At 42.7% G+C, this 63,380-nt stretch overlaps 1 protein-coding gene and 1 long non-coding RNA gene across 2 annotated transcripts; one reads left to right on the top strand and one right to left on the bottom strand.

Moving 5' to 3' along the window:
* Positions 1–38,097: 38,097 nt before the first annotated feature.
* Positions 38,098–58,038, bottom strand: tmem161b (transmembrane protein 161B). The gene is made up of 12 exons (XM_084551595.1): positions 57,802–58,038; positions 53,973–54,076; positions 52,406–52,486; positions 51,035–51,132; positions 50,737–50,893; positions 49,237–49,388; positions 49,063–49,123; positions 48,790–48,930; positions 41,086–41,199; positions 39,980–40,154; positions 38,551–38,647; positions 38,098–38,454 (listed from the first exon to the last, which is right to left on the bottom strand). Exons 1-12 carry the CDS (start codon positions 57,802–57,804, stop codon positions 38,171–38,173), a joined length of 1,467 nt encoding a protein of 488 aa, XP_084407721.1. The 5' UTR covers positions 57,805–58,038; the 3' UTR covers positions 38,098–38,170.
* Positions 58,039–58,291: 253 nt separating this feature from the next.
* LOC311492491 lies at positions 58,292–61,280 on the top strand. The gene is made up of 3 exons (XR_014699212.1): positions 58,292–58,443; positions 60,845–60,889; positions 60,975–61,280. It is a non-coding gene; the product is annotated as an uncharacterized lncRNA (long non-coding RNA).
* Positions 61,281–63,380: the final 2,100 nt, after the last annotated feature.

Below are 63,380 nucleotides of genomic sequence, written 5' to 3'. Positions count from 1 at the left end.
TTAGATGGAAGAGGGCAACATAAATTGAATCACACACATGAGCCTATGTTTAGACAGAGCCACTCAACCCCCACCAGTGTTTCCGTATAGGCTACCGTAATTTGCATAAACATGAGTAATTTATGAATAATAAATGCCCTTGCATTCAGCGGGAGCTGTTAATTTGCATATCACCACAGCTACAGTTTTATTTCCTTAGTGCGGTGTTGTCATGAAGAGCCTTCATGCCTGCGCAAACCGAGAATCAAAGAGAAACAGGTATGTGCGGAGGACTGCTGTATAATAATCTCTTTCTCTACAGGCTGTAAAGATTTGAACTTTTATGTCTGAGCTGTGTCTGTGATAGGCTTGGGAAACGCTATACGTTCGAGTGTGCGCGGGGCTCCAGGATCCGCGGCTCGGTCTTGCCCTGTAAATTGCATAAACATGAAGTGCCGATGCATTATTGATGAGACCATCGCGACGTTTACTGTATGTGTGCACGTGCGCGCGCGCCCACCGACCGCACGTACAATGCTCGCGTGCGTGAGTGCGCGCGCACGTCTGTGACAGTCTCCAACACCTTCCTCTGTGCTTTTTCGCATAATCCCGCAGTGTATGATGACTTATTTTTGCCTTTCTGTCTCGTGTTAGACTATCTAGGAACATATGCTTGTGTTTTTTATTTCTTTGTGCGGAATTTTATATTTATATTTCTGGTTGTAATGAGACTGTCACTGCAGCCTGCTGCTTTATTTGCACAGGAATGCTTGTATGCTTTATGTGAAACTCTGTAGTGTGTGTGTGTGTGTGTGTGTGAGGGGTGGTTTTGAAGAGAGACAAAATTTTTAGGTCGGGCGTGTGTGTGTCCCTGTGAGTAAATGTTCTTCCTATATAATCTGACAGGCGGTATTTTATGGGAAATCAGACTCGGGTGATTTTGTGGCATAGCCAGATCAACTGAATGATCTTTGAGCCTCCCTGATCAAGTTACTCTCATCCTCCCGGAGTCTAGTCTGCAGTCCTGTCTGTCACATTTCGGCTGCATATGAAAACCTTGCCAGGCATGCTGAAATGATTGCGATTCATGGACACAAAGTCAGCTAAAATGCAGCCGCTGATGCCGTGTGAAGCATCACCTTGGCTGTACACAGCTTTGTAAACTATTCATGATGATGATAATGCTGAGGAGGGAGAGGAGGAGGAGGAGGAGGAGGAGGAGAAGGAGAAGCTGCAGGAGGATTATCCCCACCCTATGGCCCACCTTCCCGCCGTCTCATATGTGAAGTTACTTTCTTGTGTGAAAGGAACTAATTTGGCAATAACCTTGACAACGATGCAAATGATTTCTTTGACCAATGAGTTCACTTAATCTCCTCTTGCCGCCCTGCTCTGGCGTCCCTCGTGTTTGCTGCAGCGTTCAATCCATTTCGGCTTCACACGCCAACAATTAAATCCTCGTTCAAACTGCCCCGCATGTGCATATTAATTTTCTCCCCCCCCCCCCCCCCTCCATCCTGCACAAGTGACACAACCCCACCTCCCCAGCCGTTGGCACTGCGGTTGCCGCGGCAACCAGGGGTCTGCTGATGTCAGAGTCTCCTCCAAGGACACTCGAGCAAGGCGCTGGGTCAGGTGGTGCGCGCTGCTGCTGGGCATCAACTCGCACCCGTGAACAAAATGGCCGCCACCGCCCTCATGGTTGTTTATTTATTTATTTTTTCGTCACACGGGCCTCTGAACCTGCCTGATACCTTTCATTTGTTTTGTTTTTTTGATGATATGTGTGATGTGGATGATGTGGGATATTCTCCTCGTGATTGGTGTGACTGAAACGCATCACGGAGCTGAGCTGTCTGAGCCCCTCAGAGATCAGCCGCCCGTCTGAATTCAGAATTTAGGAATCTGTCTGGCTATTTAAGTGCATTCACATCAGCGTGTGCCTTTGTGTTTGAATGTGTCCGTACACTGGTTTTCCTCAGGTTGGCATTAAGCAGCTCAGGGTGTTTTTTCCTCCACCCTCCCCCTCCCCTACAGACACTCAGCGCTCCCCCACCGTCTCCTTCTCTCTCTGTCTCTAATTGAGCTTTGTGTCTACCTCCATCTCCATTCAAATCCAGCCTCATTTGCATACTGCCGCTGCGTGCTGGACAGCTCCCCAGCTGTACAGTACAGAACTAAATGAGGAACACAGACCCACTTTACGTGACGTGAATACTAAGCAGCCAGGATAGTCATTTTCCCGTTTCCTGGAAATGCAGCTACCTGAGAGATGAGGGGTAAATAGGAAGGAGTACGGCTGCATCAAATCAGTGCATTCAGAGCAAGACAGGCATTACCAGGCTGAAAGAGATGCTGATGTACAGGCAGGGTTTATTATTGCTAATAAAACGAGACACTGCAGAAGGTGTCACATGCTCTAATTTGACATAAAAGCTGCCAGATATATTGTCACGTACAAAGGAATTTCTTTTTTAAAAGTCTATATCTGTGGTGCTCCAATTTTAAAATTTCCTTTTTGGGAAAATTCTGCTTCAGGCTTATGTATTCTGCAGGAAAATGCAGGATTTAAGCAGCTTTTCTGGCACCAGTCACATGATAATTGCTCCAGTTTCAGGTTTAATTTGCTGCCCCTCTGCGTTTCTCTCCCCTCCGTCCCGCGGAGGCCCGATCCTGACTCGCCTGCATTTCAGAAACTTGCTAAGCATCGAGGAATTTTTGGGGACATTTTACTTGAGTGCTCAGAGACGCATAATTATGTCGTATTTTTGATGCACTCCAGCCACACTTAACAGAACGTGTTAAGCACACCCTTAATGGGAACCTTAAAACCCCAAGGCCAGTTTTCATTTCTAGCACACTGGTGGAGATTTGTGACATTTCAACTCGTTTTAGTATTCAATCAAAGCCGTAGCTCTAGGGAGAGCAAAACTGGCATGCTCTTTACTGCAAATCCAACTGTCCTTGGTTCGCTGTACGCATTCAACATCTTCCTCCACGGTCGGGCCTTTGAGGATTTGATCAAATTTGATGACCCATTTTAACTTTACCTTGAAGACAAATGCAAACGGTGCAAAAATGTGTTGTTGTTTTTTTTTCTCCCCCCTTCCAGCGAGTTAAGATGTAAATGTTTTATTTGGCAAACAAAGTCGCTTGTGCATTTGTAAATGGTTTTAAATTACCGGGGAGTGAAAAACACATCGTGCTTCATCATTCTGAGCCGCGTGGAGACAGGGTGATGTTGAGGTGCAGTCATACTGGTACGGAGCCCAAAAAGAAAGTCCTCCAAACGATCCTGTATGCCGATGTATCAGTGTCCTCGCCTTTTCCGGACAGCCAGACCGTTTGAGTGAAATGCTGTGCAGGTTGAGCCATATTTGACCCGTCCTCTGGCACCGTCCTCTTTGTCTTACCAGAAAGCTGTTGTGTGTGCGTGTGTTGGAGCATGAATGTACTGGTTTGCATGTGGTTGTGCCACATTTATTTTTATTTATTACTTTTAAAGAATAATTTAAATATCTAAATAATTTTCAAGGGTCAAGTTCCATTTTAAATCAAAATTGTGAAAGTGAACCCTTGTGTATGTAATGACCACAACATTTAACTGTTACATTTAAAGTAAATCTGTCCTTCTCCAAATATTAAGTAGTTTCTTTTTATACATCCCTCAAAATCTGCACTTTCTCCCTGTTAGCTGCATTTTTAACATGAGTTTGCCTCCACTGAATCATTGTGTGTGTGTGTGTGTGTGTGTGTGTGTGTGTGTGTAAATATGATCCCTGCATCAGCGCCATGTTGCTTGCAGTAAGGGGGGGTTATGCATCTTAATCTAATTAAGAAATAGACGCCTGAATATAGATGAAGAATTATGAGCTTCAAATTGGGGGAGGGGGAAACAGCGTTTGATCAGGTTGCCCAGCAACCCAAACCATTTATTTCAGACAAAAAAAAAAAAATCCCTCTAAGAATTAATAATCAGGCTGTTGGCATTGAAATGCAAAGGAGGTTGGCAGGCTGCACCTGAAGGACACCAAAAATTAGGCAGGGTAAATTCTCTCCTTACAGGTGAATTGGTGACCTTCTAGCGCCTGTCAAAACAAAGCCCGCAGACGCTGCAGATCAGCCCAAGCAGGCCCTCGGATGCAGCTTGTAAAAAATTAAAGTCAATAAAACTGAGGCATCGCGTGCAGAATGTGTATTTTACTCGTCTGGAATTTGGTTAATTGAGCATGCTCAAGTGAGTCCAAACGCGCTCATTATAAATTAAACGCAGTGTTCACCTTCCGATTTGTACCTGCAGGTTCACGGTTTGCATGCTTCATTTATTCCTGAAAATGAAACCAGATATAATTAAAGAAAATGACAGACACAAAGAAAAAGAAGCCCTTTAGTTTAAAAATAGCATCAATTCTAGTACAACGATGACACAGAAATACACTTTTAAATGAATGAGCTCATTATTCTTTTCCCCAACCATAATCACAGCGTCATCATGAAAACATATTCAACAAATATTAACCAGAATATTGTCTGACACCCCTGGCTTCTCTAATTGACAATGCAAAAGCTGGGTGTTGAAAGTGCCCCAGCAATAATCACCGGCACCCTCCCCTCTTTTGTTTTCCTAATTGCCGCCATCCCCTTTGTTAGAGAGCATTCTTATAAGTGCATCAATCCCTGCTGGAGAGCACTAAAGGCTTCCTGCGGACTTCCTGTGGACTCCAACAAAAAGCCCTGTCAGGTAGATCAGCCATTAGTCACCGGTCTGCATTGTCTCTGACAAATCTGACGTTTAAAGTACACGCATAATTCCCGAGCACTCTCTGTGCTGCACAAATTGCACGCGCTCTATCCTGGAAATGTCATAAACGCCGGGGTTGAACTTTTACAGAAAACATGTTGATGTGAAAGGCTGATTTGGATGATTTGTTCAGATAAATCAGATTCTGACCAATGAACACCGGTGGTAAATATATGAATAAAACATCATTTTAAATGGTAATTATTATGATTTGGACCTGTTTTATGTACCTCAATGTAGTTTAAATTTTTATTTACACAATTTCTGCATTACTAAATAACATTTTCTTGTTATCCTGAAATGAACATAATGAGCAGTGCAAATAAATCTTTGTGCCTGTTCCTTCCTTTGACCTCCAGATACGCTCGTATCCTTGCGTCGCACTCGTGAATCACAATTAATGCGTCGATTTTTGTCGTTTAACCGTTTTTCTTGAAAGCTTAATTCAGGTGAAACACCTCGAACACACACTCTCTCTCTCTCTCTCTGTCTCTGTCTCACACACACACACACACTTTCTTGTCTTTCTCGTGGATGATGTGAGTTACCCTTTCTTTTCACTAGATGGTGTAAGAGCATCATTTAACAGGCTTTGAATCCGAGCAAGCGTCTCCCCACACTGCACCTCTGCAAATGACAATTTCTTCATAAAACTCCACTTAAATTCTGCCTCCCCCCTCCTCCTCCCTCCCTCCCCTTTCTTGAACTCCAAGGCCTGAACTTACATCACCTTTGCGATTTATGCTGAAGAAGGTGTTTTATTTTTTTTCCCCCCCCTTTCGAATTTCTTCACACACTCCGTTGTAAGCAATATTTTCCAAAGTGCCTAAACGCAAAGGAAAATCTGAATACCAACAGAACCTTATATATACAAATATCTGTTCTGCTTTGTTTTTTCCCAATGTACTTCACAAACTGGGGTGGATTAGTTGTGTGGATGATTTGTCGAGCTCCTGCTGCAGCCTGAGCAGCCCTACTCTCTCTTTGTGTGTGTGTGTGTGTTTGCAGTGTTTGTTTTTAACAAAATAACTTTCGGGAAAAACACATCTTCCCGCTGTACAATATTTCCGTATCTATTTTAGATTTCATTTCATTCCTTTTCTCATATATTCCGACTCTCAAAATTGCGTTTCAGTGCAATTCATAAAGTTTTTCCTCCCTGTCCTCCTTCTTTCCCAGCGTCCCCCCCACCCCCTCCCCTCCTCTCACGCTTCATACATTCATTTCGGAGTAGCATATCATTAGCTCATGGTTGTGTTATGGCCCGCTGTTGTTCGCCCCGGCCCAGCTCCTCGGTGCGTCTGAATTGGCATGGGAAAGAGAGCTTAACCAGCAGAACTGTGGGACTCTGTGGAGATGACAAGTAGCTCCTTGATTAACCCATAGGCTGGTTGAGCAGGCCCACACTTTGCCTGTGTTCTTTATTCATTTCCCTTGTCCCTTTCTTTCAGAAAGAGACCCAATAAGGCCCAGCAGGTGAATGTAAAGAAACGCGAGAGGACTCCCCTCCGATCAGCCTTTCAGACCCGCACAATGGGCCTGCCCACCTCTTGTACGGCCGCATTAAAACCCTGATTAAAGCTCTTCCTGTTAGCGATTGATTGAGGATGCAAAGCTAAAACCAACAGAAAGCGGCACTGCTGAGGCCTGATAATGACCGGGCCCCACCTACAAAGCACAGGCTTCAAATGATTAGTGGGGTTTTGTTTTCTTAGTAGGTGTGCGGGTGTGTGTTTGTCAGCGAGGGAGGGAGTGTGTGTTGAAGTAAAAAAAAAAAAAAAAAAAAAAAGAGAGGGGTGAGGGAGGAGAGGTTGTCTGAGCACACCAAGAGGTCTTCAGACAGATAGTTCTTAATTAATCAACGGGTTCTCTGAAAAAAAAAAGGAAAACGTTCTTTCTTTCTTTCTTTTATTAATTATAAGAGCATGTTTGTGTGTCATGCTCAGTAGCTTGATTGCAATATGGCTTAAATGTATTAAATACAGATAGATGCTTATATTTATATATATTTATATTATTTTTAATACTTACTTACTTTAATACTTATACTGACTTGCTTTAATACTGGTACATTTCATAAAATGTCAGTTTAATTCAAATATTGGTTGAATTATTTATCTCAGGTTACTTGAATATATATATATACCATGTAATATGTAAATAGAAACATTAGAAACAATAGAAACATTTATTATATTGTATATATATTCTAGTAACAGTGGTGAAAAAAAAAAGCAAGATATTGCAAATATGTGTTAGAGTTAAAATCCATTATAAGCTGAACTGGTGAAAAACGGGCGGTAAAAGAATATTATAATATCCCAGCATATGCCTAAAGGGGTCTGCTAAAAACTTTCACACGCTCATCATAATCACGTTTTCAGCTGTAGATTTTTAAACACTCACTCTTGTCATTGTTATGTAAACAGCCTCCTTTTTTTTTTTTGCATGTTAATCCTTTTATGAGAGAACATTAGCGAGACGCATGACGACATGGGAAATGATTCGCAGAGAAGACGCCGAGGAGACTTAAACAATACGCATGTACGGGTGTGTGTGTGTGTGTGTGTGTGTGTGCATCTACAGAAAGACAGAGAGAGAGAGAGAGAGAGAGAGAGAGAGGGAGAGGTTCTTCAAGAATCCATAAATATTACATTTCTTTGTTTGACGGATGTTTGACACATTTTCATGTTTCCTCAACAAATTCCACTGTCACATTTTCCCTTTCGTCAGTCATCTTCCAAACAGCAGATCCTGACAATTATCCCAGAGAAACTCCTGATCAAAACGCCCTTATTCTCTCTGCTGCTCTGCTCCATCACACACTGATTCTGCATCACTCCTCCTCTTCCTCCGGCGCGCGGCCCTCGTTCGATTCCACGCCGCGCCGCTCATCAGTTCAAATGCAAGAAAGGGAAAAATTACATCTACAAAGTGTTCGTGTCGTCTGCATTTCGCTGATTTTAAGATGCCCATGTGTTGATGCGTGCGAGTTATTACGGTGATTGTGAGAGGGGCTTCTCTGTCTGCGCTGTAATGAAGCAGCTAATTTGCAGTTTCAGCAGAGAAGGTCATTGTTCATTTCATTATGGGTTTCCCCTAATGATGGACATGTGGTAACATTGGCTTAAAAAGGTCTCTTCAGAATCATTTTTGGCTTTATTTTAGCTTTGGGATTTGCTCTCTCAAGAACAGTCGCTGAGGCTTAAATCTAGTGTGTGAAACAAAAACAACAGGACTAAAATATCACCTACATATTTATAGTTATTGAAAAAAAAATCACACTTTTGAAACCCCAAGAAAAATCTTTTTTACTCAGACATTCCTGGAGTGTTTGAATAGCGGGAGAGAGAAGACGAAGAAAAAAAAAAAAGAGAGACAGACAGGTAGAGGAAGGCACCGAGGAGGCCCTCAGGCTACGGTGAGGGTCCTCACATCCCACACATTTATCAGAGTAGGGTTAGTGTACTACACGGTGACTTACACTTACACTGTGCGCTCATGCAAACACACACACATTTAGACCCAGACCTCCGCCCACACCCACAGTAAAGCCTTCCAGCCTTTTTAACTTCTCTCCGCACCTCTTCCTCCTACTCTGCCGTTATTAGCCTCGCGCAATCAGACATACCTGACTCCACCTCCTGGCATGTATATGAGTCAGAGCGACCTGCAGCTCTGTTATTTTCAAGAGCATAATTGCTCCGTGTGTATAGTGCGGCCAATAAATTTGTCCCTGCAGAATCAGAGAAGTGGTGCAGGAAAAAGACCTCGGCGAGGCATTAGTAAAATTTATAAGACAGTCCGGTCAATAGATTCTTTTGGAACCATGCAATAACAATTAGTTCCAATATGCTGGAAAGGCACACTGTGCAGGAGGTGTTTGTACAGTTATAGGAGCTTTTATTCTTGCAAGTTAAAGCCTTCGCAGCTCAGCCTAAGACCTACGATTTTTTATTTCTTGTGGTCAGGGAGTCTTATTTAGTCTTACACTAGGCAACTGTGGCCTCAGGCTCAAGGGAAGGAAATTCAACTTCTAACTCGGAGCCTGTATCTCTCTTTCATTTGCACCTTGTACATCTCTTTGCTCCCAGGGACCTTTTCGCTTATAGAAATGGACATTTACCATACCTGGCAGGCAGCGAGTGGGGATAAGGGCAGGGGTCTGTTGGTAAAGTTTTTTTTTTTTTTTTTTTTTTTTTTGGTCGAACTCTTAACAACGTCCACACCAAGCCCCCAGACTAAAAAGCTATGAGATGCTGTTTCTGTGTTCCACCGCTGTTCTGCATTCACCCTGGTGATTTATTATAGATAGGACACAGTGTTACTCTGACTAGAAGTCTGCTTTTTATGTGAATTTCCAGTCGGCTGCAAGAAATACAAAGTGATGGGTAAAATATGGATGGCTCCGGTAAAAGTAGTCCGTACTGTCCAAACGAGATAAATTAAATCTAAAATAAATGTACAGTATGTTTGTTTAAATATTTAAATTCTGATTTGTTTGTTTTTGTGGATAAATCCGTGAATTAGTGTGGAATTACGACGGTGGCGCGTGTCTCCGTGCCCTGCAGTAGTCACAAAGACTGGCAAGCCTCGACACAACCCCTTCCCTCGGCTCCGACCCCCGCCGTTGTCCTTGCCCCCACCAACCCACCCTTAACAAACCGTAGTCCTCCACAGCACAAACAGCGGCGCGTTGTCACACACTCGACCCTCGGTGACAGCGCTGGGTCACGGAGGCCGATGACGTGCCGTGTGTACCATCAAACACACATGTCATTGTGAAGGACTGCCAGATTGTCAGTAACTCTTCTCATCCAACCCTAAAATCTCACAGTCCAACACACACACACACACACACACACACACACACACAGAGAGAGAACTCGCAAAGGCTGGCTCAGTATCTTGGTCTCTCTGACCCTGGCGGATGTGGATCAGTGCAGAGGCACTGACAACTCAGTCTCTGGCATGCCAGCACGTCTAGTGTCGACGAAGTGATGCTTTGAATTAAAAGTGTGTTAGATGCTAAAGAGGAGCTAACCCGATTTGACTGGCTAACGTGATTTGAGTGAGCTCAGACAGAGATGGAGGGCTACAGTGTGAGGAGAGAAATGGATCCCTGCCAGCCCGATCTGCTTATTCAGTCGATAATGGAAGCAAATGCGGCTAAATGAACCCCAAGGTTCAGCGTGGAGCTAATCTGAAATGCTAACAGTTGGCCTTGCATTGATGCTATTCTAGGTTTTATCGCTATGGTTATCTAATAGCCCCTGCTAAATGCTCTTGAGCATTACAAGCATTTAATGCGGTGATCACTGATAAGCTCATTCTAAAGCGTTCTCTGATTTTTATTGTCACTCAGTAGAAAATGATATGTAATCCGAACGCAATTAGGCGTAAGTGTTGCCTGTTTAATGATTCATATTTTTGTTCCCACCGAACATCTGTGTTCGTCCCTTTTGCCATATTTGTTTAGCGTTGGATATATTCACTCTAGGAATGGTTTTCTCTCAGCCGTGCTGCGGCTAATTTTGTTGTGAGAAAAGCTTTTGATGAGCGAGGCCGGGCTTCTGGGGTGTTCTCGGAGGTGGGAGAGTCAGTAATGGCGAGATATAAAGTGCAGGAGCGTTGATTGGGCCGAGGAGGGTGCATCTAGAGATCTGGGATTTGAATATTAGGATGCCCATTTAGATCGATGTGTCTGAATTACCAGCAGTGTGTGTGCTTTTCCTTCAAACACTCTGGCTGCAGCCTCATTCTTCACGTAGGAAAAGGGTGTCTTTTGCTTTGTATGTAAAGAAGGATTAGTGAATATCATCTCAAACGGAAACATAGACACGGCGTGTCTGAGTAGCAGTCATTTGCCCCAGAATGACAAGACACGGAGGGTATTCAGGTTAAGGTATCCAAGAGATCCATCCATAGGGAAAACAGGATTTCCCCTCTCATTAAAGATCAGCTCTCTTTCTCAACTGTCTCTCTCTTAACAAGAACTCCTTCTTGAAAGCAAACAAACAGATGAGCTCTCACTTGGAGAGAACAATAAAATGAAAAAGAGGTTTTCCATGGCAGAAGATTTTACATATTGTCAACTCTTCATCTCCAAACTCACCGCTGTCACACTTGTCAGAGTACATTGTGGACATGTCCGTGAGGTCAAAGGTAGTCCCAGGAGGGAAGCGAACCAAAGCCTTCTTCTGCTCTTCTCAGAAATGCCTCTGTGATCTCCAAGCACGAGGCCTCACTCCTGAAGACCTACCCCTGTTGGCCCTCTAATCCTGTCTAAATGAACCAAGAAGATGGCATCTCCGCTCCGTCCCTGACCTTTGGGTCGTCCAACACCTCCCAGTATGTGAGGGGATTAGTAAAGCAGGCCTGTAGCATCCCTGCTGTCTCAGTGTGTAGCTGACCCTGCAGCCCTGTGGCCAGGTGGAGCTCTGTGAAGGGTGGATACCCGGGACTGAATGGGCTTGTCTCGTCCTCTCTAAATGAGGTGTCTTGAGGGGCGCCAGGTAAGACAGGTCACAAGGGGTCAGCAGACCCCCGTGGTCTGGCACAAAAAGAGGCAGAGGATCACCTGCCGCTTTCCAGATCAAATGAGGGCTTAAATGGGGGGCTCTTCTCTTGTCAAATCTCTCTCCATGAATACTCAGGAAGTCCAGAGACTACTGTATAGCCTCCCCCAGCCTTGGCCTCCTGTAGAATCGAGACCCTGTTGACTGCTAACACCCCTGTACTTCAACCCAGGTCCCCTCACAGTAGCCATCAAGCTCTTAATTCCTACTCTCAGCCCATCACTAAGTACTTTGTGCATAATGGACCTATAATCAACCCCTGGCCAATGGAGCCTTTTCTCTCAGCATGTCTGCACTCATGTTGAGCTTGCATGTCGAGTTGCAATGAGATGCTAATTAGACTTCATATCTACAGGGCTAATCTGTGTGTTCACATTCAGGTGCTTTTAATCCACTCCATAGCCGGGCAGCTTGCTAATTTGCAGGTAGCATTACCATAGTGGTCAAGGGAAAAAGGGTAAAATTATCTTATGAAATATTTTGATGTAGACATGTTTGAAAGGCGCCGTTCGGATATAACGCGAGGCAGCAATTTCCAAGCCTATGTGCAGTGCATTCTGTGGCTCTAAGGGTAATGGCTAGATCCCGTTCTCTCTACCAAATAACCTCATCAAACTGCACTGTATGACAGGGTAAGTGAGAGGTGTGGCGATCTAGGTGCCTAACACAATGCCCCTTGTCAGTCAGCCTCATTCCTGGGGGTGAAGAGGGGAGAGGGAGGGTGCAACGGAGGCAGCCACAGGCCCTTGGGTCTCTGCGATTGGCCTTAATCCGCCAGCTAATAAGTTCAGAGAGGAGCCATATGCTGCGGTGCAATGTGTGGGGAGGGGAGTGTTGCCTCATGTTACTTACACCAGGCCGGCGCTTTCTTAGGTACCGCCCTCCCACGGTCTGTTCCTTTGTACTGGGGGATCAGCCCTCTCCACGCTGTGAATGGTCCGAATTGATTAAACCCCACCGTATAATTGTCAGCAAATCCTAGCGAATCATTTCCCATCCATTTGAAAAGTACAATGTGCATTTCTCTTTTTCTCCTCGCCTCCTTTCTTCCTCACCATCCCCACCCCTCAGTGTCGTTCCCCTCCAGTTTTTCTTCTTTTTTTTTTTTTTTGTAAGGTCTCAGGTTTGTCCCCGCATGCCACTCTCGGTCCCCTGCACGGGACAGAAAGCAGAGGCAGGAGGAGGAAGAGGATAAGAGGAGGCAGGGGTAAGGAGGCACAGGGTATGCTTGGCTGGACATTTGGCCCCGGATGAAAGTGAAGTGGGCGAAGGGGAGACGTGTTTTAATCTGTGGCCCAGGCGAGGTGCTTATCTGAGCTGGTACCTGCCTGGGCGCTGCCAAGGCTGAGTCTGAGCGGCTCAATGCCAGGCATTCATGATCTGAAGGCGGCAGGAGAAATGGAGCCAGCATCATTGTACTAAATCTTATTATTTTCTTTAGCCGTGTTTGTCCAGAGTGTCCTCCCTTATAAATCAGTGCCATAAAATGACATTAATTTACTATCAAGTGACGGCGGAGCAAAGAAGAAATCGGGTGGATGACAAAGTCCACAGGTCCAGGCTGGGGAGGGTAAATGGGTAAACAATACGTTTGACAAGGAATATGTTGTTCCCCTCCCATTTCCAATTGCAAGTCCATTGCTAGCTTACTGAAACCACAACCACAGTTATTCCCTAGCTGTGATCGAGTAGGTATCATGATTACTATCATGATTACACACAGTATCTTCTCTTTTCCAAAAACTGACCAAGGATTTGTCACGTCATAAAATAGATTTGTAAAGATTTTAGAAAGAAAAGAGAAATGATCCAACTGAGGCGTCGGATCAAAAAACATTTTGCTAACTTTCCACTAGTCTGTTTTGCCATTGGATCTGTCTCTGTAACCGGTCCGTCACGCCCCTCTCCGAGTGCCCGAACTTCATCTGATTGTCACTGGGGCATACAGTAACAAAACCCCCCACCACACCAGAATTGTGTCCCATGTCACATTTGGACATGGCTGATTTTGTTGAGCTTGTTGTGATTTCTGGAATTCTGTGTTTTTGATCCTACCTTGATTCATCTCTATTTAGCCCATTTTTTGCCGTTGCTTTCACTGGCTGTTTGACGTGTCTCGCTCAGCTCATCTTGGCAGATTTGCAGGGGGTGTCTGCCATTTGTTTTGCTTCCATTTTCCCTCCTTTTTTTGTGTGTTAGTGTTGGGAGTGAAGAATTTCAGGCCTTTCCTTGAGTCCCCGAGGCAGATTTTGTTACACTTTAAGTGTCCTTTCTTAACATTTTGGTCCATATTTTCCATATATTTGGTCACTTTTTCTGTTCCTCTCAACATTAAATAAATGCCACATCAATCACTTAATTTGGGATAGTGAACACTTACGAATATGGTCGTAATACGACTTGTTGTTGTTGTTGTTGTTGATATTGCGTAGTGTCTATGACCTCCAATAAGGTTTAATAATAATATACAATTGTTCAGAGGACTTGTTGTTATGCTTTTTCAGTTTAAAATGTTCTCATGTGAACATGTCCTTCAGCGCAAAGCCAAAACCATGCGCATCATTGCTTTTGTTTTCGAGAATTACTCTCACACACTCATCAGAGACCAATCAACCGATCTGACACTTCCTCTAATCCATCCACATGTTTAACAGACTTTCATTGATCTGAGAGGTCCCTAGGCAGTGGTTGAAGACTCGCTGACCTCAGCCATTTAACCCTTGACCTCAGCTAAAGGCTGAAAGCATGTCCCAATCTGGGGATTCTGTTGATTTCAGCTGACCTATGCCTCGCAGGGGGGGTTCCTCAGTGTCTTCCTGGACACGCATTTTGCAGGGGCTGAGGAGATTTTGAAGCTTCCAGTGACATTTGTTTTACTCAAATCATCTAACCCAAATGGATCTCAGTGCATGTCACTTTGTTTTGTATAAAGATCACTTGATCGCTTAGGGATCCTCTTTACATAGGGGATTATATTCATTCATTCAGGCCGTGTCACGGAACTGGCATCCTGACATTGATCTTCAACTTTGATGCTTGGCTTTCATTACTAGCTGAAGGGCGTTGTTTGTGAGAGTGATCTTCATGTAAAGTGCTCATAAACGATCACAGGCCATGCAAGCAGATTTATGATCATGGGGGTTACAAGGAGACGCGGGACACTGCAGCCTCTCATCTGCGCTCATAAATTGTGTAGGTTTGGGGTTTGTATACGGTCATCATGGTGGTGGATGATGATGATGGCGGTGATGAGGAGGAGGCGGGAAATAGGTATGGAAGGGCAGCAAGAAGTTGTAGTTATGAATGGGTGATAGAACCCCAACCGCGACGGCGCTAATTCAAATGAAAACCACCATGCCGACGCACCTATGGATACAAAACTCATATTAACATGCTAATCCTGAATGTGACTCGTGGTCAGGAAATGCTGCACCCCTGGACCCTTATTTCCATGCAGAATAGTTAACCTTGAGATCAGCAGTGGAAAATGCAATCCTCAAAGACTGTCCCTTAAAGACCCCATCCAGAGTTAATTATTGTTTCCCGCTCTCGGTTCTGCGTTGTTAATGACTTGCAATGCATATTTTCGCCCTCTTCTCAAACTGAATTCTTTCCATCGTGGTGCTTTATGTTGGCAGTGGCAATTCACAAAATACAATGCAGTCTTTTTCTTTCTTTGCTTTAAATTACAGTGTATGTGCCTATACTGTAACATCACAGTTTGGTCACCGGTCCTATTGTGAGTGACAATGCACATGCGCAACTAGTGTGATGCCATTGTTGCACGGAGAGCTTTAACACATTCAAGCGAATGCACGGCTACAACCTCCTGACCGGTTGCATGTTTGCAAAGTATTTTTGGCTTAATTTGGCATAATTCTGTTTGAAAGGTTAGCAGCTCATCCCGTCCGGGGTCATTAATCCTTCACTCGTCCAGACCTTAATGATGTCCACTAACTAGCACGGGGAGTCCATCAGCAAGAGTCTCTTGGGAATGAGGTCATGGTGTTTGGTTTGCGAACTCTGACCTCTAGTGACCACAGCAGTCTGACCCGCGCATGTGCTCTTATACCAATGAGGTCATCAAAGGGCCCCATGTCAAGGGCCTTGAGCAAATAGATTAGGACCATTGTTTGTAAATAGGATGACCAGCTGTCTCGCTGCCCATCTCTACAATTACGTGACCCGTAAAAAAGAAAACACGGCAACGACCTGTTTACTGGGCCCTCAAGTACTACTAAGACCCATTTAGCGGAGTCGCTTGTGTCATTTCTTTCATTTTTCTTTCATTTTTCGTTTCATCAAAATGTAATATTTTTATACAAACCAATAAAAATGTAGATAGATAGATAGATAGATAGATAGATACTTTATTGTGGGAAATTCGGTATCCATTAGCATCATTACATAGAAACAAGAGGAATTACAGTCGTCAAAAAATAAAACTGAGTTACAATATATAAAAGTATGTATAAAATATACAAGTATATATAAACAATATACAAAGTGTATGTAAAATGCACAAAAGTATATAGTACGGCGTGAGATATCATACGTAGCATAACCGACAGCTTGCAACTCATTGCCAGGGAACCTGGGGTTAAGTCAAACATTGCTCAGTACCAATCATTCCCTTGTTAACCCCCTCTCCACAACAAATTGCCCCACTTCCATTACACAGTAGCCACCGTGCCTGCGTCCACCCAGCGCTTTAACCCCCCCCCGCCAAACCCCTTGGAGACCGCTGCGTGGCTGACCATATCCTCGTTTGACCTGCTTCTCCCATATGGAGGGAGGCAGTGGACTGTTTGAGAGGACACTGGCAGAAGGTCAGAGGCTAAATGACCAGGACTGTTTACAAGGCGACGGGGAGTTCCAGCAGCAGACCCTTGTCGTTTCTTTGTCCTCAGCTTGTTAATGACTCCATTAAACACTAGTGCTTACTGTATAGTTTAGATTTATGGAAGTGTTGCTGGTAAAGAATTCTTATTTAAAGAATAATGAAGAATAGTTTAACAAAATTATGAAGTATTTTAGTGTGTCAGCATATAGAGAAATGCAAGGAAAAAGCGACATAGTGTAAATGTTGATAAAATCCACTAGTGAATAAATGACCATTTTGGCATCAAACCCAAGTCTTCCAACACAGCCCTATACATTTTCTCACATGGGTTATGAATCTGATTAACACAGGGTTTGCTTTTCTTCAGACACCCCGTGTTTACATAAAGAGGCCCAGTGGGACCAGCCCTTAAGGTCAGGGGGTCGGACCTCGGTTGTCAGAGAGCCTTGTGACATTTCTTTCCCACGTTTCCCGGCAGCCATTGTCCGCGGCGAGGAGCCCCCTTTAACGTTTGGCCCTGGGAGGTAGTGTGGCGTGAGAGGGAGGCCTAGGGGCATTGGACCCTCAGCGGGTCCCTGGGAAACGGGCGTAACCAGGCGGGGCTGAGGCGAGCAGGGACAGCATGGGGTCATTTTCCGGCTTGCTGCCCCTCTAAAGGGCTTTGGAGCAGAGTATTGGCCCCTAGAGGAGTGCTGGTGGAAGATGGTACAAAGGGCTTTGTTTGGGTGTGTGTGTGTGTGTGTGTGAGAGAGAGAGAGAGAATGTGTGACTGACTGCACACCTCAGCTGGTTTGCATGAGTATCCAAATGATTATCTTACGTGTTAGCAATAAAATTCAGGACCGTGGTTTTATGAATAACTAATTAAGTTAACTGGCAAGAAAGCTGAATAGTGTCACGGTGCTGTTAGCTTAACAGCAACAAGTGTTGTAAAAAAACCTTCCAAGACGTTTGATTGCAAAATATGAGGAATACGGTGTAATCAGTAATGTTTAAAACTAGCTTCGCTGAGCCATCGGGATTGTCTTATAATTTTAGATATAATGTATTATGCAAATTAATTTCAGAAATTACAGGATTAAAATATTTGCCTTCTGGGCCAGAATTCCTGTTATAAATGTACCTTTTGAGATGAAGTATGCTTTGTAGTTTGGTCCAAGAACTATAGTTGAACTGATTGCAGTTTATTTGGCACATTTTGTAAATATGCCGCGTGTTTCTTTAAGTCACAGTATGGCTTTACAGTATTCCTTCTTCCTTTTACCTTTTTTTTTTTTGCTGGTTGCACATCTACATTTTGCATCTTGTTGCCTTATCATCTGATGCTGACGCTCTGAGCTATTGAATAATAACTAGAAGTCAGCGAAATGAATAAATAAAACATATCATCCTACCATTATCACCTTTTTTCTCTGCCTACATGCCAGGAAAAAAAAAAAGAAAAGAAAAAGGAAAAGGAACCCACATTCCTACTCCTAATAAGGTCATCCTTTTTTAATGCTAGCCTGCTCGTACCGTCAGGGGCCTCTGACAGGTTTTCAGGAGTCTAGTTTTGCGGTGGGATCGACATGTACAATAATGTGCGACTAGGGCTTTGTTGATCTGAGAGGGGTGCGAGCTTGCTAGCTTTGAGAGACGACGGCGCAGACGGGGAGAGAGAGAGAGAGAGAGAGGGAGAGACTCCCTCCACCCCGACACGCGCCTACACAACACAAACACACGCACACGTATACTCTTCCCGTGGAGAGCAAAGCTGCAAAAAAAAAAAAAAGAAGAAGAAGAAGAAGCTGATCTTGAGGGAGATACGGTCTCTGGTGTATAGTGCACAGAGGGGATGTGTGCCAGTTTGCTCCTCTTGGTACAGGCTGCATGTGTGGTGATGAATGGCAGCCATTTTGTTTTTATGCATGAAGTATTCTCTGTGCCCGCTTCACATCTTTGCATTCTTTTTGTGAGATCATATAACACATGTAAATAAAATCTGTAAGCCTTTTTTTTGTTCTTTTAGGTTTTTTTTAAATGTTATTTTATGTTTCCCATTAATCGTCATCATTAACTTCACTTCATTTGTGGGTTTTTTTTTCCTCTCCGTCATTGCTGAACACAGATTCCGCTCGATGTTGACAGGGGCGGAAAAACGAATAGGCAGAGATTGGAATTTTTTTACCCGTGGAGAAAAACTGAAAAGCACAGTTTGTTTGTCTCCAATAGACCGTGCAAGCTCCTGAGTGCTACATATAAAAATTTCAATAAAATGCCCATTCATCCCATTGTAAGTTTACCTGGGCTGAACGTATAACCAGTGGCGTATCAGCCACGGGAACGAGCCTGATAGAATCTCTCCACTCTTCCGAATCGCAGACAAAACATTGCAATCTAGTGGCTGATTGCAGCTATTTTCTTGCCTCTCTCTTTAGCAGAATTGTTTCCTGGCCCCTTTCGAATTGAGTTTATCAGGTGTTGAACAATGGAACGGGGATGGTTTATCGGGTGTTAAACAACGGAATAGAATATTGCGGGGAAAGGTCGCAACTTTTTTTGCACAACACAAAAACCAAACTTTGTTTCAATTTCATCGCGGGGGAAGAGGGCACGGAACCTCTGGATCTGAAAAACACACGTCCTGGTTGCTTTGGATGCGCTGCAGCGTTCGCACGCATCCCTCGTCAAGCAGCCCTGATGCGTGGGAGGGTGCCATTTTATTTTTCAAATGTATTTATTCATGGATCTGACATTTTAAACAACCCCTGCATGCCTGCCGAGCTACAAGCCAAGCTAATTTTCCATCATATTCCATACGTTTAAAGCTCTGTCAAATTCCATAGGCTGTTAGATCTGAAGACCGCTGTCTTCCTCGCTTCCCCTCTTGCGCTGCCGAAGCCTGAACCTGAACTTGGGAGTAGAGGCAGAGATTTATATGCATGCCCCTCCTTTGATGACAGGGTAAATATTCACACAGAGAGCCAAGGTGCCCCCTTCATTACCCATGTGCTGTGTGTTTGCCCACCAGTTAAATTCTTAGGGGTATTGTTTGGTGAGATGAATGGGGCCAAAGTGCTGAAGGACGTATCGGAGTTCAGCAAACAAAACCTCCCCTGATTGGCTCAGCAACAGCTCGGTCCAGTGGGCAAAGTTAGCAGCGAGGAGGCGAGGAGGAGGAGGGGGGGGGAAACGAGCCGTTGTAAGGTTTTGCCTGTCAATTAAGGCCGCTGTGAATGGCTGGGAGGTGGAGAGCGCCCGGCTGTGCCTGCCGTCTCCCTGGTCCCGTTGGATCTGTGGAGATAGCCGAGGTGCCGTTCACCTCCATATAGGAAAAACCCTGTCAATATTCATCTATTTAATAACCCTGTATGTGCTCACGGTGCCTTTTGAAGACTGTGGGGTCTGCATTTCCCTTTGATGTACTTTCATTGTCAGACTCTCTATCTGAAATCTTCGAAGATGGAATTGGTGACATTTTCTCTTTTTTCATTCATTCAATCCAGCCTCAAAGGTTTCCAGCAGTATTTCTCTAGTCCAAGATGCTTTGTTGTATGGGGGGAGGGCATTCAAGTTGGCTGTAGTTCCCCACAAGGATTTCTATCACCGGGTAATAGAAGACCAGGAGATTTAGGCAAGGATATTACTGACTGAAAATACACACACACACACACACGTATATATTTAGATTTATTTATTTATTTTTTACATTTCTGCATAAAAATGTCTCAAAACATCAGCGGATTGTCCTGAAAGTAGATAAAGAGAACCCAATCACACAAATGAAACAGGAATATCATGCTTTTGTATTTGTTTATGCAGGAAAATCAATCATTTGTACATATTTGGCGCAAAAGTAAGTGAAAAAGTGTTTTCAGTACGTGACGTACTGATGGACCAATTAATGGGCCAATGAATTCTGAATTATAAAAGCAAATTCTAAAAGAAAATGTCAGGGCATGTGGCTGGGAGCTGAAACTTAAGGGAAACTGGATCATGCGGCAAGACAACGGCCCGAGCACACGAGTCGTTCTACAAGGGGTGGTTAAAGAAGGACAAAATTAATGTTTTGGAACGGCCAAGTCAAAGTCCTGACGTAAATCCAATAGAAATGTCGTGGAAGGACCCGAAGCAAATTGTTCTTGTGAGGAAACCCACCAACACCTCAGAACTGAAACGGTTCAGTACAGTACTAAGAAATAGGCTTCAGTTCCTCCCAGCCGCTCTGGATGACAGATCAGCAGTTACCGGAAACGTTGGTTACACCAGATACTGAAAACAAGGGTTCACTTTCTTCTGTACAAATGATTCATTTTCTTAGATAAACAAATACAATAGCATGGTATTTTTGTTTTATGTATGTTGGGTTCTCACTGTCTACTTGTGTGAAAATCTGCTGATGTTTTGAGTCATTTTAATGCAGAAATGAAGAAAAAATCTTGAATGGTGCAAATACTTCTAAGCAGCAGTGTTTAATGTAGGTCCCTCTTGTGTAGCATACAGTAAGAGCATAAAGGTAACAATGTTGCAACGGATGTGTAACCGTGAAACTGAAAAAAAAAAAAAAGGCATTTGGCTTGTTTTATTTGGTGAAAATATCCTAAATATTATATGATTATTACGTGGGTAAGGTAGTGTCAGGGCATGACGAAAAGCAATAAAATATACCTGCAGCGTGTTTTAATTAGAAACCCACAGGTGAGTTGTGAAATTTCAAAAAACTGCTGATTCAAAGATTTTCAACGTGTTTCATCATTATATCACTAACGCTAAGAAGAAGTAAGCGCAGTCTGGGTTCTGTGTCAAGCCAGTGTTTTCCTCCAGGTTTCTCTTTATTTCTATTAAAAGGTTTTTTTTTTTCTCCCCTCTGCATTTTATTGAAGAGGACACGGCTGTTGCTTGTTGTTTTGTTTTTTTCTTGTACTGTTTAGCTGCAGCCCATACATTCAAAGGTTAGCTATTTTCTTTTTCTTTTTTCGCGTTGATGTAAATTTCACATCCGTTAAATTTAATCTTTTATCAATAACACTTTCGTCGATCCAAAGGTCCCACGCGTGTATGGGGTCAAGAGGCTAATTTCAAGGAAATTTCCACTGTAGGTTAAATTTATGGCACAGCTGACGTGTCACAGACGCAGAACTTGTAAATTACTCTCTGTGTCGTGGAGTCACTCCTGCACACTGTGCACGCAGGCACAGCCACGGAAGGAAGTATCTGCCATGATGTCCTTTATTTCACAACAGTTACTCTCGGAATGCGTTCAGGAATGACGCCTTGCGTCGAGATTTTCCTCGCGGCCGCTGCAGCAAATTAAACATTGGGTTGTATGAATGCTGAACAGCTGCGTTTTCCTGGCAGTATATTTGAAAGCTGTGTTACAATTTGCTGGCAAGCCTGGCTTTTTCAGTGAGGAAAATCACAGAGCTCACCTGGTAAAGTCTCTTCAAATCCAAAGCAATTCAAACTAATCTCGCTCTGTGTGGCTTTGAGGCCACTTAAACCAGACAATATACTTTATTCCAAGCGTTTGTTGCATGTTTTCAATATAATGCCACACTAGAGCAGGCAATTCTATAGACTATAGATAAAAAAAAAAAAATCTGCCAGCGAACTGAGGAATGACATAAACAAGAACACAGCAGCAGTCAATTATATAAATTCCCTTTTGAAGTCAATTTGATTTCACTTTAACCTCAAAGCAAAGTTGCCTGTGCAATGATAGCTCTAAATATACATGTTTTGTATGTACAAGCATGCAAAGGCGGCTGTGATATAGAGTCTGCCTATTACTAGTGCAAGCAGAGTCCCAGTGAAATGAATATCATGGACTTTTCATCACTATAAAGTATCTTTCAAGGTCTGTCTGGAGGAGGACATAACTGTAGAGCCCACGCTCCTGTGCATGCGGCTGTAATGTCTAACAACTTCCACCATTTCTCATATTCAGCTAATTTGAGTCTTCCCATCTCTCTGTGGTGCCGTGCGCTCTATACATCTTCACCCACCATCCCCTCGTATTTTCGCTCTGTGCACTCTCACTCTGGAGGACCTATACACTCTCAGATAAGAGGAAATGAAGTCTCGTCGGCACAATTTGAAGCGCTGCTTTGAAGCTGAATGTGAAATAGCGGCTCCGCTCCTCTCTGCTCCTCTCCGGCTGGTAAAATAAGGGCCCTCTCGTTAAAAGCACTTTACCTGTGCTCCCTCCATGGATCATTGCTCTCATTAAACAGATTTGGGGTTACATTCAAATCACAATTACTCCGAGCACTAACTGTTAATGGGCACATGGGTTGAAAGATTAAGAGAAATGTTTCTGACATTTCTCTTTATATCCCTCTTTGAGTTGGGGATGAGAACACATCAAAAGGTGGAAGGTGAGGCATAAACTAACCTAAACCAGAATGAGGATTCATTTCAAAGACGAGCTGGATTGAACTGTACCTGAAATCCCTGCCAAAAAGAAAAAGAAAAAGATAGAGTTTAATCTTCATCTCTGCTGGGGACCGTTTCTTAAACAATGAGTATGTGTTTAAAATATAGGAATCAGACTGAACTAGTGACTGGAACACATTCTTGCCCTTATATGACCTTTCAGTACTTACTGAGAGTTTTTCTTGAATATGTAGCACACATTGCTATGTGTGTGTGTGTGTGTGCGTGTTTGTCTGGGGAGCGTTGTATATGTACCAGACTGTTGAGAACACCCCCTGGGTCCTCCTGCACAATGCCAAGAAGAGTGCAGGCAAGATACTTTCATCTGCTCACCACAAAGATCCTGCTGGAGTGTGTGTCTGTGTGAGTGGTAAAATAGGGATATGTGTCACCTTGGGCACTGCAACACAGATAGGAAACATTTTTATATATATATATATATATATTCCTGATGCAGCTTCTTCTGTAGTCCTAATTTGACACATGATGATATAGATTTCCCAATTTTTAAGAAACAGTTTGAACATCAAGTATTCTGTAGATAAAAATAAAACTCTTTAACTCTGTTGCATCGCTTCTGAGAGTATCTTTTATTTAGTGACCTGCTGACTGCCTCAGGAAAAGAGACTTGCATCAAGTTTTATATTAATGACCCAAAACAAAAATAATAATAATAAAACAGACCTCAAAGTGGATGCTTCCTCCTGAGTGTATTTAACACAAATAGAATAGTGCAATTGGTGTGCACAGGTGAACATTGACGCTGCATGTGTTTGTGTGTGCGGTTTTACTGTACTGCACGTGTGAGGGCCTCTCCCGGTGACTGCCTAGGGCAAGAGCACAGGATGTAATCCCTTGTATGCCTCCAGTCTCTTAGCTGCCTGCGTAGATGTGGAGGAACGTTTTAGCCCCTGCAGTGTGCCGTAGGGCAGAAGTGCTCACCCTCCTGCACCGCTAACAGACAGCGGCGGGGCTGGTGCGGCGCCAACACAGCCTCTTCCCCGGCTCTCGCCATTTGTGCGTGACTCCTCCCGCACTCTGTATCTGTGTGGCACAGTTCAATTTGCAGGAGTGAGAGATGGCATGAGGAGGGAGAAATTGACTTTTGACAGCCATTATATTAACGTATGCATAACACTTTCACAAATTTTGTATCTGTGTCTGGAGGTGAAGAGGACCCTCTCGCCTGGAAATCAAATCATCTGCTTAATGTATAGGCTTATCTTGATTGGCAGATGGCCGTGCAAAAGCGGAGAAATATAGTAAGTAAAACATACTTATAGAGAAGCCAGATGTCATGCAGGCATTCTTAGAGCTCAATTCGGGCCCCATGACAAGCAATCAAATTTCATTTGACAAGGAAATATTCTGATGTGAATGGCTTTGTTCAGTGGGTGCACAGAAATCAGATCACTTAAAATAGCATCAAGGGAAATTATCCAACCTTCAGCTGTGTTCTTAAAATAGCTGAAGCAGATTTTCTCATAAAAAACAAACCCGTAGTTTTGCAGTAATAGCATTCTTCTGCCGAGAACTGGCACTACTCCAACTTTTGCAAGCAGCAAATAGTAACTCAAGCCCTAGATACTGGAATATGAGCACAATAGTCGGTGACACTCTTATTATTCCTGGATCATTTCTAGTTTTTGAAACTGAAACTCATCTTTCCATCACCAGACTTGACTGCATGATATAAATACCTTTACCCTGGTCAATAGTTCATAACCATCTAAGGTGAAGCTAATCGGCGGAATTACAAAGACGTATGAATCGCATCCAGTGTACACCGTCACATGTGCTTGTACCGTTTCCCCTGAAACCTGTCATAGACTATTTCCTTTGTGTCCTCGTCCCTTCTGCTGGTTTATTATTATCATGGCCTGACCTCCTGTGGTGTTTATCGAGGGTTCTGATGAGGTTCTTGAGGAAGGCTGGGGAGTGACAGGTGGTCTCCGTGATAACTATCCGTCCGCCGCCTTCTATCTCACCATGGTGCAACCCTCAATCACTGATCTCATCACCGATGTCCACACAGGACACAGCAGAAAGGCAGATCAATAGATGTCATAATCGATAGGTCAGAACGGGGATCCACCGAAAGGTCGGCGCCGATCGATCGCCACGTTACTGCACTGCGACCTCTGCGCCGCCGTGTGTCGTTCGGCGTTGGTCATTAACTATGAAACCCCGCAGGATGCCGGCCCCCCCGTTTTAATAACATCAACTAATCCTAATTATTAGTTCCGCTCCGGCTGAAGGGGCAGACCATGACATTTTCTTCATCTGTGTGTGTGATGTGTTACGTTACGATATCTGCCCGGCCCTCACACCTCTGACCCGTCTCTCCGTGACTGTTCCTCGTTAGGAGAAAGCCAGCTCGCCCCCTGCTGCATGCAGCCGCTGCCATGCAGCCATCATTAGCGAGTGACAGTGGTGCATGTGGTTGCCACGCCGCGAGGGTCTTTGTCCGGCATTTTTTAACTCCGGGATGCTATCCTGGAGCTTTACGGGGTCCGGATCGCAAATCTTACACCACTCAGCTGAGTGCAATCCTGGTCCACCGTAGAGCTTAGCAAGACATCCACCTGAGCTCTCAGCTCTGCAGGGGAAGAGGACAGGGCCAAATCTGATTTTCACCTTTGTCTCGACCAGTGTGAAGCTATGATGGAGTTTTGACTGGCTTGACAAATGCGGTGTCACGGGGGTGGTGAAATGAATGTTGGGAGTAAGCTTAGGTAAAGAAATGTATCTCAAGGAATGCAGTCATTGTGTGTATTTTAAGACACGAGTAAGTAGTCATCCTCCCAACCCAAGAAAATGAAATAAAATAAATAAAGTAATGAAATAAAGTAATCTTGAACACAACACACCAAACAAAATGCCTTTAATTAACTGAATCAGTGTCGAAATTGAATTAAAGGACTCTACAGTATGAAGTGAACAAATTGAAAATGAGGTACTGACATGCAACTACACAGCTGCTTTTGACCCTCTACACCCGTTTTGTCCAGCACTTCTCCCCTGAAATAGCATTAGCATAAATCTCCAGCCCATAGAGGTAATGATGGCGTGAAATTATGGCTGCCTCAGCAGACCTTATTCCCCTCTCTGCTCTCCCTCCCTCTGGGTCCAAGGCCTCAGCCTTCGACTGAGACTGTCTCCCATGCCTTCCTTCTCTCCATCCTCCCGCTCTCCTTCTTTTGCCTTCCAGTTCCACTCAAAGGGAATGTGTAACTGAATTTGAAATTGAGTGCCCCTCTTTCAAGGACCACGGCTAATGAGACGTTTTGCCTTGAAATCCAGGCTGGATGGGGGAGACCCTGATGGGCAAGGCCTGGAGATGATAGCCACCCTGTACGTCAGGTGTAAGGCTGTCCGGGTCTCTCACCGCTGAGAAGGGGAAAGGTGGTTTCTAAGAGCGAGAAATAAGTATAAGCCTTTCGCAGAATGAGCTCTCTTCTCTGGGTCACCCGGGGCTGCCATTGTGAATCCGAGAGCCAACCTGAAATAGCGCGCCTGTGTGATCTGCATCTATGTGCAAAGAGAAGGCCGACACCAGCCGGGCCTCCCCCTTTTGCATGCATATATTAGGAGCTATGCTGGAGAAAAAAAAGCCCATGAGGTCTGTGGAGAGATAGGAGGTGAAGTGACAATTAGAATCAGACGGAAGAAAGTATGCTGTAGTGGGTCTGAGTGAGTTTAGGAAGGATGGAGGATGGAGAGATGGAGGACAGAGTCAAAGAGATGGAGATGGGGTCGGGTCCATAGAAACAGGTATACTTGACAGTTTGCTGTCCAGGGATCATCCAAGAGGCTCTGCATGGGTGCAGTGATGAAAGGAATTGGGAGCTTTGCGTCCTAGGGGTTCTCCCTTTAATCAGGGGCCCTGAGGAGAGAACCTTGCAGCCTGTGGGCCCCTGGCCGCCGGTAGCCACTGTCATGCTAATGAAAGAGGCTCAGGGTGTGAATGGAGAGGCTAGCTTGTTACCAGCGTGCTAATTAATGCATGTGTCAGGAGTGTGTGTGTGTGTGCGACTGAGGGTTTTATGCATTTTAATGAGGTGTCTGTGTACGTGTGAGAGTGTGTATGCGTGTCAGGATGACAGAGATTTGAAGCGTGCGGCGAGACAGACGTGCAGCCAGGTTTAGAACTGGGGCCTCGGGAGCGCAGCAGAGAGATGGAGGAGAATTTGTCAGAAATGACCAGAAGTCCTGATTCTGGCCAGTATCAGTGTACGGCTCAGTAACGAGATGCCTTTCAGCCTCAAATTACAGTTAAAAACACACAGCGCCTGCAGACTCTGCACTGGTTATAAACCATAGGAAGTCTGTGATTCTATACATTGTGTCATCAAGACGTGTGATTAATCAGTTTTATTATTAACGGTATTTATTTATGCGTAAAATATCCCTCGGCTGAAACCTGCACTGTCTCGTCGTGCCGTCTCATTTACTTTCTCACGACTGGCCACATCACACTTACTGCTGTTTAACAGCGCTCTTGTGTCTGGCAGGGCCCAGACTACATGACAAAAAATGATCCTCGAATACATGTTAATGGTCTCACTCCAGACGAACCTCTCGGCGTACCCCACGTTCCCACGGACAAATAGATGGGGGGGACGGCCACAGGCACAGCATATGGCCCTATAGGCCGCAGCATTGTCCGAGCTGTTTGGGTAAGATTAAAAGAAAAAACTGCATTGTTGCACGTGTCACTTAGACAAGACATAGGGGCGTGTGTCAAGGCAGAGGGAGAGCCATCAAACTCTGTGACCTTTTAATTTGCCGGTGGCCTCTCCCACAGAAGCCTGCGTCGCCCGTACACGCACTATTCTGGGATTTGGGAGTATATCAATCTCACTGGTATTGACGAGGGACATGTTTGTGTGAGATTCAATTTGACTGATATAGCCCAGGAGGAAAGTACGAGAGCAGAGGTTTGTTTGAAAAGTCTTTATCGACACACATGTGACATAGCATTTCCACAACGTGAGGTTAAATAGTCCGAGGTTGCGGCCTGTGAGAGAACTATGCCTGAAAAATTGAAACCGTGATCTTTGATGGATTATTTGTAGAATGTCAGCATGGATGTCTCGGAGGATGTGACCCAATACGGAGATGATGCGCTAACGAAAGACGCTGCTCCTCTCCATCAATCAGCCCATGTACAATTTTAAACAGGCTCTTTTGGGTGTGTTCTGTGCAGTCAAAGGTCTTCTTTTCAAGTCGAACGCTTTAAATTTGATGAAACAGTGGAGTAAAAGCAGATGCATATAAATTTTAAAATAAAATTCCTTTCATTTATTTTATTTTTTTTCCAAGGCAGGTGCACCTGTGTGCTGAGTAACGGACCGTGCTGTAGGTGACTGTCTTACTTCACGAAGGGCGAGATACACTAGAGGTCCTTATATTTTGTTCCACTAGTACCGCCTCCCGTGCACCACCCTACCCCCAACCTTGTCCACCCTGTAAAGTGCCATTATAAAAATGTCAAGGGGTCCCTCTCTCTCGTCCTGCCTGTCAAAATCATGCGCCATTATGCAAATCACTGTGTGAACACACATTCTCCAAGATTTACATAAGCTATAAGGGCTGTAGGCAATGGAGAACTCGGATGATTACAGAATTAATCTCAGAGATACACGCTGCATGTGTACATTTATGAAAGTATGGGAAAATGTCACATTTGCTCTTAACAAAAACATCAAAAAAATCATTTTTAGAAACTTATTTGCTTTTGTTTTCTTTCATCCTTTGTACAAACTGTGATTAACTCGGAGCATTTTATAAAAAATATAGTTAAAAAAAAAATACCTGACTGTGTCTTTTGAAGTCGCACATGCTCACACTTATGTATTATATATTCTTCAAGTCAAGAGGATTTTCAGTCACTGATACATTTTATTGAAAAGATCATGCAAAATGTACAGCACAGTACCCCCTCCAATTGGGTTTAAAGCGATTTTCTCAGTGACTATTAGATAGAAGTGCGCATGTGATTTTATCCCTTTTTGCGCTTCTGCCCGAAATGGAAATTGAGAGTGAGAGAAAAGAGGGACATAAGAGGTAGAAATATGTCATTTTTGGTGAAAGGCATGTATGTACCTGAGATGGAGGTCAACCCTATGATGTGCCCATTTGGAGGTTGGATCATTAAAGCCATTTACCATGACTTTCACTGCATCGCTTCTTAAGTAATGACAGAGGTCTTCCCATCGAGAGTAAGGGGGAAAGAGCGGCGCGGATCCTCCCGCCGCACCTGCGCCGCGCGCCGCGTCACATTACGGGAAAAAAATCAAGAAAGGACAGATAACTTCACTGCTGTGTGACACATCAGGGTATCCATTAGCAGCAGAAAGAGCACGGGAGAGAAAGAGACACAGGGAAGGAGAGAGAGATCAGGCCTTCTGTTTTGACAGCCCTGAACTAGAATATTGCTCCATTGTTTGTTTCTCAGAGACGAGGAGTCATGGATGTGGTTTGAGTGACAGTGAGTGTGATGTACGCTGACACGTAGAGCTGCTTCACATTTCCTCTAATTGCTCCGCATTGCCCGAGCTTGGCACACATGTAGAGCATGGTAAGAGGCGCCTCTTTTTAGGTCGAAACAGGGGGTTGCTGTGATTTGGCATACAAAGAGAAAAGAAGGCACAGGGGGTAGAAGAAGAGCAGGAGGAGGAGGAGAAGGGCTTGAAGAGGAGGCATTCTATTATTCCTGATAGACTACTCTGAAGGACAGAGAGGCGATGGCCTTGTTTGTACAACTCTGTGGCATAATAATGTCCTGCATTAAATCTCTGCCCAGTTAAAGCGTAGATGTAGTGCCGGGCACGCTATGACGTCAGGTACATTCAGCCCGACCAGGTGTCAACGGAGCAAGCTAGTTTAGCGCAAATGCAGAAACAAAGAAGGGGATGTGAGGGGCACAATGCGGTGGCAGACATGGCGTCATGTTTGATTCACGGCGTGCTGAAAAGCATTGAGATTGGAGGAAATCCTTGCATGGGAGGGGGGGAAAAAAGCCTCTATCCTTGCTGATGCTATTTTAATTAAATAGTTGCTAGGTTACACATTGCAGAACGACAGAGGTGGGTGGTGTGGCACAGGCGCCTGGGCAAGGGGAGTAGTGTATGTGTGAGTGTGTTGATGTGCATGCATATTCGCGCAAGCGTGTGTGTGTGTGTGTGTGAGAGACGGGACATGTCCCTGAACAATGAAAGCACATCCCTTTTTTTTTTTTTTTTTTTTTCCACACCCAATCTATAATAAGGATTTCAAATGTGAGACATATTGACATGAAATACAGTGAGAGCGATTTTACGCTCTCTAAAACTCTCTCTAGCTCCCTCCCTCGCTCTCTCCCCATATTCGTCTGTCTTTTTCATTTTTCTCTCACAGATCAGAGGACGGGGGGGAAGCCCCCTTTCATCTCCGTGACAGTGCTTTTCACCTCCACTGGTGACTGGTGCTCCTATTGCACACTGGGATGCCAGACAGTGCAGAATGCCACGGGCCTGTGTGCCCTGGCAACCGCTCCTGTTTTAGATGCCACCCCTCCCCGACGCGCTTCTCGAATACACACAGCCTCCTCTGGCTCGCCAATCCGAGCCTTCGTCCAGAACTCTGACCACACAGAAACCCAGACAGGGCACTGATGGATGGGGCTGGAGAGAGAAGAGAGTCCCTTGATGTTGGAAATAAATCTGACAGGCCCTACTGGATAAGGCCAAGCATAATCTTTCTCATTGACTTCACGCTGAAGGGTGTGTGTGTGTGCGTGCGTGCGTGCGTGCGAGGGTTTGTCCTTTCTTTCTACACCATTTTCTTTATTTTCCACACCCTCCCCTCATCCCCACCTCAGCCCTCCTTTTCTTCCCCACTTCCCTCCTCCGTGGCAGCAGAGATAATGCCATAATTTACAGCTATGCATTGTAGAAGATGAATGATAGTTGCTTTTTCTTGCTTAATATGCATTCACCACCACCAGATAATAGTCTTTTTGTAGGAATAATAAAAGAAATACCTTCAAAAGAAATTGGGCATTTTTATGTTATATTCTCCTCCTAATGTGCTAAAAGTGATATATAATTTTCAATCTTTCATTAGAAGGAAAATTGATAATGATGAAAGTGCAGTGCGTTTTTCTATAGCTGTTCCTTTTTCATATTCTTCAGTGAAATATTGCAGGGTGAAAGTTTGCTTTCGCCCCCCATAGGTATTCTCCTGAGTGTATATGGAGCTGGCTTAAGAACGGAGACACACACACACACACACACACACACACAAACAGACACACAAATAATTTTGCAAACATCTTTTGCAAAAACATCCACTCTTGATGCATATACAGCATAAATATGTATTCCATGTCTCAGTCACAAACAGCTATTCTCTCTTGTAAGTTCACACGCCCGTTGTCTCCCCTGCAGGCTGTGCAGTAAAGGAGGCTGGAGCTTGGGTCTGCGCCATGAGAGGCTGGGAGACCAGAGTCTGGGGGCCAGTTTCCCCTGGGGACCACTCTAAAGGACTCCGGTGACCTTCAGACTTCCTCCTCCGGCAGGTCGCAGCGAGAGGTCAGGGGTCGCTTGAAGCAACAGGGTGTGAACGTGTTACCGCCTCACAGACAAATAGGATCAAATGACTTTACTCTCCGAACACGGAGATGGTTTTAAATTTCCTGATTCTAAATTTTTTGGAAATGACCTTGTTCATGCTTATTTAGTGCTTGAATGCACCGTCAATATATGATATCCAAGAGGATATACTGTACAGGAGATGATTTAGTTGGGAGAGACACAGCTTCCAAGTAACAAAGTTGAATATATATTGTTTGATAGATGCCTCTCAGTTTTTTCTCCTCATCACCAAAGTCAGATCTCGGAGACTGGGGATCGCTCTATAACAAAAGTGGAATAACAAACCCACGATATGTATACCTCGCACGGCATCAACATTCAACGCACGCACGCGAATGTTATCTGAGCCGATCTGTATTTATGCCGCCAGCTAATTGACAGGCTGCAAAATAAATGTCTCCCTTTGTCCAGAACAATGTTCAGAATTTGCCGCCTTCATTCCAATCAGTTTCTCAGTTCCTGAAAACAGCGGCGACTTACATTGTCTTAATTAGGAACATAGGCTCGCTTTACAGCAATGTGTGGGAGGACCTGGAGGTTGAAGTGCTCGGCGAATGCAATGTGCATCATCATCCTAATAAAATATAACCCCTGAAAATTAACTCTGCTCGACCTGAGGCACGCAGAACGACGGGGTGCAATGATGCAGGTTTCGGTGTGTGTGAGCGCGTGTGCGTGCTGATATGTGCGTGCTTCTATAGAAGGGCTTTTGCAAGTGTGAAGCCACAAAGGAAGCAATTATGGAAACAAAATGTTTGTTATTGTATTAATTCCGTTATTGGTGAGGAAAGGAGAAAATCCCACAGAGGGAAAAAGAAAACAAATGTGCTGTAGCCTGCAGCTCCTTTGTCCTAGTTTGAGCACCACATTGGCCCAAAGTGCATCAAAGTGTCAGCAACTCAAACATGAAAAATGGATGAAGACAACGGTGCAATTCTCACATTCTTTCTAATAAACTGTCAATCAAGCGGCGGCGTGAATGACACTAATATCATATGAGGCAGCATCCCATATCAAAGATCTCATCGATGATCATTCCCCCTTGGCTCAATCTGAGGCCTGTCCTCCCCTCGCATTATCACCATCATCATTTGGACATGAAAGGAGGGAAACAAGTGCCGCGCCATTGCCAAGGAGAAAACCTTGATCTCGGGGCATTTGCATTCGCCACCTTGTCCCACTGGGTGTATGAACGAGTCGCCGAGGCGCTCTGCCATTGGACGGCGATGCAAAAAAACACTCTGCTAATGCTCAAAACAAGCAGGCTCTCCCCCCTCCCCCTCCGCACACTGTCACACTCAGCTGGTGGCACTAGAGGGCAGTCCACTCTGTTGCTTTTTTATTGGTAGGGAGGCATCTACAGTAGAATCCTCATCAAAGGAAATGGGACACAGCAAGATTTTATTTTATTTTTTTCATATATAATTAATGCATTTATCATGTAAAGAAAATCTGTTAGGATTCCGTGAGCCTAGTGTTCAGCGTTTTCACCACACGGCATTTCGCTTTTGCTAATTAATTTGAAATGCACGATTAATCTTCAGCTAAGCATATATAAATATATATATTTTAATATTTGGCAAATTGTGACTTGCATAAACAAGATACGAATTCCACGTGTCGTGGTGGGAGGGTACTTCTCTCTAGAGAGTGTGAGACAAAATTTAAATGCATTTGTGTGATATAATATGAGCAAATCGATCGATATGTTATCAGATAGCACCCCTTTAAAAAAACCCAAAAAAACCTAATCTAAACGGGTTAATAACAGGCTGAGCAGGGTTTCCTGACACGCTACAACAACACATTACATTGCAGTTAATTCTCGACAACATTAAAAAGGCCAATACGCTTTGGAAATAATACGACTAAATATAGACTACGCTGATTAATAAAACTGGTAGAACGCCGCAGTTATTTCACATTAAGATTCAAAGAGAAGCAATTAATATAAACCCCTAGTACGTGGACACACACACACACACTTGCACGCTCTCACACTCTTTTGAAGGAGCCGTACTCTGGCAGTGTGTCTGTGGTATAGTGTCTGCTAATTAAAGGCCTACAACAATGAGGCACGGAAACCCCAGAGGAACAATGTTCATCTGAGATGAATTAATGTAAGAGCAGTGGTGATTACCACGAGGGCAGTCAGCCATTTCACATTTCTCGCGCGAGGCAGCGGACCTGAAATTTTAACCGTGGCCAGATTTAACTGTAGTTTACATGGTGCGAGGATTACTGCCTCACTTTTCCTGCTTTTTAACTGGTTAAAGTCAGAGAACGACGTTTGCTCGGGGTGGGACGACGACCGGTGTGTGTGTGCGTGACTGGGAAAAACCACAATGCTGCGACCTCTTGAATGTTTCCTGCGCTTTGAGCATCTTTGTTGTCTTCCATGTCAGAATTTATGGACACTGGATGACTCCCTTGACCCTCGATGATTTTCTGACAACGTTCAAGCAAAAGCCTTCTTTACTGTTCATTATTAAACATGCCGTAACTTTCTGACTGTTGAATCTCGACGCAGGTTTGCGAGCAGCTTGAATAAACTGTGAACTGATCCCGTATTTACTGCCTTAGAATAAATTGTGCTTTTATCTCATGTGTCAATAAAATTGTTGTTTCAATCACGACTGGAGTCATTAAGGGTCTCTTTTAAAAAGAAAAGTGGAATTTAAAACCCATTTTGCTTATACGCTAACTAAATTACCTAACTATTATCTCCTGTTTTTTTTGGGGGGGGGGGGTTTGTGAAATGTCAAAAAATAAAAAAAATCACTCGCATGTGGCATACAACGACGCCTAAATGTTTTCCGCTGCCGTTTCAGGTGTTGTCATGGTAATGAAAAGGTGATAATTGCATGTGTCGCTTTTAAAATGGCCGCTACGCGCCGACCTCAGTCAACCAATCTGTAAATTGGCGCTCGGATCAGCGGGAATCCTTCGCTGTTGTTTTCTTGCAATTTGGAAATATCATCGCAAAGAAAGCAAAATAAAAAAGTGTTAAAGAAAAACAGGTCAGAGGAGGAGCCGGAGCGAAGCAAAGCCCTCTCTCTCTTAACAAGGTCAGGTCAATCAAGTAAGTATGGCCGCTTCTTCTTCTTCTCACAATCAAGTTGAGGATGGGATCACCCTTCTGTGTTGGACAGAAAGCTCACTATTATACCGCCCCCCCTTACCCTTTAGAAGCTTCTCAGTTCTTCTGGCTGTGTTGGGGGGGGGGGGGGGTGTCTCTGCTGCCCGTCCTGAATCAGAGCTCCACGGCACTCTATGGAGAAGGGACCTCTGTGAATAGGCCCCACTCAAGAGGAATAAAGGAACCTCTCCACCGGTTTGTTTTGGAAGCTGTCTTATTGATCTGTCTACCTATGAATGAATGCATTGGCCCATTTTTCCCGCTCATGTGCACAATGGCACTCAAGGCCTGTATTAACTGGCCCGATGTTATTCCCAGAGAATGGCGCGCATTAAGAGGAGTTTGGGAGCGTTTGTCATCTCATCCCTCTATCTACTCCAGTAACCTTTCCCACAAGAATAGAGACGCCAAACTAAGAAAAGCAAATCGATGGCCATTGACTGCCTGAATCAATGCCAGTTTGCACGAGGACATATTTCATAAGTAGAGCGATGCTGAAACACAATTACAGTATTGCCGAGCACCGTCATACAAAGACCATTGGGGCTGGCATAAAAGACACAATTTGAAATCTCGCTCGAGACCTTGAAGATCCAGAAAGGAGCCAAAAAAGAGAAGAAGGAAAAAAAAAAAGTCGAAAGGGATGCATTGATTTGGGAAGAGGACCTTATGTGTTTGTAGTCTTCAAGTGCACTGAAGTGCTGTGAGGTTTTGGAAAGGAAAGGGACATCTGTGTGGAGTTTTTTCTTTTCTAAATTTAAACTTAGGTCACAGCATGTGTTTTTAAGGCAAGTGTGTGTTTTACTTTAAGCACATGCAAGCGTGGGAGTCCACGACAAGGCCCTATCACACAAATAATCAGCCCTGCAGTAGAAGCCAAGAAGATATACAAAAACTACGCCACTTTATTCAAGTCATTTAACAGGTTTTCCACTCTTTCTCAGTAGAAAAGTATTTTTTTTTCATCCCCGTAAAACAGAATTGTCATTTTCCTGTTTGTTTTTTTGAAAACACAGATCTAGCTAAACTAATCACACAGCATACAAAAAATGTTCTCGATCACATTTATAGGACTGATGTTGGCATGATTTGGAGGGAAAGATGGTCTTTGGTGATTTGTTAATGCACTCATTTGCTACTAGAACGGCCAAAAATTCATTAACATCACTGACTTGCTGTCATTTTTTAGGTTATAACGACTTAAATTTCACTCTCAGTTTCTCTCTTTGGCCATTTGAGAATCAACTACCTGCATGAAAAGACTCACCAACAAGTGGAGAGACTACTTCTTAAGTTTGCATTAAAGCTTTGCAAATGGGCCCATCTTCCATCCATTTGCGTTGCTGCTGAGGTTTCGCATGAAGCCATCGAGCCGGTGAGGATAAAATAAAGAACATAATTTATTTAAGACAAAATCTAAAGCAGAAATAAATACATGAAAGAACAACAATGTGTGTTATTTACGTCGTGAACCCAACAATGAATGACAAACACTTTCTGCGGTAACAAACTGAAGAAATGACGCCCGATCAGGCTAATACAACTCTGAACGTATATCCCAGCTGTTTCTTAAAGTTTAATCTGTAACTGATTTGTCAAAACACATTTTCAAATTTCAGCCATCATGCACTCAAAAAAAACAAAAAACAAAACATGGATTTGCTGTTAAAATTAGAAATGTTTACAGGCCTCAACACGTGTAATAAATAGAAAAAGACTGGTCAATCAACAGAAATTGTCATTAGGACATGAGATTTTCTGATGGTATTAGACAAATTTAAGAAGAGCAGGGGATGGGGGAGGGTTAAACAAACTCACCATACAAATCATCTTCATGAAAACAATCTAGAAATTAGGCAGGATTGTTACATTCATTATGTGCATATTCCCCATCATTTAAAAACAGACACAAACTAAAGGTAAGACTTTCAACATCAGGAGTTGTGTTGATATGGTGCTGCTGGACTTCTTAAAACGTCTTCTATACAAAACTCGGACCCGGAATTGATCGATCGCAGCTCCATTGAAATGCAACGATGAGATGACACGGCGGAGAGCCGGAGCCGTAATTAATCTGGTATCACGTAGCCTACATTCCTGAATAGACTGGACAGCCTCATTGACCAGTGTCATCAGCATAATGACCGTTTGTGCGCACATTTACCCACCAAAGAATTACAGTACACCGACACACATCAATGTCCTTTTGTGAACTAGAACAATTGATTCCATCTTCATCGAGATGGATCTACAGAAAACAGAAGGACGCAGAGTTGTAGTCCAGATTCAAACACCAACAGACAGACTCAGTTGGCACCTTTTTAAAAAAAAAATAATAAAAAAAATCAGAAATTTTACAAATCCACAATTTGATCAGTTAGAAAAAAAAGAAAAAAGAACTAAAAATTGTTCTCATATGAGTTTAAAAGCAAAGGGTAAACGCAGAACATAAAGGCGGTAGCTTATCAACAGTAGTTGACTTCATCTCTTCTTGATCACAATGCCCTTTCTTGTTACAGCTGACCTACAGCAGAGATCCTTTACACGCAGACACACACGCGGACACAAGCACTTGACTGAGCCCTACGCGCTGTCCTCCCTTTGAATATACCTCTGCTTAGCACAAAAAAAAAAAGGGAGCTTCAAATTCTCCCATAACTTCGGAAATGGCTCAGTTAACACCAGGATGGTTACAAATGCAAATCATAACGTCGCAAATCTATTGGAACGCCTTTCACTTGAAAATCTTAAGTTTGTTTTAGAACATGGCATGTATCTCCCTAAGTTTAACAACTCCTCTTGCTCCTCCGCAAGTACAGCTCGTGTTGTCTGCTCTATAAACCTGGTTGGCGTGAAGCTCTTCCCAACCAGCCTGGAAATATGCACAGACTGCCTCTCCCTCCACCTCTTCTAAACAGAGCCTCACTGGTCCTTACAGCAGAACTTTTAAGACTGTCAGACACAATTGAGAAAAACATTTTGACTTTTAATTTTTAAAAACCCATATTTGTCTTTTAACTTTAAACATGGGGTCCAAATATGGCAGTTATTAGTTTCCCCCAAATTGTGTGTAGCTTCTATCCAAGATTAGCACCATCTTGGACTCTGACGCAACTTGAGTTGCAGTGACTATTAACGGCCGAGGCCCCTGACAGCATGTATCCAGTCATGCTGAGAAACCCCAGAAGTGGTGGATAATTGCCAATACTAGTTTTCAGGAAAGTTACCAACCACATAAAATAGAGAGAGCAGTCTGATATCAGAATCCTACAACATGCATGAAGCTGTAAATAAGCTGCATTTACGATTAACCGGAACAAAAGATCACAATGAATCTGAAGATGTCGATGGACTGAACTCATAGCATGTGCTTTATAAATACCATCGATTAAACATATGTGGCAGAATTGAGCAGAATAGACGCGCCACATTTCAAAACGGAAAATGAACTGTAATCAGCATCTCAGACACAGTATTTCGCCTCACATCATTCAAATTTCCAAATGAAACCTGAATAAAATTGTCATTACTGTGTTTGTACAAGTAAAAATAATAAAGAGTTCACAGTCATCTGTGGAGGAAGCACTGGAAGTTGAACCAGGAGCTCTGATGATATGATCAGTCTTTGTGAGGTGGTCGGGGGGGGGGGGGGGGTGGGGGGGGGGGGGGGTGGAGCGGACTCATCAGCAGGCCCCCCCCCCCGCTCAGTCCTTTCTGATGAGGCTGAACATATGGTAGTACGGTGGGGGTTGGGACGCCTCTGTCGGAATGGTGGGGCTATGCTGCCATGAGATACTGATGGTAGAAGAGGCCAAAGAGCGAGGTGGAGAAGAGGCAGGCAGCAATCCACCAAGTGAAGAAGGAGAAGAGGCCCCTGAAGAGTAAGGGGCTGAAAACAGTCTGCAGGCCTCCCAGGGCTACTGACAGCTGGGCAACTGATGACCGGACTCCCGTTTCTACTACTGAAGCTGGTGTTGGGGCTGCGTCCATCACAGAGTCAGAGTTCATTTCATGGATGCAAGGCAGGTCTTCTTCAGGATAGACCCACCAGGAGTGACCACCTGTAATAAATGAGGCAAAGAAAGAAAACGGCTCAGACTTGAGGCAGGCAACAAGACATTACAAACTGCAAAATAACCAAACATTGGACAACTCACCTAAGGTTTTTAGCAGCAAAGTCGTATGTAGCAGCATCACCAGGGGTGCCACATACTGTAGTGCGATTACACACAAGTAGTAAAAAACACGCGCAACCTGGGTGAAATCAGAGAAGAGCAATGTTGAATGTAAAACAAGTATTAAGATGTTAAACACTTAACAGTCATAGCTGCTCAATCACCATGTAGTGTAGGAATCCTGTTATACTAATGATGATGATGATGATGATGATGATGGATCGAGGGACGTGTCAATGAAATTATTAACTACATTTAGAAAGCACTCTGATATAATTAAATACCATGATCATATAATGACACTGAGTTTGATCAGTCAGGATTAATCATAGACAACAACTTCCTTCCCTACCTCAGAGCTAGAAAAGAAATATAACAAAAACTACCACCCTCTACTCTTGGCAGTACATCTGTATTTGCAGTGCCCTATATTCTAATTCAGGCTGATGCATGTTGGAGATAACCTGATTGGACATAGTTGTAAAACACACTCAGTGACAACATTTACAGGCACTACATATTCTTTTTTTTTTTTGGCTTTCTTCCAAAATTGGTTACTGCCTCTGCCAACCAGCTGCAGCTTACTCCCTCATCTGTCCAGACTCTATGTCGTTGGTGACTTTGAAGGAATTTAATAAGTGAAGTTGAATAACAGAGAGTGAATATTTGACCCTTTTCAGATAAGAAGTCATCAGTTCATCATTGAATTGCATTAGGCGTTTGTGTGAAATTGTGTCAAAACTAGCACGTGACCTGTTGGGTTAGGATCGAAAAGGTGTTTTGTGAAGTCACAATTACCTTGGCCTTTGTTGAAAAATTCAGCCTTGAGCACAAGTAAATGTCTGAGCAAAAATTAAAGAAATTCCCCCAAGATGTCCTTGATATTTTGCGTTCAGCAGAACGGGACATAATGTGAGGTCACAGTAACCTTGACCTATGACCACAAAATTTGAATCTGTTCATCCTTGAGTCCTAGTAAACATTTCTGGCCAGTTTGAAGATACAGAAGATAAAAATACAATATTCTTTTCAAGTTGATGACTTTACCAAAGAAAATGAATATTCAGCTAATATTACTATGTACTGACAGCTTAACAGAGTGGGGACTGTTTGTGCCTTTTAGCTTCTTTTGGCCAAAATAGGACTTTTCTTGAATATTTCTAGAGATGACGGACTTATCCAACTGTGTGAACCACCTTCTGGACAGGTCAATGCTGGTATATTTAAACAGGCAAGAGGCTGTGTGACACATACTGGGGTAAACCCCGCAACCAATTGAGACTTGTATTTCAAATGTGCTGTATACATGTCCAACCAATGTTCTTCAAACCTGACAGATTCCACGTCTCGGGGCTTTAAGATCAAAGTATACCATGTATTGCAAAAGGGTGCATTCAGCATTTTCTCTCACCATCTTTTGCAAGTCAACAGTGCTTATCCGTCCCGCCTCCTTCTTCATCTGGTCCACCCCCTTCTGGGCTAGGTTGAGGTAGGCCTGCAAGTGATGTCTCATCATAGCTAGCCGGAGCACACACATCAGTATGATGGCCCATAACCGCAAAGTATCATACGTCTGTTCAGTCATCCTGACATTAATAGAAAGAGAAGAGGTGAGAGGATGGCAGCCTTTTCTGGTCCGCAAACTCAACACATCATGTACCCGCCGTATCATTTGGATGGTAGGCAGAGACGCTGAGACAGAAAGGAAAGATAGTAAGGGCAAAAAGAGTCATAAACAATTCAGAAGGAAAAGTAAGAGAGGGTGAAATTGAGGTTTGAAAAGGTGAAAAGGGGGAACTCTAACATGAAATCAGACATAATCTGGTTTGACCTTGATGGAATCACAGTCACTGTCAACAGCAGAAGAAAGTTAGACAGATGACAGAATTCGAACTTATGCAAGAAAAAAAAAAATGCCATCGCAGAATGAATGAAACTGATTTTCTTCAGGTAGGACTAAATTTGTTTACGGCCTAATTTAACCCAAGCAGCGTGTAATGTTGTCATTTCACTTAAAGAACGAGCTGAATACATTCTTTATCTCACTGAACTGTTGTTAAATCCATTCTCAGAACTGTTGTTGCTTTGTTTACATGAATGTTCCTGCACAAAAGCCACAATTACTTCAATTTTCAAAGCTTAACAGTCTCATCCTGTCCCTTGTTTGAGTGGCAGGCGATTAGCTTGTTAGATATCCAGGAAGTCCAACTGACTGGCCTAAGAACTACAGATCAATCAACAAGAGGCACGAGAACAGATTAATGTCTTCATGAATTATTACAACAAACGATTTAATTCTGTAATCAATTCAAAAGCCAAAATGCACAACATTGTTTGATTTTTGAGAATACTGTTTGACACTTCTTGATGTGCCAACAGAAACAACACTACTTACCAAAAAAAGACAACTTAAAAAAAAAAAAGATTTCTACCATATATCCAGCTACAGAATGACAAACTTTTCTGCGGTTGCTACAGTGTGCACGTGATGTATACCGATGAACTATTGTTACTTACAAAGGCACGCTTTCCTTTCCCAGAGTGGGGTTCATTATGTAGTCCTTGGTAATGGGCTTCACCCACAGCAGGACCATGAGGAGAGGAGACAGGAAGTTGATATGAAGAAGAGTCCTAAAGAAACAATGACAGATATGAGTTAACATAGGGAGAAAAATGGTCCTTATTATCAAAGCAACTTTCCCTGAGAGGGAACCAAGGCACACATTTTAAAGGGCTTGGAGATAATCTCTCTCAGTGACAGGGTTTGAGGATGTAAACTCATGACACTTAAGAGGGGTAATGGAAGAGGAGGCCATTTTGGAGAGCCTGCTATGCCAAAGTGGATTATCCGAATGCGACGTGCTCCCTGCTCTGTACCGCCTATCACGGTCTGAGACAAGCCATCCAGTGGGTTCTGAAATAGAAATCTGCCCCAAATGGGGAGTCTTGACCTGACTCGCATGGTGCTCCCTTGTTACTGACACACTCCGTGTAGTAGGAGACAAGCACCACTGAGGTGTACTTGACTTCTTCATAGACAAGACAGTACATGCGTTAAGTCTAGAATGGCATACTATTCATTAGAGCATCCTGAAACTTATATATCACTGAGCAGCTCATTAATTTTCATGTTTCATATTTATTTCAAATTAAGGGCTTTGAGGTACATCTTGATGCAGTAAAAGTGAGTAAACCCTTATCTGGGAGATTCTGCTCCTTACTTTCTAACGTAACGTTGTAGGTCCTGTGGAAAAATATTTTGCTTCACAAGTGATTCTTTTCAGCTGCTCTTTGCAGGAAGGGTTATGTTGCTCTACCTTCCACTTTAAAATTCTCAAAATGTTCTATTGGATTCCAGACGGGTGACACACCTGGCCAGGTCACAGTTTTTTTTTCTTCTTTTAAAAACATGTGTGATTGTTGTAGTGTGTTTGGGGTAATTGTCATGCTGGATATGTCCTCTCGGGTCTTTTTGAAACTGTAAAGCAATATTTTTATTCAGCGTTATTCAGTGTAAAAACATGCATAATAGTTTGCATAGTGCCGTTTGTAAGTGTCAACTCCGGTCAGCATACTTGTTGGGATCTGAACCTGGTGGTGCATAATCAGGTAACCACATGGCTGCTTTTGTCTTGGGAACAAAGGAGCCCTGGAAAAACTCTATTACCCACAATCCTCCAGGTGTGAAAAACTGACCAAGCAGTTCACTGGCTGACAGTGGCATGTGACCTATGAGGTCATCAGGTCATATAAAATGCACCGTTTGGCCTTTGTTCTCTCTCTTATTCTCTTATCCTCCTACCCTCTACAACTCCACACCTCCACGTGGAGACCCCCAGCTGCTAAGCTGCAGCTGGGCGCCAGGTAGTCTGCTAACAAAGAGCAACTACTTGCAGGCCTGTTCTCCATACAGCAGCGAAGCGAGTTCCTGCTGAGGAATCTACACCAGCTTTTTAGCCAACAAACAGAAGGTTTGCAGGCTAAACTCCCAAACAACAGGAGCCACACGGCTAGTTAGCACCGAGCTGCTAACAAGCCACTTCAAAGGACTTCAAGGAGCGGCCAGTTTCCCTCCGTTTGCCATCAGGAAAACACAGCAAGGACTTCAACTTTTCCCGGTTTGGCTTTCCATCAGGAACTGCCAGCTAAAGGAGCAACACACCAGAAATTGACTTTCCACCAAATCTGGTAGTATGACCTGGGCCTAGTTAAGCTAAGCAAAGCATAGAACTTAAACTTTGATTTGATGTGATATTTGTTTTATTGAGTGTTTAGTATAGTGATTTGATGTTAGTTTAGATTATGCAACACATAGACTCAGGGTCTCTTGCATGCTAAACTAACCATCCTTTCTCTAACCTGGCACCTCTTATCACATTTTCTTATCACATTCCACCAAGGCATTTGGCCAGCACACGGCACATGAGTGTCCCCACTCAGCAGCCATCTTGTTTCCTTTGTGTTCAAGACCTCAAGGCCCCAGTGGCCATCTTGGCACGCCCACAACCGGCGGCCATCTTGGCACGCCCACAACCGGCGGCCATCTTGACACGCCCACAACCGGTGGCCATCTTGGAACGCCCACAACCGGCGGCCATCTTGGCACACCCACAACCAGCGGCCATTTTGGCTCACACACACACACACACACACACATACATCTGTATTGAGTACACTGTAGTTAGCTTGTATGTTTAATTTTATTCTTGTTAATAAATGTCTTTTAAACATACCTGTCTGTTTAATGTTGCACAAGAGTGAATATTGCCAACCTCTACACTGTCAAGAACTCCAAATTCCTTCAACTGTAACTAGTTGTTAACGTGGTAATTTTGGTTATAGTTATTAAGTTAATTATTAATCAGAAATCTATATTGACAATTTAGTATAATTTATGAGACTGTTTTGATTAATTGGCTATCTTTTCCCTTCCTAGAAGGGTGGTGCCCCGAGGTGATCTAGTAATTCAGATCCAATTATTTAATAATAAATAATTATTTTTGATAATTATTAATTATTCATGATAGCCAAACCCCAATACTGAGTGCCTTAGTACCAGGCCCGACAAATGGTGCCCCGTGTGAGGCAGAGTACTGTTGGCAATTATTCATAATTGTGCAATATTAATTTCAGCATAATTTTGGCCAAAGCCAAAAATATTTTTGAACAACTTTTAGACTTGCCAGAAGTCTTAACATTCAATCCCACTAGTCTACCACAGGAGTAGATGTCCAGTTGTACTTACGAACAGGTGCAGTGTGGTGATAATTTATGAAATTCATAGATTGATAAATTATTAATAATGCGTTATTAATAACTACCGTTTTCAGTCCCATTGTACTACATTAAGAGTTGCTTTTGCTGCTAGCTAATACAAGTTGAACCTACTTTTCGTAGTTGTAAGAATTTCGGCATTCGAATACCACGTATTCATGCAATCCAGTCAAGCTGTTCCTGTTAATTTAAGTGCTCCCCTGTTGAATTAAACCACAGCGTGCCACCGGCCCTGTGTGAAAGAACTTGTGCCAGCTGTTACTGCCATGCATTTCAGCCTAAGTAAGATAAGGAGTCTGAGATAGAGCCACAGTGTGCTACCAGCCCTGTGAAATATAAGTTATATATATTTAGCTGTTACTGCCATGCATTCCAGCCCAAGTTAACTTTAAGAATCACGTCTCTAACTGTTACTGCCCTGCATTTCAGTTATTGCATTTTGAGTTTTGGTGAGTAAATTTGCATTTACTGTGTTACCAAATTTGTTGTGCCCACTAGAGCCACTAGATGGTGCCATAGCTACCTTTCTAGCCTCTCTCTTAGAAGCTACATAGCTACTTAGCATAGCATTGCTAACCATTGCTTCGTTGTTGTTGTTTTTGACACCTCCATCCCACATAACAATGGAGAACCCCTGTGTAGAGCAATTCATTTCTTCCCTTGCACAGAGCCTTAACCCAGGCTACCCTGAACTCATTAGCAAGTTGAATTTCAGTGAGTGCAGGGAAGAGATAGATTCTCTACTGCAGGACAGGTGTGATGCACAGACTGCATCCAAAGGCCCATTGTTAAGATGTTTGCTTCTGAACTTCCACAGGCAATCCAGCCTTGCCTCTCAGAGCAAAGCAGCCTTAGAAAAGGAGGTAGAGTCCCTTAAAGCGCAAACGGCTTGTCTCCTCCATGAGGTACAAATGGCCAATAAGAAAGCTATGCGCTACTTAGCAGACCTGCACTCAGCAGAGTCCGATCTTTGTGCACACAAAGAGGAATTGTTAAGGCTTAAATCAGGTTGTCTTTCCCCACCACAGTCATTAAGCCAATGTGATTCTGGTTATTCCGATTCACACTCCTCCTGTAGTGAAAGGTTAACACCCTCTACAGTTAGAAGATGGGAACAATTTCCAGCCGACCCTGAGTTCCTGGGAATGGAGTCAGCTCCTCAACCTCCTCTGAGAGACCGAGGTAACAATTACCTGACGTCCCATCTCTCTGACATAGACCGTGAAGAGGTTTGTAGTTTATCCTCCAGAAGATATTCTGCCCAATCTTCTTTTCAGCCTATGATGTATGACACTCCCATCCGTGCCCATCTCTCCGAAGGGGGGACTACAACACCACAGGTTTGCCCAGCCCCCGCCTTTCCACCAGAGACGACTGTTGCATGTGATGCACCTGCCCGGACACCGCAGTGTCCCCGCTTTAAAGTGCTTGAGTTCCTTGCTAAGGACATTGAACATCTTGATCCAGACAGCTGTGATCATAACGTTGACAATTACGTTAGGGATTTAGACCACGCCCTAATTGATTTGCCCCATGCAACCCAAAGGGAGAAAGTTAAACTTGTATGGAAAACAAGCTCTAAAGCTGTCCATAAGTTTATCCAGTCACAACCTCCCACAGTCAGAGATGACTACACAGAGCTCCGTCAAGCACTACTAGAAGAATTCTCTTCTACTGCTGATGAGATTGACTCAATGGTTGCAGCCCTCCAAATTAAACATACCCGTCATGAGCATCCTAGACATTATTACAAACGTTTGATACATGTGTACTTTCAGGGCAAGAATGCACCAGGCTTAGAAGAGAACTCCACCTTCAAGTCTTTATTCTTGCAGAACCTTCACCCATGTGTACGCACTCACGTTGCACTCATGACACGCCAAGGTGACCCCTCGATGCACGACATCAGGAAGATGACACAGGTGGCTTGGGAAACTGTTGTCACTTCCAAAACAAGAGGGAAGACTGTTGAGCCCTCCAGCTCAACCACCAAGGCATCATCCCGGTCTACCACCTTAAAACGTCACCCTCACAACAGACCAAAGGGGGGTGATAAAGGGCCACACAGGGACACTGAGCGTAGCCGCCATGTCCGCCAACTTCCCCGAGATAGGCATTCACACAGTCGGAGCTGTAGAAAGCCTTATTCTGAAATTATGGCCCAGCAGTATGATCAGCCAATAAACTGCTCAGATGATGATCGCAGCATGTCTGAGTGCAGCTTAGATGATCATAATTCAGCAGACAGTGATGCCTCTGAATACCTCTTTGCCTCCGGCTACACGGAGCGTTACAGCCCTGAGCCACTAGTTCATAAAAACTTAAGGCAACACAAATTCAGAGTTCCTTCCTCAAGGAAATAATAACACAGTCCATCCCTGTACTGCCAGTATGTAGGAAGTACTTTACTTTCTTTGCAGTTAAGTAGGCAAACTTGTGATTTCTTAGCAACAGTAGCAAACTCCATAGTTTTCAACTCAATAATAGTCACACCTGCCACTATTAGTTGAGAAAAGCCTAAATTCTGATTGGACCCACTGTCTAACTTTGCAAATACACCTGAACCAACTCCTCGGTAGTATTTTGCTAGTCATACATGTCCTTATCAAACACAAATTTTAGGACACATTCGAACAATGATACAGCCATTGACAACCAGGATTTTTTTTTTAAATGTGATGACATCCTTCCGCAGCCACATTTGCATGAAGGACAAAATTGTTATTTCTGTTAAGATCAGACCGAGTACTGCATTGAATAATAATTATTCTAATAGGATCCAATGAGTAAACCACAAAACTCTTGGACATTTGGAAATGGTTTTATCATTGTAGGTGCCACTCTCTTTCTGCATCTTACCCTAACAATTTACATCACTGACATTCTTCTTTTCCTCACTAACACTGTTAGTAACTGTCAATGTGCTTATGTGTATTTCAGTTTTTCACCTGATGATTTTGTTTTGCTTAGCTAAGATAGTTAGCATTTACCACAGCCCATTTGGTTAACAGACTGCCCAGACGTCATTACTATGAATGAACTTTTCCAACTTGGATTACGCACGGACACTTGTGCTCTCACGACCACACATCGAGTGAGATCGTGAGACCAAAGGGGGGAATGTTGGGATCTGAACCTGGTGGTGCATAATCAGGTAACCACATGGCTGCTTTTGTCTTGGGAACAAAGGAGCCCTGGAAAAACTCTATTACCCACAATCCTCCAGGTGTGAAAAACTGACCAAGCAGTTCACTGGCTGACAGTGGCATGTGACCTATGAGGTCATCAGGTCATATAAAATGCACCGTTTGGCCTTTGTTCACTCTCTTATTCTCTACTCTTCCACCTCTTCAACTCCACACCTCCACGTGGAGACCCCGAGCGGCTCAGCTGCAGCTGGCTGCCAGGTAGTCTGCTAACAAAGAGCAACTACTTGCAGGCCTGTTCTCCATACAGCAGCGAAGCGAGTTCCTGCTGAGGAATCTACACCAGCTCTTTAGCCAACAAACAAAAGCTTTGCAGGCTAAACTCTCAAAGAACAGGAGCCACATGGCTAGTTAGCACCGAGCTGCTAACAAGCCACTTCAAAGGACTTCAAGGAGCGGCCGGTTTCCCTCCGTTTGCCATCAGGAAAACACAGCAAGGACTTCAACTTTTCCCAGCTCGTCCCTTCCATCAGCCAGCTTAAGGAGCAACACACCAGAAATGGACTTTCCACCAACTGGTAGTATGACCTGGGCCTAGTTAAGCTAAGCAGAGCATAGAACTTAAACTTTGATTGAATGTGATATTTATGTTTATTGAGTTGTTTATAGTATAGTGGTTTGATGTTAGTTTAAATTGTGCAACACATAGACTCAGGGTCTTGCATGCTTAACTAACCACTCTTCCTCTAACCTGGCACCTCATAAAACCCTTATCACATTCCACACATCTACTGGCGAGCACATGGTCTGAGTGTCCCACTCAGCAGCCATTGTTCCTTTGTGTTCAAGACCTCAAGCCCCAGCGGCCATCTTGACACGCCCACAACCGGCGGCCATCTTGGCACGCCCACAACCAGCGGCCATCTTGGCACGCCCACAACCGGCGGCCATCTTGACACGCCCACAACCACACACACACACGCACGTAGTATTGAGTACACTGTAGTTACCTTGTATGTTAATTTTATTCTTGTTAATAAATGTCTTTTAAACATACCTGTCTGTTTAATATTGCACAAGAGTGAATATTGCCAACCTCTACACTGCCAAGAACTCCAAATTCCTTCAACTGTAACTAGTTGTTAACGTGGTAATTTTGGTTATAGTTATTAAGTTAATTATTAATCCGAACTCCAAATTGACAATTTAGTATAATTTATGAGACTGTTTTGATTAATTGGTTATCTTTTCCCTTCCTAGAAGGGTGGTGCCCCGAGGTGATCTAGTAATTCAGATCCAATTATTTAATAATAAATAATTATTTTTGATAATTATTAATTATTCATGATAGCCAAACCCCAATACTGAGTGCCTTAGTACCAGGCCCAACATACTCCTAACACATGTTTCTAGCTTTCAGTTACCGTGGCGATCCTTGGTGGGTCGACGTCAAACATGCTGGACCCCAGCGTGACCTAACAAAATTCATTTTGGTTTCATCTGACCAAAGAATGTGCTGTCAATATGTGACAGGCTTCTTTTCATCCCCTTGTGTGAGGACAAACATTTGGCCAAAGCCAAGAAAAAGGATTACCAAAGAAGCAACACAGCATTGTATAACTACGAAAGAGGAAAAAAATTAATAAAAACTAAAATTTTACAGACCAGGTAATTATCTAAAATAATAGTAAAGTTCGTAAGGTTGGTTGCACTAACCTTCTTATTAAAGGAGACTCCTAATGTATTTATTTAAAAAGACATCAGTGGACATAATTGACAGTAATTACAGCAGACCACTCACTGTGTAAATTTGGATGTGGTTAGATTGAGTGCATCTAGGTGCATCTGGGCCAATCGTAGGCCAGGAAAAGTTAGGAACGCTCCAATCAATGCACAAAGCAGGGCCAGGATCAACTTGAAGGTGAGTTTAGATATGGGACCCCTGTGGAGGAGAAAACGCATGGTGAGATACTACTGTAGTTTCAAGAGAGAATTTATTATTTATGACAGCAGAAAAAGCAAAAAAAAAAAAAAAAAAAAAATGATACCATGAGAATAGTGAGATTATACTTACTGGGACTCCAGGCCCTGGTTCTCCAGAAAACGCTGAGCGCTGTCAGAAAAGTTTGCAAAACCTAAAAAATAAAGGAATGTTCAACAGTGACTCACTCACTGGAGGGTAAAACCCAACAGAATTTTGTTGTTACCATCACAGTTATTTGCGAGAAAGGCACAGTAGAGCACTGACCTGTCTCCAGACCAAACTCTAGGTAGTTTTCAGTGACGATGAGAATGGCCATGGCTTTGACAAAAAAGAAGAAAGCAAAAGTAATGCAAAGTGAGCGCTCGCCTCCTTCCTCCAGCTTAAAGTAGTGGGCTGTTAGAGAGAAAAGGGTCTTGCTGTAGGGACAGAGTCAAGGAAAAACATCTCGAGAGGCACACTGGTATTAAAAAAAAAAAAAAAAAAAAAGCAAACCCAAACCCAACCTTTGCAAAAATGGATAATTATCCGTGAAAGGCCAGTACAAAATTAGTAACCCATAGCCATTTTACACAAAATGGTTTCTTTTGTATCTTTACAGAAGCGCATACATTCAGACCTCAGTGGGAACCCTCAGCCCCTCAATACCGCACAAACCCTGAAACCCGGCATGTGTGGCTACAGAACGTGGCGCTTTGGCACCAGCGTGTGCCACTGAGGTCATAACAGTATTTTACTCTTTCCCGTCGCCAGTGATCTGGTCGCCGTGATAATGAAACGCTCCGATTCTGCAGCATTTCAGGTGACAGTATGCAATTCATTCACTTTCAGCCCAATTCAAGAATGGTATTCAAGGCAGTGGATTCTTTTTTTTTTTTTCTTCTAACCCTCACTCAGTGCTGTGAAGACAGCTGTATAAACATTGACTAGCATGAGACTGAAAGGGAAATAGTCGCGCTCGAGCTATCATGTTAGGGCATACTATCAATACACCTGCCAAAGGGGGAGGTTATCCAGTAATGTTGATAAATTTCTGTAAACAAGTGGGGAAGAAATAGGACGTAAATGCGGTTGAGCACACATTTTTGAAGAGCGTCAGTGTTTCAGTGTTATAAGTAAAAGGTTAATAGGGAAGAAGAGCTGATTTCCACAGCAGATGTCTTAAACATGTCATCATAGCTGAAATGGGAAAACTGAAATCAAGTGTCCCATTAACACATATATTGGACCAACACATTCCCTCATCTTCATAGTCCCATTTCATCAGTTCCCCAGTCCGTCCTTTTTCCAAAGCATATCACCCAGTTGGGCTGTGAAAATTGGGCCTCCAATCTCCAACATAGGCAGGAAATGACACACCATTTGACTGCGGTGAGCCAGGTCTGACCGGCAGAACTGGAAAGATTGATCCCTTTGGTCGGTGCCAAGGATAATGTATATTATTTAACCATCATTCAGCATAGTAAAATAGCAGGGGGAGGATAAAGGCAATGGCAGCCAAGGCAGGAGGTGCTTTAGCTGTATATATAATATAGCCTCTCACTAGCACCACTGCATCTACACAAGCTGGAATGATTTGGTCTCTTATAGACAAAAAAAACACATCAACCTGTGACGTATATATACGGTCTGAAAACAACTGAGACACGTCTGTGCACACGAGAGCTACAAACACAACATCCAACATATTTTTAATATTTTAAAAACAGTTAACAGATCAGAGAATAAGGCCAACCAAGATGTAACAAGCACTGTATGCAAGGATACACGACGAAGGCCAGTACCAGTAGGCACCAGACCACACTGATGTTCATCTCTCCTGAGGGCTGAGCCACGCTGTAGTAGAGCTCCGTTATCAGATAAACCACAGTGGCCGCTACAGTGAAATCCACCAGCCACTGGAACTCTGGGAAGTAGTGCAACGCTGGGAGCGCAAAAGATGTAATTAAATCTAAATGTTCAATTATTAAATATACCACATGCTGCAGCATTTACAAACATTAAAGAATGTGTGAGTGAAAGGTCAGGATTAACCCACATCCTCCACGTCCTCAGAGGTTTTTACCTAATGTGTCGACTTCTGTGATGCATTTCGTCTCCAGCTGTAGGTCTATGTCCTTGGGAACTGTTAGTGGCTTACTGTCTATGTGACCGTTGTATTTCCTAGAAGAGGACAGAGCAGCAAGACAACAACTCAAGTTAGAAAAACAACTCCAAAATGCAAGATCACAGTCTCTTTAACTTGACACCATTAATATTGTCTTAACCTAAACTGCGTACCTTTTCTTCATGCCACCCAGATAGTCACTGAGGAAGTAAATCCATCAGAGATAAAAACCTTTCCTTGTTCTGATGCTTAAGGCAGCTTTGCCATCTGATTTCAATAGTTGGCACAGGTCTAGTTACTTATATTGCTACTAGAAGTACTGGAATCTTTAATGACCAAGGGTGGGGGGCAAGACACAAGCAGCTGTTCCTTAGGGTTGAAGAAATGTCTGATCGGCCACCTAAGTTCTGGATTTGTTTAGCCCTGTGTGTGCGCTGGATTCCTTGGACAATAACACTGTTAAGACTCCAGGGCCAAACATGGTCTGGACAGATTTCATCTCTGAGGCACCTGACAGGAAAAAAAGGGGCTCAGCACCACCCCTGACTGAGGAAGTCTGACGGCTAACAAAGGGAACGGAGCTGCATGGCACGAGCTGGCAAAAGGACAGTGGTCCATCTTTTTCTTCAAGGGATTACTGAGCATGTGGTGCTGCAGAGCCTCGACCTGCCTCATACAGGGTCGGAGAAAAGACTGCACTACAAAACAGCCTTCATGTGGAACAGTAAGGATTAACTTTCATTTGTGACTTTGTGAATTTAAATTCACATTTAAAAAAGGAGACTGCAAAGGCACTAAATTCATGTGGTCGACATATGGATCAACTTCCACCTGGAACCATCATTTTTTTTATTTTTTTTTGCAAAGTAGGGAAATAATCTTCCAGAATTAAAGCCTGACCTCTGACCACTTTGAAGATATAATACTCACTGACAACTTTGATTTCAAAGTGGATGAGATCTTTTTAAACTGTCATCCCCTAAAATAGCCTCAATAGGCCCCAAAAAACATCCACCTCACATCCACTAGACAAGACCACTTCTACGCTGAGCTGCTTTGAGCCCCAACGAAGAGCAAATAAAGGAACAAAACAACAAAAACAGACTTCTGTCTCCTTACTTCAAACAGAGCCTTAAATGAGTCACATAAACACATCATCCTCATCTTTTTCGTCGACATGCCTGTGGTCTCCATCCATCTCAAACATCTGCTTCTCATCTTTTTCCTCTCTGATGAAAGGCTTGCCTTTCTGTACCTCCTCTGTGCTGCTACATTTCCCAACTCCCGAACAATAGGCCTCCTCTGGTTTTGCCCTCCCTTCCAACCTACCTGTCTTTCCTCTTCTGTCCTTTTTGTTTCCCAGCTAAGCTCCTCAACTCATCTTCCGTGGGGTGCTGATACCACCGCAGACTGCGAACAAAGAAAAGGCGAAAGATGAGGAGTCAGACTCAGACATAGAGGGGTGTAGAAAGAATGAGAACAATAAAGCAGATATTTCAAAGTTGTGGACATGGAAAATAAACTGACAGACTGCAGCTGGATTAGCTGTCCCGCTATGTAATCACTAGCACATACAATATAAAACCATTTATGTTGATTCTGCAGCATGGAAAAAGCTGCTAAGTGATTTCGATTAAAACACAACGCTATACCCATCTTGTAAGAATAGTGGGATTCAATTTATTGTTTAAAAACTAAATTCTCTTTATATATATTAAAGGGGAACTATTGTTTTTTTACAACCTGGACTTTATTTCTGGCATAAAATATGGTCGTTTACTCACCCATATAACTTTTATGCAATTTGTATTTCTTTGGGAGATAATTAGATCAGCACATATCCATACAGTGGGAGTGACTGGGGCACCGAAACGCAGCCTCTAAATAACGCATTATCTGCCGCGAAACGCCTTCATATTACCAATATTTGTCCGGAGTTACCCGTTATCACGATGTCTTCTGACGTGGATGATGTCGCGGCAGATAATGCGTTACTTAGAGGCTGCGTTTCGGTGCCCCAGTCACTCCCACTACATGGATATACGCAGATCTAAATATCTCCCGAAGGAACATAAATTACACAAAAGTTATATGGGTGAGTAAACGACCGTATTTTATGCCAGAAATAAGGTCCAGGTTGTAAAAAGCAGTAGTTCCCCTTTAAATGAATATCAGAATGCTATCCTGATTCTATGACTCCAAGCCTCAGTTTGTAACAGACCCAAGCTTTTTTATTTTTTTTTTACATCAGCCACTTTGATATACATCTGAAAAGCACTTGTGAGAGGTTTTACAACAGCAAGGTTATTCATCCTTAAGCTTGAAGCAAGAGCTAGTTTAAGATCATTCGTTTGAAGACAAATATTCTCCCTTAATTTTGTTTAGAGCCCCTCATCAGAGCATCTTGAGAAGTACTCCGAGTAGTGGAGCGGGATAGAAAGAGCACAGCTTGTTTTTTTTTCTTTGAATATTTATTTATTAATTAAGGGAAATTAATTAATAAATATTCAGAGGGGACATGCCAGGCCTCACGCTCAGGGCAAAAGTTTTTGAAAATGTTTCAACGGGGGCGTGAAAAGAAGGATAAATTATTAATCGTGTTCCGAGGAGCTGTTTACTAAAAAGCACGTGTGGCACTAATTAGAAGAAATGAGGCAAGAACTTTATATACCCCGTCCTCTGGGGTATCCTAATATGTTGATGTCCTTTGGTCCCAGCAGTATGTTTTGATGATTCTCTTTCTTCTTCTAGCCAATCCCTTTTGATTACTCTGAGTAAACATTTTGATTTGCATTGTTCCAGACTCTTTTTGGAATTAACTTCAAGAAGTAAGTAAACTGAAGAGCAGCATTTAGATAAACTACAGGAAACAGCATGTAAAAGGATTATACATTACCTGCCACTGCAGAGTAGCCATCTCGCAAAGGAATAATGAGGTACGATCTTCTGAATTACACTGGCCATTACCATGGTAACCACAAGCTGCACACCGATCACACCCTGTGAACATAAGATGGTTTGTGTAAACTACATTTAAAAAATAGTAAACGTGTAGATTTATACAGACAATGCATGCTGGAGTTATGTCTTCAAACTGCATCCAGTATGTATTTGAAATACGATTCATATTTAAAATTCGATTTCCAAACTTAGTTCAAAATTTTTGACATTTTAATTCAACAAAGTTTGCCCTTGACAGACCACCAGACAAACTTGTTGATATTAATCCGAGCAGGGACGACAAACTCTCAAAACTGCAGTGTACAGAGGCTTATCACACTTTATTTAGCCTGCCAGATAGCATAATCAAATACATATTCAAACTGTACACATGTATTAGTTAAAGACAGACTCTTAAGCACCGCCTCTAGTGTTTCTAAGGACTCCTCCATTGTAATGAGTGAACAAGCTTTTAGCTGACTGAGGTAAAATATGTTGATCTTCATTACTTTTATGTGAACATCACCTAAGATGTTGTCTTGACCTCCTTTGATTTAAAAATGTCTCTTTCCTTAGGTTAAATATTAATAACTGAAACAATAACTTAAATCTAATGGTTTTCATTTGCTCCCCACAAAACCACAAACCCACAAGGAAACATCATTGTGGTTGTAGAAGATTAGGCTCCACAACCTTGATTAAGACCTTGAGTTCACAGAAGGATGTTTAATTTTCAGAGAGTGTGCTTGGTAGAAGTCAAACAACAAAAAAAATCAGGCTGTGCCAAGTACCTCAAAACAATTCTTCTCCTTCTTTTCCCATTTTACCTCAGCTGATTATGTGTGTGACCAGTTTCAGCTTAAAAGTCAAAAGTCTGATGACCAGTGACATGTGGCCATCTTTCAGTCAACCAATGAATGTCCAGTATCAAAATGTGGCCATCTTTCAGACAAGCAACTGTTACTTCCCCACTAATCAGAATTTAAGATGCCACATGCACCACTGATGCAACGTTAAGTAGATGAAATGATCTACTGGTGGCTGACATAAACACCTGTACCCTGTGATGACTGCAACTTGGCAACTAGTGAAGATATTTTTCGCTGTATGTTAAATAATCAACTTATTAATTAAACGAAACTAAACACCTACTGCAATACAGTGGCATGACGACGACACCCACTAAAAGACAAAAAAAATAAAATTTGTCATGTCTGTGTGGAAGCCAGGCCTCCTGTTCTTGGTACCAAAAAGATTTAGCAACATTAGGAGCTCAATATCAAACCTGCACACTTAAATCAATATTCACTTAGGCTTAAGAGGCCAGAATCATTCCCCTCATGGTGCGCTTTTATCCACTCACTGTAGGCTAAGATCTGTGGGTTGGCTTCTCTTTGGCAATCAGTGGGAACCATTGATATCTGTGTCTGCACACACTGGAGCAAAGAGAACCAACAGGCAAACTAATCCTCCAATAAAGTGTGTTAACCTTCACTTGAAAAGTACAGCAAAATATCATGCAGCCTCCAGTGTTTTTTCTCGGTAACATTGGACTACACAACCTCCCTGCTTAACTCAAATGTACCTAATAAAGTCTAGATAAACCTTAAAGGTGTCGTAGGATGCAAATTTCACTTTGCATGTTGAGCATCTTGGTGGAAACTTTGAGAATAATCTTTCCACCAATCTTCACCATTTTTACTTTTCCGTTCTCATGGTAGCCTTGTTGTAAACTGCCCAAACGTTATAGGGCCAGGCCGGTACATTAGACCTAGATTTTGGATTGGTCATGGGATCCCCAGTGTCACCCAGCATGGGGTAAGCTCCAAAAGCTAAAGTCAATACCTCTTCCAGAGTCACATAGGGGAGAGTGGGTGCCATTTATTTGGCAATTATACTCACTCAGATGTGGTGCGTGACCAAACACAACCTCTCTGACTCAAGACTTTTCTCCATGTGAGTAACGGTCATGCTATATAGGTCAAAAGAACACAGTCTTAGTTGGGTGTATGCTGACCATTCTCCGTGGGGGACCTGGAGGGATCTCAGGCCTGGGGGAAATTGAGCCAGCATGGACTCTCTTATCTCACCCAGTCCACTTGACCCCCTCCACACAACAACCAAATGAAATCTATAGGGGGTGGGGAGTGGGAGCTGCAGCGATAACCCCTTCCATCCAATAGAGCTCAAACACCTCACTGCTCCTTACAGACGAAGCCAACTTTGAAGCAGTGAAACCAGATATTGACCAATACTTACCCAGTTTTCTTCGTATTGAGAAGGCACAGGTGTATTTAATCCTCATCTAAGTGTAAACTATTAAATTATTGAGTGTTGAAAGCTTAAAATTACATTCTGTAATATAAATATTGCAGCTGTAGTTGAAAATGGACCATACTCTATTTATCTAACTGAGCCCAGTAATTATAACATCTAGTGTAGTAAGACACTAGCTGGCATCAGGGATGTTTATAGGGGAGCTAGTGGTCTAACTAGTGGTTAGAGAAGCAGTTGTGGCACTGTGAGGTCCCTGGTTGGACGCCTTCTATGTCCACAGCTTTGGTGAGGATGCTCACTACTCTCTGAGTGTACAAATAGATGGGTTAAATAAATGCACTGAACATTCCTTGTATGTGTACATATATAAACATGGCAAATTAAGGTGATTATCCATAATATCGTGTACATAGATCATGTTTTTCTTTCTTCTAGTATGACATTATACTCTCGGTAAACCTAAAATAAACTAGAAATGTTCGTACTTCATCTGATAAGACATAAGACATGTTTATTAATCCCACGTATGGGAAATTTCCATGTCACAGTAGCACGGGAAAAAAAAAAAATATATATATATATATATATACAGAAAACAGTCAAGTGCTTGATTTGCAGAATAGATAGTTCTACCTACATGACAATAATTTCCTAATTCTTTGAAATTGTTGAAAACTGTTATATGTTGTCCCATCTTACTATTTATCCAAGTGAACTGACACCAACTCTGCTTTAAAGGTAATAAATGAGTGACAAAACAAAATAACACTAGCATGGGCTCAGTCAGAGCTGCCCATGCATTGACTTGTGCATATAGAAATATAAGGGCAAATGTGCACACAGAGCAGCATGCAGAAAGCACCATCAGTATTCTTGTTGATCAAGTTAAAGATGCAGACATTTTGGTGATAGGCTTTTCCCAAAACTCTTGAAATTATATTGTAACTATCAGTGCTAATTTTCTTGGAATTACAAGTAACTTAAATTAAATGAACACCACATCAACCTCTCTATTTCTCCGAGGGCATCCTGAGGTCAAACTGAGGAGGTCAGATGGGTGAACACACCTTCACTTCTTACACAGGTATCCTGGTGACTAGCTAACTGCTACATTGGTGTGATTCACACAGGTATACATAACGTTTATTCGACCTTTACCTTGCATAAATGCTCAATGACAATACTACTACACTCTGTATTAAAATGGGCATCACTTAAAATTGTAACTGCTATATACTGCCAGCATCACTAGGCAGCAGTTAACGTTCAATGTTAGCTAGCGTTAGCTAAAAGGCTACACTGACCCGGCTACAAGCACCTGGTCTGGCTAGCAAGCTAAGCTAACGTAGCATTGCATTCAGAATAACAGACAGCTTGCAAACATAATCGGGTCGTCAACGTCGCAGTACATATCCACGTGAAAACCGATGTTAGCTCTTAATGTTGTATCAGTAGTGTGGGACAGATGAGAGAAAGCGTTGCGTCCAGGTGTTCGCTGTCATACTCACCATGTTGATGCAGTGCAGCTAAAACAGACTCTACCCCGGCAACACTGAGCACCCCGAGTCGGAAATCAAGCGGCGAGGCGCACATAAGCCCTTTTTGCGATGGTTGTGCACAAAACGAAGGGGTTTGTCATTCAAGTTGTCACCGTATCCTTACAGATATGAGTTACATCGTCAAAAAAAATCAATGGATACAACCTCCGCTCCCAAGTATTTTCAACTGCAGTAGAGGTCACTGTAAAACTCTGGGTAAGGAGGCGTCTTCAGATATGCCTGTAAAGTGAGAGTAAATAATAAGGATTTAATCATTAACACTCACACAAACTAAATTGAAACAGCTGCTAAGTAAATGTAACATATACATGTATTAGCTGTATTTTTTTAATTTTAATTAAGAGTCACATAGACTTTGTAATTTTAGGCAGGCTTATCCTAGCCTACTATAAGCATGCATTAGGACCGCCCCGACCGGAAAAGATCACCGCTACACATGAATATCTCCATCTCTTGCAGGCTTATTCGCTTGTCAGTAGGCACTGCACACTTCGACGGATGGAGAGAAGTAACACACAAGCCTGGCTCTGATTCTGGTGGTCTTCCTCTTGGATTGACAGCACACATTGTACTTTGTGCCTGTATCAAATGGTAAATGAATCGTGCACTACAGGCTGCCTTAATTAAGGTGACTTTAAACCTGGCCTCAGACTCACGGACTTTTAAAATCCTGACTAATGTCGAAATTTGGGCTGCATCACGCACAAAAACTCCAAAGTCATGTTTTCGCCAGTGTCAAACATGCACACAGTAGGACACACTATTTGAGAATGATAGGGCTGCACAAACTGCAGGATATTTATTTAAATTACTGCACCAGGCCTGGGAGCAATGAGTGCAACACCCTACCTGATGATGTTACATGGTGCATCTTGCTAAATGTAAGTAATACTTTCCAGTGAGGAAAGTATTACAAAATATAAGGCTATGTGTAAATGAAAAAATTATTGTGGAAATGTTGCTGACATATGAGAACATGTGGTAAGTTTTTTTTAGTAGTATGCTGGGTTAGCTAACACATGCAACCTAGTATGCTAGGTTAGCATGGTTATGTTGCCTTTAACCACAAGGGCTAAAAGGCTTACCCTTTCTTGGCAACACTGCCAGATGCTCTGTGTCCTTGTAGACTTGGCACTCTCATACGCACACTTTAAACTCTAATATGCGGAATATTAACCTTGAGGGCCCAGATGAGTAATTATTAGGTAATCTGGGCCGAACCTTTGTACCAAGCAGACTAGATTTTCCTCTGTTGTCAGGACGGGTGAGTACAGGGATAAATTCTCCCAAAACTCATGCAGTCTGAGCCCAGCTTTAAGGAATGTTCCTCAGTAAATTTAAACTACTATGACACTATTAATAAAAAGCACTATATAAAAAAGAAATAATACTAGGGGTGGGCCCTCTTGGGTGGGCAAAGATTTGCTGTATGGGACTGTGGATGGCCAGGGGGAAAATATGTAATCAGACTAATCTGAATGAATAGGATTTATAGTATGAGAGGCCAGAAAAAGTTTGGGAACTTGTCACATGAATTAGTTAAGCACTTTCAGACCAAACAGTTCCAAGGGATTCTCTGAGGGTAACTAACCACTGCAAAGCTCCCCAAGAAATGCATACATTCAAGGCCTTATGTTTTCTGGGGGTGTTTACACTGGAAACACTGATAACCTGCTTGGTATGACGACAACATCACCTAGTTCTGTGTAGCATACAACGACAAATGTCACATAAAGGTACGACAAAGGCCCACGTTTAAGGATAAGCGATAAGAGCTGCTCATCACTGTGCACTTACACTGATCAAGGTTCCTCTTGTCCTAACAAGTATCTAACCCTGAGTAGGATCTATAAAGAACCCCTTAAAACCTATTTCATAGAATTACGATTAGTTTCAGTTTCAGCATACTGATGTACAAAAGAGGTTGCACTTTCTGTAAAATAGGTTCTATGAAAAAGTGACCAAACTCTGAGGTGTAACATAGACGTAGTTATCTAACTGAAACATTTTATAAAGACGGAAGTGTAATCTGTGCATCGTTGTACTTGTGTTCATTGATAACCACAAAGAGTTTGCTTTCATTTATCATATTTTGACATCCTTGATCACCTGTAGCTATTAATTGAGATTTAAGTGACTAAAATATTCTTCTTTCTTATATTTGTTATACATACAAGGGCTAGGCAAATGTATTGGGTTTCTCAGTTGGACAGGGCCTCTAAATGTGTTTTGCCTGGGATCTTGGCGCAAGGGATTGAAACATCTAATCCTGTGTATTAAAGTATAGAACTCCTTCCCATCTGAATAAAGCACATCAGATGCACTTCATTAATGAACAAATTAAGACTAGAATTCATACACAAGTGTCAAACAAGAGTAGGTAATTTGTTTTTCTTCCATCCAGCTGGGATTTTTCTTGACGAGCACTGTTTACTGTTATAATTTCATAACTGCAGGCTTCTGCTTACACAGTCACCTAAACTTTTAGTTGCATCGCTTTCTCCATTTTAAAAAGATTTGGTCTGTTTTCGTAATGCTGAGGTGGAAATGAACAAAAATTCAGAATAAAATAACCCTGAATTAGGAATTATCTGTTCACTAAAGGTTACTGTCAGTGGCTTTGTGCACAGCAACACAGAATTAAGGAACGGGAATGGCTTTTTCTTGTGATTTTAGTATTGAATGCAAGTTTTTGTCCTTCACATTTAGACATAAGTCCCGCCGAATGTCAGAAGTTGATTACATAGATTTTATTTTTATTTTTTTAACGACAGGATTTCATTTTCCTGAGGTGCATTCTGTCAACAGCTTGGCTCACAACATTATCAAATGGTGAACACAGGTTTTCATAGAACATGGGATTGTGCATTTGAGTTTGTACCCTTTTCATATTTATCACATATGAAATGCCTTGTACGTCAACATGTGGATAAGGGATGAGCTGTATTTGCACATGCGCATATATTGGCTAAGCCCTCCTCTCTTATTGCAGGAACACCTACCACACCCCCTTGATGCATCCTGCCAGCCCCTCATGGTATGTACACGCACACACACATTTACACACTGCAGGAGTGTACTCGCACACTAGCTCAATCTACTCTTCTATATTTTGCCCTCAGGCCCCAAGACTGCGCTCTAATCCCCGCTGTTTACTAATGATAATGCCATCAATGAATGTAATTAAGTTAAAATGATGCATTGATTCACATGAGGGGGAAAAAAGAATAGAGTGATGAAATGTTGAAAACAGGATGTCATTTCACAAAAGTGGCTCTAAGGAGACATAGACAATGTTTCATTTCAGAATCTGGGTTATTCCATACATCTCACACTGATTTCCTTTTCATTTATAATTGAAGGGAGTCTCATACTGTACATTCTCCTCGTTGTATTTCGTATCACACTCGGCACTATCACTGCTGCTGTTTGAACTCCGTTCTCTCTGGAGCTTGTGTTTTTTTTTTTTTCCTTCCTTTTCTTATTCAGTGTTATCTGTTCTTTTTAGTCAGGCTTGTTATTTTTAGATGAAACATAATAGCCAGGATCTTCAGTGTACTGTGAGAGTTTCGCACCCTTTCCTAGTGTTTAATCCATATGACATCTCCTCCGTGCCTACTGGTTCTTTTGAGTTTCAACTCACAAGCCTTACAACATAAATAAAGATGATGAGAATATTACAGTAAAAACCTCAGCCTAGTCAATCAAATAGACTCATTGTTGGATGTCACGATTCATTTTTAATGGCAGGCTTTTGTGCGTGAGCGCTGGAGAGCATTATACATTGTTTCCTTTCTTTTATTAATCAAACAACAGTTTGAAATGTGTGTCACTGATCTCAGCAGTGTACCTCCGATGCAGAGGAGGAAAAATAGAACAGAAATCCATGTCAACTCCTCACCAGCAGGACTGCAAATGGTTCAGAATGCAATTCTCTTTGGTGCAGCGCCTCCTTCTTCTCCTCCTTCATTCTCTGTAATCTACAAGAATGCAAATTACAATGCAAATGCAAATACTACTGAATAATTTATGTGTAGCATAGAGTTCCTTTACACAAACCGGGAGCTTTTTTTTTTTCCCCTTTTTCGCTTAAGCAGAGTAACGTGGCATTCTGAGCACACATTTGGTTAACCACACCATAGAAATTCACTGTGTAAAAAAATCAGTTAAACAATTTAGTGAATGTTTTGCAGGAACCAGGATTAAATAAATAAGATTCTCTATTTTTGAATCATATCATACAGTCCTGTCTGTGATCCATTTGGCTGGAGCCTGGACAATGTGAAATCACTTAACATTTCTTTTCGTCATACTGGCAAAACATTCAGTTTCATTTTACACCACGATCCCTCTTTCTCTGTCATTTGGCTCAATTTGAACTGACAAAAAAAGGAAAACATTTTACCTGACGTTACTGTCGAGTTAAATCCGATAGCGTTCAAATTATTTTTCCCAAGATTAATTTGTTTTCATGTTCACCGCAGTTGATATTTAAAATAACTCTTACATATGTGTATGCAAATGCCAATCCAAGTCACTGTTGACTTTAGATCCCATTCGCAGATTTGTTTTTGCATCCAGCACAGTAACAAGGCCTTTTTTTCCCCCGTTCAGTACCTCAATATAATTTCTGTAAATTAAATTGAACCGCGCGCTGAGTGCCTTTGTCTTTTGTGTTGATGAGAAAAAAAAAATGACACCTATTACGATTAATGACATTCAGACACACTTGAACACATACATTTTGTCTTCTTTTTAAGAAAGAAGAAAAAAAAAGGTCTTCTGTTTCTATCCATACGCGTGGCCGTGTTCAAGCTTCTCCCTTCGGCATGTTTTCCATCAGGGATTGTAATTAAGCAAAAGCATTCATGAGTGGGCATGCTCATTTAGCCTGCGTCTGGGTTTAGACAGCTTTAGAGGGATGGAAGAACAAATCCTGGTGGAACAAGGCAATGTATGCTATAGCCAAAGTGAAAACACTGCAGACAGAATAACAACGACTCCAGAAGTTCGTAACATTATGTTAGGGCTGTCAGCTCCAGTGTGTACTCTCTCTTCTCCCAGTATTTTAATCATAGGAAGTGCTTATCTATTCTTCTTCCGATTTTTTTTTACTTTGTTAATACACTTTTCTTTTGTGTGAAGCCAGCAGAGCCAGCCTATTTTGTCATTTTTAAACCAGAAATTGTGAAAGTTTCTGTTTCTCCTCTTGTCTTGTGCTCACCTTTATGCCTAAAGAGCAGCATTATTGTGACTACAGGGGTTAAACATGTAAATTTGGTGTCGGGTGATACACGTGAAGCGGTTGTTTTTGGGTGTGGTTAGAAACAGAATCATAATAATAATGGTAATAGTTTTTTTTTTTTTTTTTTTAAGCGTCAAATATTTTTAAAGAAGATTGAAAAATAATTTCCCACAGTGCAATTTCACATAATGACGCCATCCTACACTCATTTGAATATAAAAGAGATGCTGACGTGGTAATAAAAATCTGGATATTAAATCGTGATTATGTTCGGTTGTTTTAA

Source organism: Chelon labrosus (genome assembly GCF_963514085.1).
Source record: "Chelon labrosus genome assembly, chromosome: 9".
NCBI lineage: Eukaryota > Metazoa > Chordata > Actinopteri > Mugiliformes > Mugilidae > Chelon > Chelon labrosus.
The sequence above is the reverse complement of the archived record's forward strand: the minus strand, read 5'-3'. Positions and strand labels throughout refer to the sequence as shown.

What these genes read in the sequence shown, in the direction of transcription:
- tmem161b (XM_084551595.1), bottom strand. An exon ending in TGGCTACTCTGCAGTGGCAG is followed by an intron (nt 52,487 to 53,972) that starts GTAATGTATAAT and finishes CTTTGTTCGCAG; the next exon opens with TCTGCGGTGGTATCAGCACC. An exon ending in GGACAGAAGAGGAAAGACAG is followed by an intron (nt 51,133 to 52,405) that starts GTAGGTTGGAAG and finishes GTCCTCTTCTAG; the next exon opens with GAAATACAACGGTCACATAG.